Here is a 72,089-nt window from a genome sequence, read left to right on the forward strand (position 1 = left end):
GGTTAGTACAAGCCAAAATTGTAAAACTAAATTGCCTAAGTCCTAGGTGCTCCTGCACCATTCTCCCAAACAAAAGAAGATTATGTCACCTCTTAGGGAATCAGATTATAATCAATTCCAAGCTTCTGAAACACTGTCTCCATCACCCATGTAGCTTCAGCATCATCCATACCTTGTCATTTGATTAGGTGCTCCCAATAGACTTGATGCCTTATCTTCTTGGTGATCCTCGAACTCAACACCTTCTCGGCCTTTGGATTTGGTTTTGCTGGTAACTAAAGGTTGTTTACATCAACTAAAACCTCTGAGTGACTGCAATCTGAACCTTGAACTAGTCCCTTGTATGCAGCTAAGTCTTCTATATTGAAAACCAGTGAGAAGCCTATGTCAGTAGGTAGATCCACCTTGTAGGCATTTTCTCCATACTTGGCTAGAACAGCACATGGACCTATCCTCCTCATTTGTAACTTGTTTGGACATCCTTATTGCAGCCTTGGTTTATTCAAGTGTACCATGACAAGATCTCCTACTTGAAATTGGAGGTTCTTCCTCTTTTCATCAACTTTTTGGTTGAGCTTTCTTGTGTTCTCCATCAATGCTTTTCTAACTGAATCATGGACTTCCTTCATTGATTGAGCAAACTCCTCTGCATATCCACTTCTTTCTATTGCTCTTCCTAAGTCTCTCAACTCCAAAATGCCTCTTGGGTGCACACCATAGACCACTTGAAATGGGCTCTTGTCGGTAGTCCTATTTATGGCGTCATTGTATGCATATTCACCTTGTGAGAGTACTTGATCCCATGTTTGACCATATTCCTTAGTAAGGCACCTTAACAAGTTTCCTAAGCTCCTATTCACCACTTCGGTCTGCCCATCTGTTTGAGGACAGTAGGCTGATCCAAAAGAAAGGTTGGTGCCAATATTTTTCCATAGTGTCTTCCAAAAATGACTCATAAACTTTGAGTCCCTATTTGAAATAATGCTCATGGGTAAACCATGTATTCTCACTACCTCTTTGAAGAACAATTGAGCAATTTGGCAAGCATCATGAGTAGTCTTGCAAGGCACAAAGTGAGCCATGTTGTCATATCCCTGCTTTGTCCTTGGTAAACCTACTATGAAGTCCATGCTAATTCATTCCCAATGTCTATTTGGTATGGGAAGAGGTTGGTGCAATCCGACATTTGTTGAAGTACCCTTGGCTTTTTGGCAAACCATGCAAGTCTCCACATATTTCTTCACATCTTGATTCATCCCTGGCCAATAATAGTATCTTTGAACCAACTCTTGAGTCTTATTGACTCCAAAATGTCCACTAAGGCTGCCATTATGCTTCTCTTGAATAAGGTTTTCTCTCATTGACCCTTTAGGCACACAAAGCTGCCCACCCTTGAACAATAGTTCATTTTGCAAGGTAAAATTAGAATACTCACTCTGGAAGTGATTTGGGTACTCCTTACATAGCTTTTAGGCACTTGAGAAGTCTTCATCCTCTGAGTACAAGTCTCTAAAACTATCCACACCTATGCTTCTCAATTGGATTTCTTGGACTGTCAAAAGTCTTCCACTCAATGCATCAGCTACCCGGTTTAACTACCCTTTCTTGTGCTTAATGGTGAATGTATAGGCGTCCATATACTCCACCCATTTCATGTGTTTATGACTAAGTTTATCTTGTGAGTTTAGGAAACTCAATGCTTGATTGTCTGTATAGACCATAAATTATTTAGGGAGGAGATAGTGTCTCCACTTCCTCAATTCCTGCACTAAAGAATACAACTCAAGATCATATAAAGAGTATTTCTTCTTGGCATCACTTAGCTTCTCACTATGGAAAGCTACTAGTCTTTCTTCTTGGCTTAGGACAGCACCTACTGTAACATTGCTTGCATCATATTCTACAATGAAAAGTTTCTCAAAACTAGGCAACACTAGTACCGGTTGGGTAGCTATCTTCTCCTTCAAGGTTTCAAAACCTTTGTTTGTTGCTTCACCCCACTAAAACTTTGTCTTTACTCCACCTCTAATGATGTCTAACATGGGTGCACATATAGCACTAAACTGCCTAATGAACTTCCTGTAGTACTGAGCTAGTCCATGGAAGCTTCTTACCTCTGTTGTTGTCTTAGGAGTAGACCAATTGACAATAGATTCAACCTTGCTTGGATCCATCTTGAGGTTTCCTTGAGACAACACAAACCCAAGGTAAACCAACTCCTGCTTGAAAAACTCACACTTATCCAAATTCATGGTTAGCTTTTCATCATACAATCTTTGTAATACATCTTGCAAATGATTAATGTGATCTGCCCTATCTTTACTAAAAAATGAGAATATCATCAAGATATACTACCATAAATTTACCTATGAAGTCCTTCATCACATCATTCATGAGTATCGTGAAGGTGCTTGGAGCATTGGATAAGCCAAATGGCATTACAAGCCACTCATAAAGACCCTCAATAGTCTTGAATGCAGTTTTCCATTCATCACCCTCCTTAATCCTAATTTGATGATAGCCACTCTTAAGGTCAATCTTGGTAAAGTACTTGGCTTCCCCTAAACAATCCATTAGGTCTTCTATTCTAGGAATAGGGAACCTATATCTGATGGTGATCCTATTTATGGCTCTAGAATCAGTACACAATCTCCAAGTACCACCCTTTTTTGGTGCCAACATGGTAGGGACAACACAAGGGCTAATACTCTTCCTAATTAGGCCTTGGTCTAAGAGCTCTTGGATTTGCTTTGCAATTTCAACGTTTTGTTGAGGAGTCATTTTGTAGGATGCCTTATTAGGCAAGGATGCTCCGGGAATGAAGTCTATCTGATGACTTATGGTTCTTTTAGGAGGTAAGGTGTCTGGCTGTCCTTCACTTACTATGCCTTTGAATTTCTTCAACAAATCTTGCACCTCTAATGGAAAATCTTGTTTCTCTTTCTTGTCTTCTTCTTTGGGCTTCATCACAAGTGCAACCCCTATACCTTCACCTTCCTCAAGTGTCTTTAAGAACTATTTTTCACTCACCAAAAGAACATTAGGACCTGCTGCCTTTTTTCCACCTTCCTCAAGGATAGACTGAATCTTGAATGTGACTCCATGTTTCTTGAATGAGTATGCATTCTTGGTTCCATCATGGATAACTTGTCTATCAAATTTCCAAGGTCTTCCTAATAGAAGATGGCATGCATCCATGGGTAAGACATCACATAACACCTTGTCCTTATACCTTCCAATGGTAAAATCCACCCATGCTTGCTCATTAACATGAATATCTTGACCTTTGTTCAACCAAGTGACTCTATAAGGATTGTTGTGAGGTATCCTTTGCAATTTGAGCTTTCTCACTACCTCTTCTGACACAATGTTGTCTGTAGACCCTGAATCAATGATCACTTTGCACACTTTATCCAAAATCTTGCATTTGATCCTAAATAAGGACCTTCTTTGGCTAGGCTCTTCTTTGACCAGTTCTTTGATCAAAGTTCTCCTTATCATCAAGTTGTCACCTACTTCTAACTCTAAGGAAACCTCTGAAGCCTTGCTTCTTGAAGACTCTTCCTGGAGATAACTCACTCTTCTTTCACCACCATGTGATGATGATCCCTTCTCTGGACATCTATATGTTGGATGACCAAGTTGGTTACAATGGTAACACTTCATTGTTGCAAAATATGAGGAACCTCTACCTTGTCCACTAGATCTTCCTCTAGAGCCACTATTTGATCCCCTTCCTCTATTGAATCCTCCTCTACTGCTGCCACTATCTTGTTTCTCAGTGAGTTTAGACTCTCCTTGTGTTCTTTGTTCAAAACTTCTTCCTCCAAAGCCTCCTCTATGGCCTCTATTGTCTTTTCCTCTACCCCTGCCCCTATTGTTGCTTGAGTCATGTCTTCTTTTCAGTTTTTCCTCCACCTTAAGGGCAAGTTGAAAGGTTTGATGGACTGTTTTTGGGATCATTAGACTTATTTCTTCTTGGATGTTCCACCATAGACCATTTAGGTACCTAGCAACCTTAAGACTCTCTTCTTCCACTGCATGAGATGTAAGGCTAAGTTTGTGAAACTCTTCTGTATAGCTATTGACATCAAGGTATTTTTGACTTAGGTTTTGTCTCTTCCTATGAATTTTCACTTCATAGTCATCGGGGAGATAGACTTCTTTGATTTTGACTAACATCCCTTTCCAAGCAGAGATGGGTGCTTTGCCCATTTTCTTCCTCTCATCTTGTACAAATTGCCACCATGCGAGGGAAGCTCCTCTCATCCTTGACTTGGATACCGTGACTCTTTGGGCTTCATTTATGCCTTCACATTCAAAGTGGTTCTCCATACCTTCTATCAATTCTAGGACCACTTCTGCCTCCATCTTACCAATGAACAATGGCAATCCTTCTAGTGATTTGCCACTCAAGGCCTTCAATGCCTTCAAGAAACATTCTTGCTCTAGGATAGGATCAGGTTTAGGTATCTTGTCTATCTCTAACACTTCTTTACCCTTTCCTTCTACTCCTTCCACCTTTACCAACACTTCATCAGCTTTGGTTTTAATTGCACCAAGCTTACACTTCAATTCAATCAATTTCTCTTTCAGGAGTCTATTCTCCTCCTCCTGATCATCCACTTTCCTGGCCAACTCTATATTGTTCACCATGTTGTTTTCTCCTATATATTCCACTAAGGACATCAACTCTTCTAGCCCAAATCTTATAAGCTCTGATATACCAATCTGATGGGGTTCACCTAGTTTGCTCAACACTTCACCTAGCTGGTGTTGCTCAATTGCACCAACTCACCAGGCCTAGTTGCTCTCTAGACCTTCCAGTACTTCTCAATATCTTCTAGGTCTTTCTTCTTTTTCTTTCTATGGTGTTTTCTCCAAGTGTTTTGGCTAGGAACCCTACCAATTCACAGTACTTCTCAAGTGCTCAATTAAGGTTTCTTGGCTTCAAGTTGTCAAAATGACCTCCTATTATTGTGAGATGTTGTAGAGGTGTGGAGGTGTCTACTAACATGTTTTTTATTCATTTTAGGTCCATTAGTGGCTTGCAATCAATAGGTTTCTTACCGATTTCAAAATCTTGCCTAGAAAAGGGCTATAAGGAACTAGGCCCAATTAGGCCTCCAAATCCAGTTTTCGAGGGCTTGGGTGAAAAAAGTTCAAAGGACCCCCAAATATGTTTGCATTTCCTTCAAAGATTCACCTATCCCTCAAGAATTTTTGTGGTTTTGGCCCCTGGTTTCACCGTACAATGTTTGAACCCCGAAATGAGGGTTTTGAAGGGTTTATAAGGCCTTTAACCGACAGTGAACGAACAAATTGCGGTTTTGGTATTAAATGGATATTTCAAAGCTTCTCCCTTCATGGACAGGTCTACCCCAACTCCATGAATGCTTCCAAGCTCTGAAATGGTGATTTAGCACACACCCCTGCACTTAACACTCCATTTTCACCTTATTTTCTCTAACCAGGTTGCTCCTCGACTCGCTTAGAATAAGGTGACCGTCACATCAAAACTCTTCTCCAGAACTTGCACTTGCATATGTACACTATACAAAGGGTTTCCCATCATTTTCTAACAATCCATGATGGCGGCACGTGTGGAACTCATGGGGCAACCATATTTACAAGAAAATTGCTATTTACAAGCCAAAACTGGTTGTTTGCAAACTTGAATAAGAAAACACCAAAGAATAGTATTTACAAGACTCTAAAATGAACCATCAACTCAATAACACGTAGGAGTAACTCAATCCATTTTTGGATCAATGGATTCAATCCATATTCAATTGCCAAATGAGCAAAATCAAACCAAAATGCTACCAACAAGACTGGAAATGAGTAATTTAAGTTGTTGAACTTACATTACACACTTCTCTAACCTTGTTAAAAATGAAAGAGAGGGTATATATAGGTTTCCCACGTGTGGAGTCCTCCTAGGGCATTAAAAATCCCTAACTCCAATGTTAACCAATTCAAGACAAAAGTTGTCATGACAACTTTTTGCAACTTTGCAACTTTTGCACTTTTGGTCTCTCCAACTTATAAGACCTATTCCAAATCATCATAAATGACTTTTAAAAAATGTCTCAGACCTATTTAACTGTCCCTTATTCTCATGCCAAGTTTTGACATTTTTGACCATCAAAAAGGTCAATTGGCTACTCAAACTCACTATTTACACAAAAATACAAACCTAAGTAGAATGAACACAACCTAGCTCTACATTGACAAAAAATACTAACTCTTAAACCCTCTTGGAGTCCTTATTCATCACTGACTTGGCTAGGGTTAGTACAAGCCAAAATTGTAAAACTAAATTGCCTAATTCCTAGGTGCTCCTACACCAGCATCTATCATTGAATTTGTAAATAGTAGATTGCCTTACCAGTTTCCTCTGATCAAATGAGTTCTACATACCAGTTGTCTAATCTTCATTTGTATTACCGGAGCTTTCACCTTGTACAAATCCAAGTCCTCTATAATCTTCAGTCTACCTTTGTCTTTTCAATAAATCAACCAACTGTGCGACACTAATCCTGAATCTTTCTTTATACTCACTTGCAGTAGTTAGATCATCTCTCAGAAGCATTATTTGTCTGTCTAGCTCTTGGTCATTATTCTAGGATTGTACCAAATCAGTTCCCAATAGATTATTCTCATGAGTCAATCTACCACATTCTTCAAATTTATTCTTCATAGATATGGAAAGATTTTCTTCCTTCTTGTTTATGTCCTAAATATATTTTGATAACCTCATAGTCAGGTCTTGCATTTCATTCTTCATGAGCATGTTAGCTTGACTCAATTTCTGATATTGTTCCTTAAGTGCATTTTTCTCTTCATCATCCTGGTTTTGCAAAATTTCCTTTCTCTTAGCTTGAGCAGATGATAACCTTTCTTGCAAAACAAGAATGAATTCAGTAGCAGAATTCAATTCATCTTGCAATTTTAAGTTCTTCATCCTTTCAACATCATAATCCTCAAGTGCCATCTCAAGTTGCTTCTCCATAGCCATATTCAATGATTCCAGTTTCAGGATATTCCTCAAGCTATTAAACTTCCTCCGAGGTACCAAGCTCTAATACCAATTGTTGGAATACAATGAATCCAAGAACATTGAGGGGGGGAGGGGGGGTGGAGAGGGGGGTGAATCAATGTTCTATCAGTAACACAAGATTTTAACATTTTATAACATACACATATAAACCGGTAAATGAAGAAACATATGACATGAAGTAAATAAACTAGCCACATGAATGAACACCATAACACACAAAATTTATTGGTGGAAAACCTCAAAGAGGAAAAACCACGGTGGGATTTCTGACCCACAATATCAATTCACTGGCCATATGAAAGATATTACATAGCATGGGGGCCTTCACAGGCAGGAAGGCACACTACCTAGAACATATTGCTTAACACAAAAGAGTCTCACTAACTACAAGCTTTTGCTGAGATAAAACAATACTGGTGAACTTACAAAATGCATCTGCAATGCCAAAAAGAGTTCCGGTTAAAGCTTTTTTCTGTACCGGTTCATAAACCTTGAAACCTTCTATAGGTATCTCCTTTCCTCCAAGAATACTTTTCAAACTATCTACTGATCATAGCATTATATTACATTTGCATACATATCCTTCACATCACCTTGTTCTACTACCTTGTCATATATCAAAATGACCTATCAGACTGACTTATATACCCTTTACAAACATTATGCCTTATGTCCCGGCTTACAATACAAAAGAAATTCAATGTTGGCCCTATACAATAATTACAAATTTTTTTTACAAATAAAACCTTTCGGATCCCAAACTGATGTCGGCTTCACTGAAGTGCTGGATGTCGTTGCCGGTGTCGGTGCCGGTCATGACCCTGAATACTTTAATGCTGGTATCTATCGGTGTATGCCTCCAAATGCCAGTATATGCCTTCAGTAGAATCTTGTTGCTATCAATACCAACATATGAATCCAATGAGTATCAATTGCCAACATTATCCCTAATGGTAATAGATCATTTCCCAATCACATTCATGTATGTATGATTTCCCATCAAAATAGGGGCATGTTAGAAGGCTATAATGAAGAGAACATACACTGCATAGATGTCATATGATGGAAAGCCCCTGAATCTAGAAGTCATCTTCCTGAATCATGAATTGTAGTAGCACAAACATCTTGTCCCTTACCTTTTGAATGTGAGAAAAGGGAAGGAGATGAATCCTTCTTCTTATAAGTGGATGGTAAATCAACATTGTTCTTCTTGAGGATGTTGGTCAACTCATCAATTTTCTTAGTGTGGCTATGCTACTCATCATGACCACTTTTCTTGTAATAGGAACAAAACCTTTCCTTATATGATTTTCCCTTAGATGAGGAAGTAAAATCCTTTTTCCGTGGAGAGGAATATTGTGCTTTATCATCTTGTGTCTTAGGCTTAGACTACTTCTACTTCTTATTGGAATTCTTTTCTTGAGTCTCTTGATTCCCTTGATTACCCACCAAAGCCTTAGACTTGGAAGGCTTGAGAATCCTCATGCTCAACAACTTTGATATCTCCAACATCAACATTTATGTGAATGCATCAAATGTAGGCATAGTGAAGGAACTACCCGCTATCAAGCGATGAGTTTGGAAGCTAGAAACAAATGTTGCATATTCTGATGGAAGCTTTCCCAATAGGTTGTAGACCAGCTGCCCATCCTTCTTATCAATGTCATAATCCTTCATCTATGCTCTTAACTCATTTTCCTTGGTAACATAATCTTGGATTGTATCACATTTCTTGGGATCCAACATGGTGAGATCATCATCAAGTTGATAGCCTCTAATCTCATCAATTTGTCCATACAATTTTACCAAGACATCCCATACTTCCTTAACTATTTTACACTTGTCAATGTGAAAGATGAGATCCTTTGATATGTATTTCCTCAATGTTCCAATAGCCATAATATTTTTAGTGACCCATTCCATGTGAGCATTAGGATCACCTTTAGGATCAACTAGTACAATTATAATTCCATCAATATAGTGATTTAATCCCTTTTCATTAGCTTACTCCATACATCAATTTTCCATAAAGCATAGTTATGTGGAGTTAAAAGTGGAAATTTAGGAGAACCTATAGCAAAAAAATGAAAGAAAACTAAGAAAAGAGAGGAACAATCAGACAAGACACCCCTCCAAAATACTCAATCAAGAAACCCCCCAAAAATGATGATTTGACACTTTATACTTAGTGTTTGTATAGAGGGCCACTTGCAAAGAAGGGAAAAGTAGACTTCTAATTTCAACTTTATAATTGTCTTAAATAGGTTATAAGAGACTCGAACAAATACTGCAAGTGATTTGAATTGAGATCTAAGCAAAATACAAGTACCAAATAGGCCAAAAATGACCAAATACTGAAAGTACAATTTCTACTTTAAATCACTACAAACTGATGGTAGGTTATGAAAGTAGACGAAAAATTATGCACTTTGAAAAAAATGACACCTTAAAAGGAGGTCTTATGACCTCGAACGAAGCCCCTGAAGTTACAAAATTGAGGATTGGATAGGTGGAGTCATGAAAAACTGAGAATTGTGAAAAATCTATCCTTCAAAATTAAAAAATACAACCACCACTACGAAGAGAACAAAAGATTAGCCCAAATAAAAAAAATTGCACTAAAAAAGGCCTCAAAATAAGCAATATATGGGCCTTCAAAGTTGAGCCAAAAATCAAAACTGCTCAATGGAGAGGAATATGATTTTTTTCAAAAATAGAGGAAGCCAGCAAACCACTGCATTAAATTTGACCACTTTTAGGTCGTCACCAAAAACTTCACCCCCTACATGTGTGGCATCCATATGATATGGACCTGCTAACATGTCACTTCTTGATTGGGTCCATATAGTACAAAATTATTGATGGGTGCTGACTGGGTTGTATGGTCACTAATGTGGCATGTTGACTAGGTTGTTGACTGTACATTAAGTATAATACAGAATGATGATGTGGCGCATTGATGCGGATGCTAACTAGATGCTAACGTGTCAGCTAACTTGGCAAGTGATGTGGCAGGCTATTGCGGTGATGTGGTGTGCCACGTGGAAGTGCTAACTGTATTTCCTACGTGGCAGTACAATGGCTTATGACTATGCTTTCTATACTGATGGCATTGACTAATTCGTGGATGTCATGTGTCAATGTGCTGGCAAAATTCATACACAGAGGTGGCGCACGGGTTGAAATCCAAGAGCGTCATGTGGTGAGGACGTGGCAATCAGGAGTGCCTCATGGGAATATCCAAAATCTCTATTTGGTGGGAGCAGGTTGGTCGGCCAAAGAGCTGAGAAGAGTCGAGACAGTGCAAGGACGATGTTGATGGGGAGAAGAGCTGAGGGAGCCGATGTAGAGAAAGCAATGGTCGGGAAAGTAGATGGTCGTCGGAAGGAGGCTCATGGATTATGGTGGTCAGTGATAGTATGTGGTACGACATACAGTGCGACAAGCCCTTCAATAAATGGGCAGTACAAAGGCATATGGGGGGGTGTAAATCCCCCAAAAAAATTATATATATATTTTTAAAAACTTTTACAATGAATTTTTAAAAATTGTGAAATTTAAAATAAAGAAATTAATTACAATTTTCGCAAGAAAAAAAATTGTTTGTGCTTTTAAAAAAAATCTGTACCGCTTAGCCAAATTGGCTAAGACTTTCCTCCAAAGCCCAAATGCAATTTTCACCAAATATAGGTGAAATAACGCTCAAAATTTATGAAAAGAGCCTCCTGGACGCAACGGTGAGGTCAAAATCATCGTAAGATGCCCCCAATTTTCATAGCTCCCCAGATTTGAAAATATAATGCTCCAAAATATCTCTAAAATGACTAATCAATGAAGCCCCAATGACTCTAATACCATGTAATAATTTGTTGAAAATAGCCAAGATCAAGAGCACATTGAATAGCACAAAAGAGAAACTAAATATTTGATAAGAATAAATTGTATTCTAATCAAAAGAAAAATGTGATCAAGTGGATCAGTAAAAATTGCATACAATGTATGATGAGCTTTCTTATAAAGGAAAGGCTAAGAGACATGAGAGCACACAATGATGACATGTGACTCAATGATATGCAAGGGTAGGTAGGGGTAGGTAGGGGAAATGGTAAAATATTCGACATAAGGTGGATCACCCACCGAAGGTGGAACTGTCATCCCACAATAAGTGAATATGATAAAGTAACAATAATATCACACCATAAAAGGCATAATTTCTCCTACATACACACTCCCAATGTATGAACATCTCCCTAATGGTGTCATATGAAAACTACAATGTTATGCATGTACCTATGTAAACATGAGTAAAGTGTAATTATATCCAAGATGAATAAATAATTACACCAGCAATAATTTTGTACTATTATATGTATGCATATTGAATTTTATTAAACTATTTTTTTACCTCAACATAGTTTTATCACATTTTCATAATTTTTATATGATGATAATGATGATGTATTTGAAAATATGTATGATGCTCAAAATAAAATTTACAAATCAACTCATTTTAGATCATTTCCTACAATAAAATAGTTTTGATGTTTTCTATTGGAATAATTTTTGTAGAATAATCTCAATACCTTACCTCTTTCAAAATAGTAGATAAATATAAGCTTTCTATACACAATGCTAAGTAGTTTTCCCTCATCATCATAAACATCAACATTTTGTAGGTATATGCATGACATTCAAATGAAAATTGTGAGATCTTGTTGAATAAAGGGGAGATAATAGCATTAATCATTAAAATGACCCCACAAACCCCACACTTGATGAAGTTAATTATATAGATGGAAATAATACACATTCGAAGATTACTCCTTTAACTAGTGCAAGATCATTAAGAGTATAGTTTTTTGAATATTACATTAGATAGTTTTATGACAATAGATCAAATACATAATGTTCTGAGTAGGAGATTAGAAAGGTTTTGATGGGGCCCCAAAACCCTATAAAAAAGACAACTACAAGTCCAAGCTAACAAGTTTTCCTAGAACCGAAAATCCACTTACAAAACATTGCTTAAAGATAGAACAAAAACAATCAACACCCCAAAAACAATAGATCAAAAGAAACTAAAACTTAAAAACACTACTATTATATCACAAGGGCCATAGACACAATACAAACTAACTCAAAGAAACAATAGTCTTGAGCTCTAAAAACAACAAGAATAGTGTTTAGTAGAATAAGCCTTTTAACAATCACTTTCCTTTGATGCAGGTACAAAAAACCATCACAATCCTCAATCACCACCTCAATAGGAGTTGTAGGAACAAATCTAAGAACTACCGTGAATCTCCACCTCAATAGGATAAAAGTAGTGTAGTTTGTAAACAACCCCCTAACAATTTCTCCCATCTTCTCTTGCAAAAAAGAGTCTCCACCTCAATAGGATTTATAAAAGAAGATTAGAAAGGAATATGTTGTAACTCATTTAATCCTACCAATTTGGACTATCCACCTTAATAGGAGAAACAGGGGTAGGATCAAAGCTAATGACGGTATAAACCCCCTTGCAACATCTCCATGTCCTTGGATTAAGAGATCTTGGGATAGTCTCCGACCTTAAAAAATGGGACCGAAAAGATGTTTTAGTCAAATAAATCTCCACCTCAATAGGTGATGCAAGAGTAAAAACAATAGTAAGCACATGTTCATCCTTAAAGAGAAAGAGTGGAGGAAAATCCTAGAAGTAGGTAGTAAAAACCCCAAAGAAAAAATATTCTTCAAAAATTATCCCAAAATACTTTGATTTTACACTCTGATATAGAGAGAGATCCACAAAAACCACCACCAAAACATACCAATGATTTCTAGCATATCCATGGGGCCAACATCTCCTAGTTGACACCCGCAAAAGAAATAGTAGGAAATGGGTGTAGCATGAAATAGGAAAAATAAAATCATATCCATTATTGCAAGAAACCTAAGTAGGGAAGATCTACCCAAATCCAACAAAGGAATTCCAAAAAAAGAACTAGCAATAGAATCTCCTAAACTAGAACAAACTAATGTATAAGTAGTCTCCTCAAGGCCATCAACCAAAAGATTTATTCCTAGACCAAAACAAGGGAACTCAAGAGCATAGGAACCAAGAAAAACTAGCTAGAAGATATAGACCATATTCAGTTAGATTATAGGCACTAGTCACCCCAATGAACAAATCCAACGAGACCTTTGTCCAATCATTCACTCCATTCACACTAGTGTCTATGAAAGTGCCTCCATTTAAAACCCTGATAGAGAACTCAAATCTTCAAAACCTGATATTTGACCACCCCAACCCACACAATGCACCCTTGGCTAAGTTGAAAAAATAAAATGGAAAGAGACATACTCTACATCTTAAAAATTCTAATTTTTTCAAGTACTCATCAAATACATGGCCATACTATTAATGAATGTCAAGCTTTGCAAATTAAAATAGAATAATTATTTATTTAGATATCATAAAATTAATAGGAAACAATGAATAGCATATTTCTAATTATCATTTCAAATAGTATTCAAGTTCGTATTATGTTGCTCCTCACTATGTGACATTGTTAGCTTACATATTGGGGGCTCATTTTTCATTCATGGTGGTACAATTTCAAGTGCAATCATACTTAGTAAGACAAAAATTAGTCTATTTATTCTTCTCTCTATGCTTGGGTGGCATGAGTAATTTTTTATCTCTTTCCTCTTTCTAAGTATTCACTTTTTCCAGTATGATTTGAATTTTTCATATCATGATGTCCTTTCTTACATAGAATTATCCTTCATGCGAGTACATGTGTGTTACTTGGTTAGTCCTTATTCATTTCTTTAAATGGTACATATTTTATGCATACTCTCTCTTTGGAGGTTGTGTAATGTCCCTATTCTTGGGGCGTGGATTTTTCCTATCCTTTCTAAGGATCTACTTTTCCTTGGTTGAGTGATGTTTGCTTGTGACATGATGTTATTCCTTTTGTGAACTTATTTGTTCAAGGATTCTCTCTTATGAAAGAAGTGTGTATCCTTGTGTACAACTTTTTTTCACTTGGAAATTCACATCTATTGTAAACAAACCCTTTACTTTAGGTCAAAAGTGTGTTATTCTTCACCAAAAATCCCTTTACCTAGCAATAGGAGGAAGGTATGAATTCATTTTCTCCTTTATTTCTTTTTATAGATGATGTTATTTTTGTTCAAAATATCCTCTTGGAAGTAGATGTCTAGGAGAAAAGATCTCTTCTTCTCTAAAGGGGATTCCTTTTACACTTGTTACAAGATATCTCTTTACAACTATCTTTTCCTTGCTTATAAGAGTTATACCTCTCTGTCTTGGAATTATGTACATTGTTGCTAGAAGGATATCTCTTTGGTGTTTGTTGGGATGCTTCTTTGAAAGTTTTTTTCTACCATGGGTATAAGGTTTTATTTCTACTACAATGTTTTTGGTCTAAAGGCCATAAACCTTAAACCCTGATCTTTGTTACCAGTCCTTTTTACTAAGATAGAATATCATCTTTCGTCTCGAAGTCCCTTTTCATTTTGGGTCGCATTTCATATGCTTTAGTTCTAAAAATTCTCGATCGACTGATCAACCTTATTTTAGGCGTCAAGTCTCACTTTTGTCTAAAGGGGCCCTACCCTTGCTTTATCATCTTATCACCACCCAATGAAAGTGTAACTCATTAGTTCTCATTTTCATCAAGATTTGTTCCACCTAATCTCTGATCCTTGATAGTGTTGTGTCAATAGGCCCTTCACAAGTCTCATATCGATTGATTGCACTTTTAGGATCTTTTTGCACACACGTTCTATTGTTCCATGGTTCTTAAAGAAGTCGATAGCCCGAGTCTCTAATGGAAGCTTCTCCATCATCCACAACTTGTGTAGTGATGTCAGGAAAGTACCAATTTGTAATGTGCATTACATTTACAGATGCTGGCCAAAAGGTTACCAAGTGGAAGATCAGAGTTGGAGATATAGTTAAACCTACAAGAGAGGAGTTATCACCAATTCTCTTGAACTTTAGAGCATATAGAAAAATTTTAACCCACAGGTGGCATGTAGAGCCCATAAGGGATGGCGATAGACACTTGCATCAATAAGAGAATGAACAAATGGATGGTTGAGCCACATAATAAGGGTGTGAGTCCTATGTTCCCATCTTCTAATTCAGGTAGAAGGAGACAGTTTTGAAGGGGCAATAGAGGATTATAAATAAATAAAGTTTCTACGTGACAAGTTTTCTTTTTGCACCGACTGACCGAGATTTTGTTGTAGGGGCCCCAACATTCAAATATGAAATTTAATGGCTATCTCCCACCATCACACCAACCTACATGCCTGAAGTAAATGAATTTAATTGCATGATGATCCATGTTTATTCATCTATATCGGCACTCTCTTTGCTCAATTTCACATTTATAGTTCTTTGGATATGCTTTGAATATCTTTATAATTCTTCACTAGATCACAATTAGGGTTTATGCGATAAGGGTTGTCGCAGTGTTCTTACTACATTCGTTAATCCTCGAATTTGGGAAAGAGGAATTTTTCATAGTAGATAATTGTACAATCTCAAATGTAAGAGATAGTATATAGTGAATTTCTTGGTTAAATCGACAATCTTTACTTCTGTCTAAAGATCCTGATCTTTATCCTACTTATTAATTGCATATATCTGAGAAGAATTTGTAAGTTGCTCTCTATCACTTAAATAGGTCTACAAGTTTGTCGCTCTTTTCAACTTGATAAGGGATCTTGAGAAAGGAAAAGGAGGATTCCAGATCACCTCCAACACCTACCATTTGTAAAGGAAAGGAAAAGAATGTTTGTCAATGTCAAAAAATCTAAAAGGTTGTTTGTCTATTTCCTATCAGGCAGTTACCTAAATTTTGATATTGTAAAAGGATCAAAGCTTATTGCATCCTCATTTTTTCTTTCTATAAGAGGATAATCAAGGCTTTTATTTTTAGGGCTTCTTCCATAAGACAAAAAATAAACAATCTACTTAGTTTAGAGAATCTTGCGTACTAGTTTATTCACCAAGGGTGAATGGTAAACAATAGTGTTCATAAATTTTGCAGTGCAATATTGTGACTTAGTCTCATGTCCTACTTGTAGTAAAATTTTGCAAAGGATATGTGCATATGTTTCTCTTTATATATATATAAACATCTTGAAATCAAATTCAATGATTTTTAAGTTGCTTCTTTTATGCTTGTTATCTAGAATCTTATATGAATCAATGAAATCAAGGGTTTTTGGTTCATATCTCTTCACTGTGTTGATGATTGTGAAAGAATTTCAGCTTCTTCTAAAGTAGATGATTAAATTTACTATCTTTATTCAAAGGTATTATATGTAGAGACCAAGTTATGAGATACAGTTGTAAAAATTATTTCATGATGTGACTGATATGAAGAAAAACTTGCATATTATATTGTAATATCTATCCCAATGGACAAGGCATTGATCATAGTGAGTTACTATGGTATCGATTATGACAAAGAGAATTTTTTATCAAACAATATAGAAACACTTTTATTTTATTATTTTTTATTCTCAAGTATATAGGATAGTTAGTTCTCATTGTGATTAGAATTGTGTAGGGATGAAGGCCACATCCTATAAGGTTTAAAGTTTATTGACACACATAATAGTCTGATAACATATCTATAGTAGCATCACATAAGCCTGTAAATATTCAAAGATGTTGAACTATAAGAGATATCCACCTTAGTTTAACAGAGCCTAAAGTACAAAGAGTATGATTAGTTTCGTATCCCTAGATATTACTTTGTTAGTTGGTCCACTAATCCAAGGCCTTGAAGATTGAGATTGGCCTCTCATAGAGGTATTTTGGAGTAATCAGTTGGAAACACCAACAATGTTGAAGTTGTGTATCATTCTTTTTAGCTTCCTTAAGACATCAACATGTTGTTTTATTGACATATTAAGAGGGGAATACATATAACCCTCTTTGTACTATATTAATGATGTCTTATACAAGATTCTTCATTCCCAAAACCAAATGCAACCTTTTTATATGCGTTATATGAGAGTATACATTATTGAAACTAGACCAACAAGTCTTATGCGAGATGTTCTTGAAACTAGACGTATTTGTTTTTAATTTTAAGTCTCATACAAGTTGTTGTATTCTCAAAACTAGACCAACAATTTTATTTGAGATTCTTAACTCTTGAAACTAGATAGTAGCATATGCAACAGGTTGAGTGCAACTAGCATAACACAACTTACTAGACTATTACGACTCTCCTCCTCAGCATGCATCACTTAGAATAACACAATTTGCTAGACTATGGAATCCATATTCTTTGCTTTCTCTTCCCCATGATCTCATAGATTTTCTATTTGTAGATCACGGTTCACCATTTCATTGCATGCTCTTGCACTTTTTATGTGATCTATTATGTTTTTTTGTGATAGCACTCCAAGAATGATATTAGTGGCTGAGATATTTTAATTGTCGAGGTCTCATCAACTATTTTGACTTGGAGCATTCTGTTTTTAGTACTAACCCCTTGTGTTGTGTGTCTTTTGTCTTTGTTTGGATTTTTGTGTTTACCTTGTTTTGTGTGTCCTTGCATGTGATTGTGTGAGTTAAGATCCTAATATTGTGGGCTTCGTTCCTTAAAATTAGCAATGTCTTATCTCCCTGTGATCTCAATCCTAATGTCTCCTTTCTCTCATAATTCTACTTTATTATGAGTATTTGCATAGGCTCATACTCTTGTTAAAGTGGGGGCTAAATGTCAAATTACAAATTGTAACCAGTATAGTTTACACCTCATGTTTAGGCTCCTACTTTAGCATTTCATATCCTCGTCCCTTCACTAGGTTCGTTTTGGTCCCCTTCTCCAAGTCTTATGTCATGAACATCACTGAGTGGGCCCCATCTTAGAGGTCCCTTCCTAATTTGTAGATTGTTAGGTCCTATTTTTTGGAAGACCAAGGAATAGAGTGTCTTGGTCTTTTACCAAGGCACTCAAATGCCTCGGTCCCCCTTAAAGTGGCCCCAATTTGACATAAGACAGGCAATTTCCTTCCCCGATGGATTTTGGTCCTTGTGGCTATACTTGACCATTGGAGATTAGCTTAATTAGTAATTTACATAGGGAAGACTATATAAAGACATCTTATAAATTTATTTTGCCATAATTTATCATACCCCATTATTTTTGCATCTATGAAGCATTCATCATTAATCATTTTTAGAGATTCAAGGCTAAATTTTATCCTTCAACCATTGTGGAGAAACATTACATCAATATTCCTGAAAGAATGTGTGTGTGAGATGAAGGTTTCCATGTTCATATTTTTGTCATGCCATTACATTCAACATTTATGATTACATTGAAAGGGTATTGCATCAGCAATCCTTTCATTCACAAATCTGAGGTATATCTCCTTACCATTTACTTCAGTATTTATATTATTTCATTTAAGGTTAATACCTAAACTCGGGTTTGAATTAAGGAAAACCCCTATGAACGACATTATTCTTCACTTTCAATGTGCAAGGAATAGGCTCAGGAGCTGTACTCAGGAATTTTGACAGTGTTGGCAATGAGGAATAGGTTCATCTTTTGATGGAAAAAAAATCAGAGGACTAGGGAAAATCTATATTACCTGGTCTCAAAAAATTAGGCCAAACTTCTCGGAATAGGTTTTAAAGATCTTATTATGCCTAGATCTAAGTTGGTGTCTCCATGGAATATGTATAGCAATCTATTTTCATCAGTTAGCTTCAATTATCCATTGTTTTGTCTTAAATTCACAATTGCCAATCCATTTCAACTTAGAAAGAGGGAGACACCCAAGCTAGTGAATCCAATAGGAATTTCAACCCTTTCTTCATTTGGATTGTGGCAATATCTATTGGATTCGCCCCTCTTTTAATGTATGGTTTATTTGGTTAGTTAGTAGTTTTATTATCTTAGTTGGTGGAACTCTAGTTCTAAATTATACCATTAGAAGTGGAAGGTGTGCCAACATGGTGTGAATCTTCACACTTGTTTTGGGTTTCATGCTACATTTGTATAGGCCACCCTAATAGAGGATATTGAAGATTTGGTTGATATATAAAAAACAAATTAACTGAGTAATAATGTGTGTGACTGATATAGATAGGAAAGTATGATTCAAGTTTAAGGTGATATGTAAAATGTGAAGTTGATGCAAATCAATACAGAGGTCCAGATGTGATACAATGCAGTAATGAAGGTTGGATCAGATGAGTATTGAGTTGTAAACTATTATCTTCATATTGGTAGATGTCATTCCCTTGCAATTCAATCTCATATCTTTATTGTATATGAACAAATATTGTGTATCTTTCTCTAAAGAAGTGATCTTTAGTTGTGCAAGTCCTTTTGTATCTTTCCCTAAGGTTATTTGGCTTAGCTTGCAAGTACAGATCAATGAGGTCCTTGGCCTATGGAATAAATCTTTGTAAACAAATTTCTTACATATATTGTTAGTGTCATTCTCACTATGGTTTTTTCCAATTTGGGTTTTGCAAGTAAAAGTATTTGTGTTCTTGTTTGGATTTACTTCTTGTTGCAATTATTCCCTTTCATGCATGTGTGATGAATGATGTTCTTAAAAACTTAATGGAATGAATGATTTAATTTGATCAATTTTTTGTATGTTTATTCATCCCCCACTCTCAGCATGCAGTAGTGTTCAACATATGTCTATGAAAAATAAATATTCCCAACATAAGAGAAAATTAGAACACACACTAACATTTCCCATTATTTTATATTAGATCCATCTTCTAGACTTTTGTTGATTAGAGTTTTGACCAACTTGGGCCAACCTAGTCTTTCCCAAGTGGTTTCTAGAATACTATTAAGATCCACACCTAAATCTAGCTTAAAATGTTTTAATTTAAGATTATTAAGATGTGATGTAATCAAGAAAAAATCCATTCTTCTAGCTTTAATCCTCTATTATTCTATGGATATTTTTTTTCTTTATTGAACAATACTCTCCTATTTTTTTCAACTTGACTAGTAAATCTTTTTGTTTGGCCAAACAAGCTAATATTTTAAGCATCATCACTTTTGCTTCTAAAAATAGGTTGCATCATTATTCTGCTATTGTAGGAGATGTTAGTTTGCATCTCTATAATCCTATCATATTGTTTCTTTTTGGACTATAATTAGTCATATTATTCCTCTTCTGGTTTGATCTCTTCATTGACTTCTTCAATGATTGTTTTCTTATTTCTTCTAGTATTAGTTTCTCTGCACATTAAGACTATAGATTTGTTCTTCTTATAACTAGACTTCTTCTTCTTTGACATCAACATGTACTATTCTTCTATAGAATAATCCCCATTTGAGGTGTCAGATTATTAGTTATCTATGCATTGATATCTTCTCACATGCTGCAATGGAATTTTTCTTAAATTACTATTGCTCCTCTATTTCTCCAAAATTCATCGCTCTTTGAATTCAATAGAAAATTCTTAAAATATTAATGTGCTCTTTCACATTTGAATAGGTCACGTGTATCATACCCAAAAAAAGAATATATTTCTTCTTCTCCAACTAATATTTAGTCGCAAAATGACCTAATTTTATAAAATAGTAATAGGTTGCATCACTTCTCCAATGGTTTCTTCTTTCACATGCTCTTCTACCTACACAGTTAGTCTATTTATTTCTTCTATATAGTTATGTGAAGGATTATATTTCAATGCATATGTATTTCTATTATTTCTCAATTATGTTCATCTATATCTTGCATCATTGACATATAAGGATTTATCTACAAAACCTTTAACATAAGCCATATTCCTTTCTATTTCCTCATTAGAGTCATGTTGTAATGGACATTTGGAGTTTGGATGGTCAGATTTTTGGATGCATAACTCATTGGCAAGTCAATTCTCTATGAGTTGATTGTCCCAATCACCACAAGTTCCCTAATATAATGAGTTTGACTGGATCAAAAATATTTTAAATTCAACTTGTGAAGCAACTACTATTCATTATCCTTAATATTTGTGACATTCAAACAAAGCATGTCCTCTTGAACAGTTTGAACATTGTATTTTTTAGATTTATTTACTTATTTTATAGTCATTATACCATTTTGTAGTGTTAACTATTTCATTGCCAATTGTAATTCCTCAAGGGCCTCTTTCTACCAATCCTTACCTACTTTACCTCATGACTGTGCCTCAATGTGGTAGGTCATAATTATAACATCCATATAAGTGTCAAAATTTATTCCATCTAATGATGCTTTTATATCTTTTTATAATCTAATGAACCATTCAATGTTTTGGCATTTAGTAAAATGTTATTCCACTTTCCTTAAATCATTTGTCATATGTGTTAATTAACTCATCTTCCTTGAAAATAGGTCTCTCATTTTTCTTATACTTTCTATAAGGATACTCAAAGTATCAAGTTTTTCTTGGAAATACTTCTTAACTTCTTCCCGAATTTCTCCTCTTTGGGGTATGTGTTTCTATGTAGGTCTAGTGTGTCCTTCTGCAAGGAAGCCAAAAATTATAATAACTTAACCTTTGTTAGAAAAATGGTGTCCTAACCTTGCATATACATTAGATTAATATTTTAAGTAAGTATTCATTTGAGCATAGATTTATCTGAAATTCTCTTCAAACCTTAAGATTATCTATATAAGAATTATCATAAGTTTTCATTGCAACATCATGATTGGTTTAAAGATATTAAAGTATCCATTTTTTAAAATGTTGAATGAGATCTTCAAAGTTGATTTTGGAGGTCTTAGAGGCTTTGGATGGGCCCAAAAGTGGTCATTAGAAATGTTTAACATTATTTTTTGATAAACTATTTCACAAGCTTTTCAAGGCTTCAAACGGTTCGTCAATTGGACACCTAGTTCAAAAGTTATGGCCTCTAAAAGTTGGGTCTACTAAAATAGGAAATATAAAAATGTGTTGGACACATAAATGAGGTATAAAAGGGAGTTGCACATGTTCATATGCGTATTGAAATATCATTGGTCATCTTATATTGGAGATAAGATTGGTGCCATTGTTGGGTGGTTTTAGCACATGGTTTTATAATATCGTTTGACGGTTTCATGTATTGTATCTCCTATATTTTAAGTGTTTGAGATGGAGGTTGTGTGTAAGAGTCTTATATCTATTTAGTCACCTCCAAATGTCTATTTAATGATGCTCCTTTTAGAAGCTTGTTCTACATGTATATTGTATTATGTTGTTGATTTCTAAATATTGTATTGGATGGCTTTTGTAGTGTGGGTTTTTTCTCTGGAAAGGTTTGTTCCCACCTAAATCATTATATTGATGTATGCATGTTATTCATGTTTATTTATGTTAATTTTCTCTAACCTTCATAAAGATATGTAAACTTTTACATCACCCTCCTCTCATGAGGCATACACTAAGGAAATAGTGTCGCATATTATTAAAATCAAATTTATCCTTCTTTCTCCTTCTATATTCGATTTAAAATTTTAAAAATTTGAGTATATACTTGCTACCCTTTATAAAATCTAACCAAGGTTCCAACAATATAAAAAATGCTAGCTAGAAAAATGGAGATCACATGACAAAATTCTTAACCTGAAATACTTTCTATATGTTATATTTATATCCTGGACATAGTTATACAAAGGGAGTAAGGAGTTCACTTAGACAATGCACTAATTAGTTAATAGATTCTGAAGCATGAGATATTTAATACACATAGCATAAAATATATCTTTAATTGTACTATATTGGTATTATCAAGATCAATCATGTACTTTCATCTCATCTTTATATCTCCTTTTATACACACATATCCTATATTATACCTTCTATCTTCTATACATACATTTTTTCTTATTCCTTCATTTCTATACTTTGTCACATATATCTTTTGTTATACAAATATCTAGCAAATGGGATGTGACCCATCTATTCTATCCTTATTCTAGACGATGTCTTTCTAGTCTCAACTCCACAAAATCTTTGCAATGCAGCGTGGTAGATTTTGTGTTGACTTTTTCTGCAATTTATCCTTTCCTTCTAATAGTTAGCTTAGCATGTCTAGCTTCGACAAAATAAAAAAGGAAATAACCCTAGTTAGGTTTTGAATTGTGACAAGGAAAATCCTATGTTAGGTACAAGATTTGCCAACCTATTGCTATAGCATGCTTTCAATGGGGATCCTACCAAAGATTCTAACGAAAAACAAACATTATTAAAAGATGGAACAAATAGCCTAACATTATGCAATGCAATAGAAAACATGACCCATGAAATTCCTTAAGAACAAACTTTAACTAATGCTTTGATGCTGGTCCCATTCTTTATCAGTATCAAACATTCAACTCCAACAATAGAAATTGCAAACGGAAGAAAGATTCAGACTATTTAGAAAGAGCAAAAAATGCCACATTATAATAAATGAAAAAAATATATATCTCCTATTTTTTTTTAAAAGAAGAACCTATACATCAAAGAATAATGATTAAAGCTATTCTAAAACCACAAAGGTGGAGTTAAGGTATTACTAAATTCTATTTAACGTAAATTAAATGTTAATATTATTTTTGACGAGATGTATTTTGAGTAATAAATATAGCAATTTGAATGTCCCTCAAAATTTAGCCGTGCTACTCATGGTTTCTTGTTTAACACACTATTCGATTGAATAGGCGACTGCTCCCTCTTCAACTTCTTAGATGTTACATTTTCTTGTTAGATGTTACTGCTCCCTCTACAACACATCGCAAGTCTAAAGCGTTGTTTTCAGTGCATTGAATATCTTTTGCCATGTGCCAATGCATGAATTATTCAGAAATCGATGACTTACTCACGTTGAAATTAAAAAAACAAGAAAAAGATTTAGTTGTAGATTATTAGATATCAAATGAAAAGCTTCTGTTTAAAGTCAATCAACGTGTATCTAGAAGAGATCAGTCTGGTTTCAAATAAGTCCTTAACAGTGGAGTATGAAAGCGTCATGGACACCGACAGATAGTTGGAAAGGCCCTTTGATGTTTATTTCCCACCATCAATCGCTAGCTCTTACGTCTGGGTATTGACCTTTTTTTTTTGTCAATCCCCAATTCACTGAATTTCCGTCACTGATATTCACTCGTTTGGATTCACAAAATTATTTTTAGTTGCTTTCTGATTTATGCATCTTTTACATGTCTGTCATTCTTTATAGGAAAGGAAAGGAAAGGATCTTTTGTCGTCCACAATGTCAACAATCTGTATATGGATCTATAGATGGCTTACAACAATATGGGACTACCCCAAACTAAACCTCATGGTTATTGGGAGATTGAGTCTCCATCTTAAGCTTTGTGTTTAAACATAGCATCTTCACCTGAATCAAAGGTGATTGATAAAGACTATTGAAAATAAATAATTCATTGCTTCGAATAACAATTATTCCTTCAAAATGAATGAAATAGATTTAATTTGTAATTGATTTCTTAAGAATCTCTTTAGGTGTTGAAGTTAGTTGTTGATTTGTAACTTCAACAATTTAGATGTTGAAGTTAGTTGTTGCAGTTTGTTGACAGTGAGGTTGTCTGTTAGGACCGGTCTGGAGAATTCTTTGCATTAATCCACTAAGTTGATTTTAAGTGTTGCATCTTGGAGGACATGTTCATATTGTTATGCAATATTCCACTTCACAATTCCAATTTTGGATTGCTCCACAAGTGAAGTTATGTTGTTTAGTTGTTTGGTGTTATCAATTGTGTTCATCTCTATCCAACTCAGTTAGTTCATCTTATTTGGATTGTACTCTTTTGGTCCAGATATGCGATGGAGATTGAGTTAAGGTGCTTTTATGGTTCATGTTGTGGTGTATGAAGATCCAAATTAATTAATTTTTATTGGATAATTTTTTTGAGTCGAGTGGTTAACATGCTTTACTATTTATCTATATGTTTCTTTTGATGCTAACTTCAGAGGATGTATTCTTGTGTGTGGTTCATTGGAATTGACTTAGGATATTAAGTATTGTGATGTATTTGAGCCCTCTTTATCTCCTAGAGTGAACCGCATGTAATGGAATTGCTCATGGTAGTTGAATTTGTGTAAATTATATTTATTCTATTTTTGGCTGACCTAGTTCAGAGTTTTTGGTGAATAAGGTGATATAAATAGATGTGAGGATGTGTGAATTGGTGTGTGGATTGATTCAAAGTATTGTGGAAGTATATGTAGGAAGAAAAAGTGCAAATATCAGTTTGTGATGAGCTTTGATGATTATATATTTTAGTATGATAGTGTTTTGAGGCAAAATGTTTGAGTTATGTTTGGCATTATATTGGTCGCATGAACTAGAAGTTTAAGGACAATTTCATGATCAAGAGATCTTATTCATTTCAATTCATCATTCCTCCATATCTTTTAGAAGATAGTAAGTCCTTTTCGCAGCTTGTGCAAATCTATATCTTGCCTTAGATTCATGAGTCTCCACTTGCAATTTTATTGTATCTTGCACTAAAGTTGTGCACCTTAGCCTGCAATTCCAAATTAGGAGTAATGATCTTCCCTGGCATTGTTCCTAAAATATTGTATTCAATTATTTATATAGTGAGTTCAATTCTCACCATGATTTTTTCCATTTGGGGTTTTCCATGCAAAAAATTGGTGTTCATGTGTTTGGTATTTTTTGTTTCATCTTTCATTGATTCTTAGTTGATTAAAGATAATTGATATGTGTTTTCAATTGAAGAAAGTTTAAAGGTTTTCTCAAGATTGTTCACCACCCTCTGATTCTTGTGGTGTGTTCAACAATTGGTATCAAATCCAGGTTCCTCTAGGAAAATCTTAATCACTTGAGAAAGGTCAAAGATGGTGCAAGATAGTGGTAAAAAAGTACCAAAGTTTGATGGTTCAAATTACTCTTTTTGGAAGGAGAAAATGGAATCTTATTTGGATCCCATGTCATTTGGAATATGGGAAGGTATTAAGGATCTTTATACTCCTCTAATTGATGCTCCTTCTACTCCACATGAGATCAGGTTGTATGAAAATAATGGCAAAGCAAGAAATGTGCTTATCAGTGTTTTCAGTGATTGAATGGTATTGATTGTTCCTCAAATGTTGTAGGAAGAGAGAAGATGATTGAACTAAGAGAGATGAAAAATGAATAGTGATAAATTTAAGAAACCCCCTCTCAAATGATTGTATAAAATATTGGCAAATATTTATTTTAAAAAATAATAATAATTTTTATTAGCAAATCTTTGCTTTTTTAAAGAAAAATAGTAATTTTATTGTCGAATTTTTTGATATCAATTTTTTTGGTAGAAAATATTGGTAAATCTAAAAAAATAATATGAGTATGTATTAATTACTATTGCAAATCCTTTCATTTAAAAAAACTAGTTTTTTAAAGAAAAGTAAAGGCCCGAAAGTGCAAATCACTAATGAGTTTAAGGGGGACTCTACTTTATTTAGTTTCTACCATTAACTTAAAATAATCTAATAGTCCTCTTTGTATTTTGTGAGATAAAACGTATCAACAATTTGTAATTCTCATTGGGTCAAAAATTGCTTTTAGGCCATTGATTTTCATTGAGGTCAACAATTCAAAAGCAATTTCAAACCCCATGAACATTACAACTTGCAGGTTTAATTTACCTCATGGAATACAATGAAGGTCATTAGATTATATTTTAAATCAATGGTGGCAACTAAAATTGTTGATATAACCCTAAAGTAACTAATAACTATGATGCATTATTGACAAATAAATTTAGATTTTTACAATAAATTATAAAATGTTAGTGAAACTGATCCAATCATGTATCAAATATTGTTGCGAATCTTTGAGTTAAAAAAGTTAATAAAATAAATTCTCTAGTGATTTAAATAACACTAAAATAAAAATTTGTAAAAATGAGGCGATTTCGGTCACCTTAAAAGCAGAGATTATTAACCAAATTTTGATTCCCAAATTTTAAAAAATAGCCAACTCACGAATATTAGCCACTAAAAATTCCACTGAAAATGAATGCAACTAAATAAGAACACAAACAACAAATTCTGTAAAATATGTATTTAGAGTACTCAAGAGAAGAAAATAAATAAGACCATTTTACTAAAATTTGAATTTGAATTTTAGAATACAAAAGTTCAAATTTACAATTACCTTCTCAACATTAAAATGACCTTTGGTAGTCAAGCAAACACATCTAAGTAAACAAGTACTATATGGAGGTAATATATAGACAAGTTTAATAAATATTAGAATCAGATTAATGTATTGTACCATGTGCATATAAAAATAATACCAGAGCTAAGTATTTGAGAATATCAATGTATGGCGATAAAATGAAACCAACCTCATACAAAATTGATGTTCTTATCAATATTCATATGTGTTTATATATTTCTGAAAATAAACAAACAATTTTACCATCACAAACACATACAAAAGATATTAAAGAAAGTTGAATGTATTTTGACATTTAATAAAACAAATTATCTATTTAGTTAATAAATTAAATATAGGTTAAAATCGGCCAGCCTTAAACCCCACACACTAAGCAACATATTAGGTCTAGAGAATGTTAGTCAATTCTAAGTATTTTAACACTTTTAAGCTTAGAAATGTATTCTTAATATGACCACGCACATTATGCAACATATTAAGCCTAGAAAATATCTGTCAACTCTGAATGTTTAACATTTTTATGCCTACAAATATAAACTTAATGTGTGAGATTTAAACCATTGGTAAAATTGATGATAATTATACTGTACAATGAATAGAAGAAGTTGAGACTTCCTCGGAGTATTTAGCCGTGCTAGTCAAGTTATCTCTTTGAGACTCCGTCTGATGCCAAGATTCTTGCTTCTGAACAACACTTGGGCATTCTCACACGTTGTTTTCAGTACGTTTACTATCGTTTGCCATGTTCCACTAAATGAGTTATTCTGAGTGTAGACGTATAAAAATGACCATATTCCTAAATGAATATTTTATGTTCATTTCTCTATTTAATTAAATCCAATTTAATTAAATTATCCACATTCCTCTATTTAATTAAATAAGTTACTCAATTTATTTAAATTAAATTCACTATACCCATTTAATGAATAAATCATTTTATTCAATTAAATCCCCCTAGCCACTTTTAATTAAATTCAAATTTAATTAAATAGTTATCCTAAATTGAATAAATCAAATTTATTTAATTACAACCAAATTGAATGAAAATCAAATAATTCAATTAAATCCTATTATCCTCCATCCACTTGCAAAATCCCAAACCCCTTCCTAATCCCTTCTAGAATCTTCTAATCGATTCTAATTAACATAACCCTCCTCTAAATTTTGTCACATCCCTAAGCAAAGGGAGGTCACTTCTCAAATGGCCCAAAGTCTTGGATAACCATTGAAGGTTTTCAACCTTCAACCACCAAAACCCCCAAAGTCTTTGAAAACCATTGAAGGCTTCCAACCTTCAACCACTTAATCCCCAAAGTCTCCAATAACCATTAATGGTTATTTCAAACCCTCCCACATGGTTAAAACATTTGTTTTGACTCAACCTCTATCCAACCCAAGGGTCTCATCAGGTCATTAATGCTTTGACCATGATTATCTCTTAATCATTTGCACAAAGGTTTATCTTTGGATTAGATCCTAATTCATTGGGTAAACCTAACTTAGACTTGACCCTTAGCCTTTAGATAACTATGAGGTCTTCTCAGGCCTTTAATGCCTCCAACCTCTTCTTTCAACCCAATCCTGTGTGGACATTTGTCACCCTATCATTGGTGCAAATTGTGCACATGGATCCCCAACTTTCAAACCTGGCCCTTGATTAAACCTTTCAATCCTGACCATCCATTGCCTTGTTTGTGCTATAAATAGAGCCCTCATTCCTCCATTCTTAACAATCATCTTTCAAATTTGAAGCATCACACTTATGCTCAAATTGTTTCAAGCTTTCATATCATTTTATGCTCATCATTTAGCCTCTCTTTAGATCATAAATTAGACTAATATGCATGCTTAGATTACTTTCTTTATCATTTTAGTTCAATTATAGACTAAATATAGTATGCTAGGATAGTATCCATACTAACCTTGTCATCTTATAGTTAGTTTATTGCATTTCTAGCATCATACCTAGCTTATAACACATCTCATACTAAAATCAGTTAAAAATCTCTCTCGTTCTCATATTTGCCATCCCTAAATCATTTTGCTCAGTAATCTGAGAGCAAAACATTGGTTTGAGGGACATTGTGAGATAGAGAACCATGGGACCCTCCTTGGGAAGCTGAGTAACACTACGTTACTCCATAGCTTGCATCAAGAAGTCCCGTGTGTGTGTGTGGACTGGTATTTCTTGTAATTTTCACGTTTTAAGTTTTATTTGCCCACTTTTCCCGCATACACTGAGATCTATTAATTGTTCACGTTATAAGAAACTAATCAGAAGATGATAAAGTTGTAGATTTTATTAAATCTTTCTACGTATGAGATACGAAAATTATCAGTAGGTGTTTTGATATAAGTCCTTAACAAAGGACAAAGGAATTAGCATAGACACCGAACGATGATAGACACCTTTTAATGTTCATTCCCACCAACCATCAGTAGTTCTTACGTGTGGGTATCTATCAATTCCCATAAACAGGTTTTGCTTATCATTTCATATCATAACGTGTGGGTATTACCTTATCTGTCAATTCCCGGTCTTTGTGATCAAAAGAAGATTTGCAATGTATTTTCATTCAACTTCTATAGGTCACCTTCTTGAGTACAGTAGTAGAGAGACAACGATCAGTGTTTAAATTTACATTCATATAAATTCGTATAATAGGATACAGTTTGTAGGGCGGCTTCCCGAATTGAATAAATTGTTTCAAAACGATTTGTAAGGAAAAGGAGAAAGAAATTATAGGATATCTCATGAAGATCTAGCTTCTAAAATTTTGAAGGCTATCTTTCAAAATAATGTCCTTCATTTTCAAACTGGTCATATGTGATGAAGATTTAGACAAAAGTATAATTTGAACATTGATAATTTTGACATGCCTAATAGGATTTGAAGAATTATTAAAGCTTGGTATTTATTTCATTATATGAATAAGAGGCCTACAACTAGATCACATATAGCTTCCAACATTTGGATCTAAGTTCACCCTTTGGCTATTACTCATAGAATGAAAATTGTTCAACCAACTCCACCACTGCCCACTCTAATGGTGGCCTAACAAGTCCCTAGAACCTCTGTAAATTGGAATAGTGACAATCCATTGATCTTTATAGTTCCTCTAGCTACATGGGACCCTATTCTTACAAACTCTCTTAGACATGAGGACTTAGAAACACCAACCAAGCATCTATAAGAATGTAGTGGAAATATGCATTATACATTTTATCATAGAACAAAATATAGCTTTGACGTTACTTATGTTGAACATACCACATAACTAAGAGGGAGGGAGCAAAGGGAAGGGGGCTAAATCAGTATAGATCAATTCTTTTTCAGATCTATATAGCTAACAATCTTCTTTTGTAATTACAAAGCATGAAAGCACAAAGCACATTCAACACATGAACACCAAATTTATGTGGAAAACCCTATAAGGGAAAAATAAAAATGAGGATCATACTCATAATATAATAAAATTGATTACAAGGTTTTAAACTAACTAGCAACAAACAATATGCATGTGATGGGCTTGCAATGCTAAGGCACACAACCAAGTAGGGCAAGATACAAAGAAACTTGCAAAAATGAGACATGGTATCTCAAGGCAAGATACAAAAGTCTAACAAAAAACTCACTTTCCACTGACAAACAAGAGAAATAGTTGAAATTGAAATGAGTAGGATCTCCTAATCACATCTAAACACAAATACTGTATCTAATCACTATTGCTCAGAAGATATAGCTATCAAGACACTTCTCAATTGACTTTCGGACATCTCCAACACAAAATTTGCTTGAGTGTTATTCTCATCAGCTTCACATGATTCATACTCATTCCACACATTAATACATACAACCATACATTATTATATACAAAGTTCACCATTAAAACCCTCAATAAGAACAACCAAAATAGAATAAGCAATATTACATAAATTATGCCATCTGGACCTAAAACAATCACTCTGATCCTCTCCAGGAGATAAAGAGGGACCCAAACACATCATATTACATTAATTAAAATAGATTCCATTGAACCACACACACTAACACACTCTCCAAGATCGACACCAAATAAAACATGTAGAAAGATAATGATACACATCGATCAGTCAGCCCAAAAGCATCTTCCAATGCAAATTAATAAGTGTGGATCACCATGGTCACCACATGCCATGGTGAGATCCATATCAACAATCTAACTCCCAAAAGAGCATAATATGAACAAGATAGATCAACTGGAACAATTGAGACTCAACATCAATAGATATTAAAGAATAATCAATAGTACAAGTTCAAACTATTGGGAGAGTTTGGCACAATGATTGGTTATTCTTCTTTTTTAGTTTGATATGATTGGATTAGATGAAATGAGAAAATGCAAGAATTTTGTATAAAGATGCAAATTCGATAATAATCAACATTTATAGTAAACATGGTTGTCGACAATTTTCTTCTGATGATGAAGTTGAGCCACAATAATTTTCAAACTTGAAGGGAAATGGTTGGCAAAAAGTGCTTTCATAGCATAAAAGAGATCTAAGGTGGTATCCTCATGAGACAGCTTACAAAAAATAGCAAGTTGGTTGCCACAAATGTGAAGAAATCCTAATGTGTGCTAGATGGCATGGTTACAATATGAAATCCACCCTGATTGCTATGTATGATGACACTAAAGGTTCTAAACCTTTTGTATGTGGGCCAACATGGGTTTATGACTCAACAAAGAAGTGTTTAAAGAAAGAACTAACTTTTTGGAAGCCATTGCTGGCCCACTTGCCAATTAATGGGAAAGTGTTCTGACAAGATAATTGTGGGGAGAGGCATGATCAAAAGACTTTAATATGACGTAAAAGAGAAAAAGTATAGTGTTGTGATAATGGTATGATCAATCCATTTAAGGATTGTCATTTCTCACCTAGAAATTGCTTTGCATATTCCAAACAACCTAAGGGTGGTAGTATGAATTAGGATCATAAAGACCCAATTTATTATATATATTAAACTAAGTTTCTCATTCACTAGCTATGCAAAAAAAGGAAAGGACTCTTCTTTGTCAAATGCCACCTTAACCATTTTAAAATCAATGCACAAAATCCAAGTAGCAGGAGACAATGAATCTCCTATCTATCACTAGAGGGTAGATCTTTTAGTAGCGTAATTGGGAGCATAAAGTTTAATAATCCCAAAAGAATTATTTTCAATTGAAATGACGATCCAAACAAGCCACTAAGTAGGGTTTAGCCCATAATTAATCACACAAGAATGTCACTATGGTACAAGAAGGGTAACAACTTGTCAATCACCAACCTCTTGATTGGAGGTGAAAATCAAGCTAGCTGGCCAAATAACCCAACATGTTGTATAAAGCATGAAAGTAGAAATCTTAATTTCCTTAAGACATAACACATCAATACCATGATAATTATATCAAGTATCCCACAAGAAATACTTCTTGGTGAGGTTACTAAGACCCATAGGGGCTTCATTGGTTGGGAAATATTATATCATGTGCATTTATATTGGGAGGTTTAATATCTCAAAAATGAGGGTACATATATTGCCTATCGATGAAAATAGTGGGGTTTTTTAATTCAGACTATGAAAAAAACAATATTTGGTGAAAATAGGAGGACTTTTAATTCAACTTGTGTATTGGGAAGGGGTGACAAAAAAGGAGTTTAGGTAATTCTTTTTGATAAGGGGGTTCTTTAGTATGCCATGAATGCATGTGCTATAGCCCAAGTTCACTAAGTGAAGCCCCCGTGGTGAGACCACAAACATTTCATGAGAGAAAATTCATGTCTGAAAGTCTTGTATACCATCTTTGTCCTCAAGAGAGGAGAACCAATTCAAGAAGAATTTTTACCCCTCTTGAAAGGTAGGAAACCCATTCCTTCACTTTTATATAACAATCCCATCTTCCTCCATGCACATGGAAGGGCTATGAGAGCAGCACATACTATATAGTTGAGTGGTAAGCACCAAAGTTAGCTAAGGATTTTGCACAATAGAGGGACAAATAAAAAATTTAGGGGCGAGAAAATTAACAATATATTTCCCTTCTCAGAAGAACCTATGAAACATGTGGTGACAATAATGAAGGAACAAGCTCTTTAGGTTCATTTGCCACACTGCTAGACGAGATATAGTTCTCCTTGTGATTTACCGTCATCGATTTTTCTTCTAATTTAGAATCTTAGGAGCACACAAAGGGTCATAAATTTCTAGATGGGTTTTGGCCCTTGGAATAACCAATAGATAATCCTTAATTTCGTGCTTAGAAGATTTTCAATGGAAGCAATTATTTGGCAAATTCAAATAGAGCACACTTTGGGTGTGACAAAGACCTCCTATTTGAATGTCAATCGTGTCTTTGAGGTTAGAAGACAAATCCATTTTGACATATATTTGTTTCTAGGGTTGGACATGATAAAATTAGTCTGGTTTGATACAAATGAATTTCCCAAGGGAAGAAGTAATAGGAAAAGGAAAATACAAACATGGCAATGGAATAACCATAAAATATATCCAAAAGGTAACATGGGGTTTCATGTTCTTATAAATAAAAATATCTTGAGACCAAGGGTGAAACACAAGCAAAGACATCTTGGCATACCATGGGCCATTCTAGAAAATGGCCCAAACATGGTTAACCTCAAAAAAAATAAAAAATTCCTTTGGTAAAGTTTTGGACACTATCAAGATGAACCCCAAGAGGGCCCCATGCATTGTTAACCCAATCCCTAAGCATGCTTTCTGTGGGTAACCCTCCCAACAAAATAACCTATAAGTGTATGCTTCATTAAACATTGACATGCAAAATAAATTTCTAGAATGGATAAAACCACATCTGTAGGGTTATCATAAGACATTTGTAGGGTTATCATAAGCCATACCTCATGGAAAAGAAATTACACAAATTTGTAGAGTTGCTTCTTCATTGGAGCCATCAATACCAGATGCTGAAATATCAATACCAGCATCAACTAATGGTATAAAGTTGGTTGAGGCAATTATAAAACTAAAGGTCTCATAACAAATGTGGAGTGATGCAACAATAACAATGACAAACAATAGTATGCAGAAAAAAAATCCAAAAAACCTTAGTAGAGCCAAAAACATCAATCTCCAAAAGGGTTCTTCTATAAAAATAAAAAAATAAAGTTGTAAGAAGTAGACTTTGGGTAATATTGGGGTAATAAGGGATTTAGTGAAAAATTGGGCTGTTTTATAGATATGTTTACGGTTTGAAACTTGTAAATTTTATTTTCACATGGTCTCTCATATGTCAAGTACATTGCTATTTATGTGACATCAAAATTATAAATTGTAAATAGATCAACTTAAAGGTTGGAGCACTAGAGGATGGAGGAATTTTCATCATCTCGAGCTAGACTCTCACTTTGAGATTGTGTTTTCCATGAGAATCACTTTTGGCTTTATTTTATTCCTTTCCTTTTAGCTTTCATTTTTGGAGCTGATAGATTTGAAGAATGCATATATTATGATTTTTGATCTTTGAAGGTAGGTAAGGGTTTTGTGTTGAACTAAATATAGATTGTTTCCAAAAGAGTTCATAAAGTTTTGACTGAAGAATACACACTTATGAGGGTCAAGAGACAATTTGATTGATCCCTTTTATGTAGAGCTCAATACGGATTATCATCCAATAATTTGGTGGTTATGTTTGGTTGTTCGAGGAGAAAAGAACTTGAGAATTTATGTCAAAGCTACACCTTTATGAGGTTCATGAGGCAACTTGATGGAGGTCCACCTAATTTAGGACTTGTTTCTTAAAAGAAATATATTCTCAAAAATGTGTATTTATTTAAAGTAACTAACAAGTTTTTGATGAAAGCCTTCACGGGGTCCCTTGGCTAGGTGAAATATGAGATTTCAGAGGTTCATTTATAAGAAAAATGTAATAAGGGGGGAATATTTGTAAATGGTAGATAGTTAATATTTAAATCATTAAATTGTTTTGGTTATTTGTCTTATATGAATATAGTCATCGAGTAGATGGTTATATAGTTAGCAAGTATATTTCACCTATATATCTATTTGTCATTCATCAATCCATAATGAAAACATTTTTACCCTCATTTTCTCTCACAACAAAGTAGCTAGATGAGTAAGATTGGTGGATGCTTCAAACAATCTTTTTTTTCTCCTTTAAATCAAGGGGGTTCATTGGGTATATCATCGAAGGTGTTAATTTATACTAGCATAACAATAGTAGATTAATTTGTGCTATGTGTTTGATACTTAATTGTTGAGTCCTATTAAAATAGTGGTTATTAATATTAAAATAATAAAGACCTCCATTAAAATCATTGAATAACATAATCTATATAAAATACCTAAACAAAAGATAATTTAATTATCCCTTTAATTCAAAAATAAAATTCTTAATTGAATTTATTCACTTCATCCCCAAACCCACATATTACATAATCAACAAACTTAGATTATCAGCATCAATCATCCAACACTTCTCTTCTACAGCTCTATATCATGGAATAAATTGCCACTACATTTTTATCCTTTAGAATTTATATATCATATAATAAAATTTATTTTATAAACAAACAAAAGTAACACATAATGCCTTTCTGCTGCCAATTTGTAGATGACTTTTAATAAACCATTATTTTAATGAAAAACAACCCATAAAAATATATTTGTATAGCAATGAAATGGTAAAAATACATTTGACGAACTAATAAAAGACATCTCAGCGAAACCTTGAAAAGTCCCCCGAGGCAAACATTGATGATAGACTCTTATAAAAAAGACAATAGTAATATTAAATTAATTGAATTGTTTAGAGGCTGATATCTTCTTTCGAGATGTTCTTCTTCTGTGATAGCAGAGATCTACAATGCTCTAATTTATTGGGAAGCCTCTATCTTCTTCTATACTGAAGTATTTAACTGCTTATCTAGCACCTTGGAGGTCTGGAGGAGGAGGCTTTAATGTCGCCTTTCATCTAAACCATCCTCCACAATAAACACCATACTCAAACCCCATGGCAAGTGATCATCATAGTAGCAGTACAAATACCACGCCCCTAGACCAAAAACAAATTCCATTACTTTCTTTAGTTATGTCTATCTACACAAAACCAGTTGAATTAGTAATAAAATATTTCAATATCACCTGGATTGTCAGCTTTGAATCTTAGTGCAACCCATCCTTTGATGGGAACTCCCACAGTATTGTGAAATGGAGGATCGATGAGATTGAAGTTAAGTGGGTCGACTTGGGCATCGTAGTTTCCAACAATGTGCATTGGGTGGTTCTCTGCAAGCAAAATGCTTGTTCCCTGTAAAACCAATTGCACTGTAGAATTGAATTTAAGAACCTTCGCTTTAGTTGCACGGACTGGAACCCAAAGGCTGGAAGATATGTTTTGTCCAGTATAATTGAAATCAAAGGACGTGGTCTTGAAGGAAAGTCTGTTTTGAAGACCCCTTTTATGTCAAAGTAAAAAGCTTGGAGAATGCCAATGCTGGGCTTCACAAACGATATGTTGTTCATGCTTGCAGCGAGTCTGAATCCGTTTGGGCCTGCACAAGTCTGATTGAGGGGACAAGCAAGCAACCCAACTGTTGCACTTCTGATAATATATGGATGATAGATTCTTTTGGAGGCTAGTTTTTTTTTCCATGAATATATTTTGCAGTATCTTTGATGGGTATGTTGTCTATTCTTTCCATATGAACTCTAAATGTTTATTTGCTTGAATTTTCAATTGAGTTATATCAAAATTATCATTATATTAGGCTACAAGTTTTCTTTGATAATTGTTACATTTTTTTGGTTTGTGCACCAAAAGATTTCAATTTAATTAATTAAGAATTTTTATATATAAATATCCAAAATCTCATTATTAGAAGAAAGTATCAAAAGTCATTAGAATTATGAAATGTATTGACAAAAATTAATCAATAACTGAATTTCATTAGAAAGGCTCTAAAGAAATCTAGATTACTGCATCCTCATGGCATGCATGCTATGTCTGTGAACTTGCACCACTTCATAGGCACTAGAGTTGCTACTCAAACAAGACAAGCTCATCTCCTATTACCTTAAAGAAAGATCAATTATGTTTATTAGCACAACAAAATAATTATGAATTAGGTGTAAGAGGAAAGGAGAATATATTTAGTGTGACAAAGAAGAAGGCCACACAATGGAGACAAGATCAGATGACATGGTTGCATCCAAGGTACAACTGTATCGTGTAATACAGTCTTTTCGAATAAATTATTATATGCGAATACTCCTACAATGTAATTATTCTTTTGCTAAACATATTTGTAAATCAACCTCTAAAATCAAACATGACATTCCACCAAAACTGATAAGCACCTCTTTTCATTCTTATTTTTTCTTAGCAGCTTATCCCTCACACTGAATGGTGATCTCCACCAATTAAACCATTGTAACGTCGGCATCCAAAAGTCCGTAGCTAATATTTCATTCTCCTTGTAGAGGAGCATTGAAAAACTGATAGATAATGAAATTATTATATTTTCATGGAATTGAATAACAAGGGCGAAACCCAAATATGGATTACATGGTATATCGAAAATAAAAATTAAGGAATGGACATTACCCTGATTTATTAATTTGACATGATCAATTCAAGTCGTGTTGAGCAATTATTATTTGTTAATATATTAACTAATAGAACCCATAAAATATATGGTGTTGGTGGGGAATACATTCTATGGACAAGCATCCTAGCATCTGGGAAGATCAGGAGGAGGAGGCTCCAAACTTGACGAGTAACTTGGACCGTTCTTCACCACAAACACCGTATTCAAACCCCACGTCAAATGATCATCAAAATGACAATGCAAAAACCAAGCACCTGCATAAACCATAATGATTCACTCTATTACATATATTCTCCTAAATTCAAGTTCAAGGAACCGCGTGCGTTAATTCTAAAAGGATTAAAGTTGAATAGTAATTACCTGGGTTGTCAGCTTTAAATCTAATTGCAGCCCAGCCACTCAAAGGCACCCCAACAGTATTCCTTAGTGGTGGATCCACCAAATTGAAATTGAGTGGGTCTGTCTGATCATTATAGTTTCCAAAACCCTGTCCCACCACAAAAAAATCATAACCATGAAGATGCATTGGATGGTCATCTGCCTGGAAGATATTCGTTCCCTGGTACACAACCTGAACTGTATCATTATAATTGAACACTTTCACTTTTGTCCCAAAAGTTGGTGCCCAAATAGTTTTAGGGATATTATCCCCAGTATAGTTGAACACAAGTGGGGGATTTGAAGGGAAATCTGTAGTAAAGACGCCTTTGATGCCAAAATAATAAGCTTGCAAGATGGCAATATTTGGTTGAACAAAAGAGTTATTGTTCATGCTGGCAGCTATTCTAGTGTTATTAGGCCCGCTACAATTCATACCAGGTGGGAGTGGGCATGGAAGCAAATTCAGCCCTACGGTTGTGACAATGCTCTTGTCTATAGTCTGTGGAACATCTATCGCGTGCTCTGGTGAAGCTAGGCTTCGTAATGCTCGGCTAAATACAGTCACAGTGGCCGTATCGTTGTATACTGGCAGCTGTGGGAGGATTGGGGTGGCAGATGACTTAGAGCCCTCATAGTTTATAATGGCAGTTGTGGTGGTATTATCAAAGTAGCCTACTGGTTGTGTGGTGTATACACTGGCAGCTATGTAGTATCTACCTACTGGTTGATTCGCTGTGAGGAGAACATCTGTACTCTGGCCTGGTGTTATAAACATAACATCTGTTGTGTATGGCTTTGTGTAGGAAGCGTCTGCACCGACGACTGTGAGATTGTGTGATGCTATCTTGAAAAATAGGTGGCTATTGAGTGCAGCATTCACAATCCGTAGAAGGTAAGTTTTTCCCTGTTTTACAAACATGTTGAATGTTCCTGCATGAAAAAATGGTGTCACTGTCGATTCCTTTCATGATAAATTGCGAGTATTAGGTTAGCTATTTTTGGGAGTACCTGATGTTGAGCAAGGATAGAGGTCTCCTGGCTGGCCATTGATGGTAAAAGCATCGGATATATTGGGTGCACCACCTGATATAGTTGCTTGCCTTACAACCACTTCAGGATCGCTATTCCACCAATCTCCTATTTAATATATGCAGATTAAGTCAAATTTTAGGAGGGCAAAATGTGAAGGAATGATAAAACATTGAATGCAAAGTCTTTTTTCTACTGTACAAATTGAGGACGACGAAATGCATAAGGAATGATAAAGCATTGAATGCCAATTCCTTTTTCTACTTTACAAATTTGGGTACTTTCAGAATAAATACCTAACTCCTTTTTCTACTTTACAAATTTGGGTACTTTCAGATTAAATACCTAACTATCGAGGAAAGTGATAACAATTTTAGATAAAGAAAGTATAAATCTAAATGTGTAACTATTGTATCAAACTAGATACAACAATTTGAAAACCAAGGGTCACAACTTAGAAATCCACTTTAAACAATGAGACAAATATAACCGAACTTGGGTCTCCACATTAAGAACTCAATGCTTTAACCAACTAAGCTCAACCCCTTGGGACTATTTTAAATTTTTTTATAATATATATAATGTTATATATAATATTTTCATGATATTATTAATAAATATTTTTTTATTCATTAAAGATTTGTTAAATTATAATTATTTATTTATATTGTATTAATTGATTTTTGTCTAATAAAATTAATTTAATCATTCGTCACAATTTATTATTTTTATTTAATAAATACAATACAAAGGTATCAAACAACAATGACTTTTTAACTAATATGAGAAAAAATAAAGATTGTTAAAACAATTAAATACAATATGAGATAAATAGTGACATCGACCTTCTCCTCACCCTTTCCTAGTATTTTTACCATCTAACAACTTATTTTTATTTTTATTTTTATCATCTAACAATGGTTTTCTTTTTTCTATTTATCCATTTACACTCATTTTAGTAAAACGTAATAAATGTTTAGAAATAATTATAAACAACGCATATTACATTTTTTGTTAACTAGTTACTATATATCCTCCATGCCTTATATAAGTCCTTTATTAGTCATACTTGAGAGTTTTCATACTAACCAATAATTGTCCTATAAGATTAAAAAAAAGATAAAAATAAATAAAAATAATTAATATGATTGAATAATATTGTAAAATCTAACCAATAAATTTTAACATAAGACCATGTTACAAGATTCTAGAATCAATTATTTACAATGAAAAAAAACTTTATTAAAAGAATCATACAAATTATTATTAGTCTCTCATACTTTATGAGAAAGTATTGCCTACAACAATTATGAAACTCCTCAATAGAACTTAAAACTACCCTACATATTTTTGTTGTATTCATTAAATGGAAGTCTAAACTTTTTTATAAAGAAATTTCCAAACTCAATTGAACTAGAAAAAGATTAAAATTTGAAATTATTGAATCTATATTAACATACTATAAATCTATATTAATGCCAATTTAGTTTGGCTGGAGGGAGACTCTAACAACATTATCCAATGTCTAATGGGAAATCAAAAACCTTCTTGGAATATTAAAACATGGATCGATAAATCTATGAATGTTATAAACTCATTCCAAAAAATTAAAATTTCTCATGCCTATCGTGACGCTAATGAGCTGGCTAACCACTTTGCCAACGTGGGCGTTAGGAGTAATGATGAAAAAGTATGGAGGCTTGGTGATTGTTTCTCAGTTGAAGTTAAGACCTTGTTGCCATATGATTTAGCCCAGGTGAGACAAGCCAACCTTTTTCAATAAATGTCTATGTCACCTCTTGAAATGATGGCTTAGATTTTTATTTTTAAGAGTGTCATTCTATTGTTATCCCTATTTGTCTTGCACACTTTCTGGGTATTTTGTGACCTCTTCTGGATTTTTCTTGCTCTATGCTCTTCTGCCATTGTTGATGCCATGGGAAGCGAAAGCAAAAGGGTTGAACCCTTGAATTGCGATGATTTCAGGAATAATAAATTCATATGGTGCATATTGCAACGTGACAGGCTTACCCCCTTCATAGAAAGATTGCATGGTGTCGATGCCAATGTCACAAAGAAATTTTCCAAGGGCTTGAAGGATGGCAAAATCCAAATTGGTGGTAGGAAAACTCAAATTGATGAGAAGTTAATCATTGAGGTCACTAGTCTTTCCATGGACAATGCAAGATTCTACAGAGATAGGAAAATATCAAATGCAGCTATGAAAAGTTTTCCTAGGAATGAGAAGGAAAGGGAAAAGTTGGTTAAAGTAGATAAGAGTAGCTACGACACAAGTAAAATCAAAATCATCTAGTGCTCTATTCTTGTTGCTTTAATGAAGTATGTTGCCCTATATGGTAGATATACTAGGGCCTTCGGGCATCATTTCATTCTGCTAAACCACTTTAGGCATAAAGTGCATATATCTTTTCCCTTCTTCCTACTTGCTTCTATTAATGCCAACATTAAAGAGCATAGGAAAAACAAAAATTATTATTTCCTTCATGGGGATTTGTTATTATTGATCCATGAACACATTAAAACCCTTCCCTCTCCCTTGTCTAGGGTTCCTTAAAGTTGTTGTGATTCTGAGGATGATGATGTTAGCCTTTCCTCTAATGAGTAAGAATGGAATACTAAGATGGAAGAGTCTGATTCTGGGATGGGCTCTTCCTTGAAGATTGGTCATAAAGTAAAGAGAGGCATGCATCCCCTGTGTCTACCTCTAATTTTGAATTTCTGCCCTACCACAATTCTATCCCAAATAAGTTTGTTCCTACCCCCATCAAGAGTGATAGACCCCCCTTCCCGAATGATCTCAATGCAAATTTGTCTTTTCTCAACTTGGATAGAGAGAACCCAAACAATGTCATGGCCATTGCCCGTGATTCAGTTGTGGATAATTTTAGGATGTTTAAATGGGTCTTCAATGAGATCAAGGACATCAATATCAAACTTTGAGAAATCAATAGAAAACAAGAAAATCAAAGCGGAACAGTGGATGGTGGACCATAGAAAATCAATTGTGGACTCCATGTAGAAAATGGTGAGCACTGTAAGTGATATGAAGAAAGATTATGATAGCAGAATCTCTTTTCTAGAAGATAAACTCAAAAAAGACTATAAAGGCACACTAAGTCAGTTTGAGAATAAATTGCAAAAAGTTAATGAGAACCTATTCTCTCTGGTTACATATAGTCACAAGATGGTGAAGAGTTCTGCTGAAATCATAAATATTATGGTGGGAAAAATGGAAACTCTCCATCAGGAAGGGGCTACCTTAGATGTGGATTCCATAGATAAAAAATAGGAGGAAATGATTGGGCCATCCAAAAGAACCAAAGCCAACTTGAAGAAGAAATCTGCAAACCAAGAAATCCAAGTACTCAAGAAAATTGCTCTAAACATGACTCGGCTGGAAACTAAGGCCGCGGAGGCCCTAAAACATTTGTACTAGTTTCTTTCTCTTCCTTGTCTTTTTGCTAGGTTTTGGTTTTTTTTTTGTCTTTTGCTGAATCTTGGTTGCTATTTTCAAATGGGTATATCTTTATGCAGCTATTTGTGGTAGATCTTTGTTAAAAGGTTTCGGGTCCCTTCAAAACCTATTTGTTCTGTAATAAAAAACATACTATAAATCTCCATATTAATAATTCTATATTAATATAGAATAAAACTTCAAATCATTGGCCCTATATTAATATACTGTAAAGCTCCAAATTATTCGCACTATTTTAATATACTATAAAGATCCAAATTATTGGCACTATATTCAATATATTATGAAACGAAATTGATCAGAGGAAGTGTTTTCTTCCTGTATTTTATCTCCAAAATATTGAATCAAACCCAATTGAGTCTAAACTTCTATCAATTAGTTCAATCATTTACTTTAATAATTCTATATTGATATAGAATAAAACTCCAAATTATTGGCACTATATTAATATGCTATAAAGATCCAAATTATTGACACTATATTCAATATATTATGAAACAAAACTGATCACAGGAAACACTTCCTGTATTCTATCTCCAAAATATTGAATCAAACCCAATTGAATCTAAACTTATATCGATTCCTTCACTCATTTTCTAAGTCCACAAATATTACTCTTTATTGAACCCAATTTCTAATCTAGCATCTCCTTCAAAAGACAGTCGTACAGATTAACCAAGGAAATCCATAAAAAAATGTACCTAGCACAAGAGGAATCTCGGCATAGGGTTGTGGAAAGGGATAAGGGCTTCCCCTTTTGGGATATATGACTAGCGCTCCATGAACTGTTGCACGGAGCCATGACACATGGGCATGCCACCACAAGGTTCCTTCCTGTGCAACAATGGTGAACCTGTATGTAAAACTCCCATCTGGCTGAATGGGACACTGAGTAATATACCCAGTTCCATCAGCCCATCCTGTGCCGAGCTGTCTCACTCCATGCCTAAAACAATTTGATCATCAGTTCTGTATCAAAAAAGTAATTCACAGCATACAACAGCTTTGAGATGCAGAGTTTACCAGTGAATGGTGGCATTATACTGGGCTCTATTATAAGTTTTAACGATCAGGGTGTCGCCATTGCATACATGCAGAGTAGGACCAGGAAACTGTCCATTCACTGTGATTTTGTTATGTGTCTGACATAACCTAGTAATAGGCGTCCGTTCAATCTGCACATATATAAAAAAAAAAAAAAGATTTTGAGTCAAATCCCTTTTTATTAAATGGAACTGCGATCTGATCTGATCTGATCTGTACCCTCTACAAATTTCTGCTTCATATTCTATATATGATCGAGCACTAGAAACGATTAAAGCCTTACATGCTAGATCTTAAACAGTTTAGATTTGGCATGTCTGTTAAGTCAAATACACCTTCAAACAGTTAGTTACATTCTAGATCTGAACAATTTGGATTTCGCATGTTTCTTAAGTCAAATACACCTTCAAAATGAGATCATATACATCAATTAAAATCTCAATAAGAACGATTTTTCAAAAGAAACTAGTAAAATTACAACGAATGTATAGTGATGAACTTTTGCCCTCGCCAGATTGTGGAAAAGGCCACTGAATATAGCGAGCAACAGTAGAAACCTTGACGAATCCCACTTCGACATTATGAACATATTCACCGAACAAAATCTCCTTTCGTTGAGACTGAATCTCAAGTATAGAAAAGAAGCGCTCTTTGCATATTCAGCCCTTGAGCACTCTATATAAACTAATTTGATGGAAGTGTGTAAAGGAATACCGTAACTGGTTGCTTGTGCGACTTACCATTGTGATATAGGTAAAATGAAGACTAAATTTTGTATTATTGTACTGTTGTTATTGAATTGCAGTACGCTGAGGATTGTTGGTATGCGAATTATTTAAAGGAATTCTTCTTGCTAGTGGTTAGAAGATCACACCGTCTGAAATTCGAATAATTAATTATTTTACAAGTGGGCCCAATTTTTTTATTATTCACTCTTTTCGTGAATCAAATCTCAAAATATGATGTCACGTTGTTGAATATATAGCAGCGGTTTAGCTAGTAATTAGACTAGGTGTTAGACTATGCTCTTTTGAAAAACTAGCTCCGAAAAGACCTGTACGTTTGTCAGAAAATCGACTAACATGAATGTTAGTTGTATGTTATGCACCGTTGATTGTTTTTTAAACGGTTGTAATTTTTTGAGTGATTACTAACATGATGTACGTTTACACTGTTTTGGAACCAAAATAGACGCGTCCTTTTTAAATGATTCCTTATTCTTTAGGATTTTCTATATTAGTTTTACAAAATATTATTATTATGATCTTTTGAATGATTCCCAATTGTTTTCCATATAATTTTTATAAAATATTATTTTTGTCTGATTTTTTTTAATGTGACGAGTAATTGTTTAATATATTATTTTTATAAATCATTATTTATTATATCATGTGTTTTTTAAAAGGGTGGAGTAAATTCTTTTGAATGATTGATAAGATATTTTTCAATTTGAGAGGCTAGTCTTTTATATTTTATTCTTATTAAATATTTATTAGATTATATTTTTTTTAAATTTATGGAATAATATCTATCGAATGATTTGAACGATATATATAATAATTTAAAAGTGTATAAACTATGGTGTGACTTGCTGTTGAACTAAATTTCAAATGACAAAAAGTAGTTGGATGCATGTGCTTGTATAGTTGCTTCTATAGCTAGATATCATATTGTGATCTTTTGATTCATCGCCAAGATTTTTTCAATGAATAAGTATTTTATACATTATTTGAATAAATTATTTTTCATTGTATTTAAAAAAATAAGTGAAATGATTTTTAAATTAAGTTAAGAAAATATCATAAATAAAAGTGTTAATTAGTATAGATAGGTAGTTAAAGTGCTAAAAAGGACTTACAAATAAAATAAGTGATAAAGGAAGATTACAATCATCACACTTCCCTTATCTATCAAGAATGCCCTTACAATCGACAATCGCCTGCCAACTCATGAGAACTCCTTCACCATTATCTTGCTCTCTAGCTAGTTGCATTTTTTGTTTTTAGCATGATAAATAACCACTACTAAGAAAGGAACTTTGCCATTACCCAACCAACTAAGAGTACCCATATCATAGGGTTGTAATGAAATGAAAAATAGATGAGCTTGGTGAAACCAACCATGATGATTTTTCTCTTTAGGTATATAGTAGGTAGAGAATCATGTCCACAACCATTATGATTGTGTTCATATTGGCACCCTTGAGAAGATAACTAACATGGGTATGAGAGGGAGAGGCTTGTAATTCCATACAAGGTTATATGCTTGAGTGGCTTAGAAGCTCCTACAAGGGAACAACTTCAAGAAAGAACTTATTAGCTTGCACCTATATTTGTATGAGACCATTAGGAAATTCTTGTAGATTTAGTATACATAAAGAAATCAATATAAAAAAGATCTTGCGAAAAATTGAGTTTATTTTCTCTCTTTCTTAATATTGATTAAGTTTTCTACTCTAAAATAATTTCATACTCATTACAATATAGCAATGTTTTTTAGACCAATCCACTAAAGGAATCACATGTCAAGGTGAAGGCTTTATATTGAAAGCCTTAAATAAGCAATAGTGGAGGGAACACACATTCGTGAAATGAATAGTTTCTTGCATGGAATTTGTATAGGATTAGATCAATTGAATCACTAAGAAGGCGCGGTAATGGGAAGAGAGAGACTGCAAGATGTGGTAGAGTAGTATGAAGACGAATATTGTGAGGAGAAAATGTTGTAGGAGCTTAGAGAGGAGTAGAGGAAAAGGAGGTATATAATTATGTGTAGAAGATAGAGTTAAAGGTTGAGGGGAGAGAGGAGGGTGAAGATGAGGAGTTCGGTGAAGAGGAGAGAGGATAAGAGGAAAGTATAAACTTAGTTGTGATAATAACTTGAGTTCATGAAATTTAAATTTAAAGTATATAGATGTGGGTGGGCAAGGTGATGAGTACGGATAGAGATGGATATAGGTACAAGGATAGGAAAATCGGTCATGGTAAAGGGAGGGTGACGGGGATTAGGTGGCATTAGAAGATATACCATCAACAAATCTTAGTGAGATAGATGTTATGAGTAGGGAGTGGAAAAAGTAGTAGAATAAAAGAGATTATGTCCATGATAAGAGAAATATCATGGTGGTGGATCAGAATGTCATCATGAGAGCACAAGATGCAATATATTTTTTCTAGATTCTAGAGAAAATGGGGAGGCACAATTCGTGAGGCATGAGGTGATTCAATGAGATGATTACTAGGGGCATAGGGGATGAGTTAACCATTTATAGAGATAGGAAGAGAATAGAAGGAGACAATATGATATTTGTGAGAGGTGGCCTATTAGATGTCATTTTATGAGTAGGTAGTGCCAATAGGACGAATTTCATATAGTTTTATAGAGTATTTAGGGTTATTCGAGTTAGTAGTGTTAGTGGATATGGGACCACCTAGGGGGCCACCTTAACTACTAGCATGTTCAATAGTGGATAGTGCTAGCTATTGTTAACATGCGTCCCCTTAGTTTTGATATATTTTGATGTTCCCTACAACATTGATGTATATAAATCTCTTACACTCTATGTAGTTACAATATAAATTATTCCTTTTTGATGATATATAAAGAGATAGTTTCACCATGCTATGCATATAATCTGATGTAATGCATGATTGTGATCATTTATGAAATATAACAAGTTTATAATTTAGATACTTAGATTAAGAAATATAATCACTCAGTTTGAGTATGGATTTAATAGAGAGGACCTTCCAAGGGAATGGAGGGATGTGACAAGGGTTCTGATGAAAGATGTCATGCTAGATGGCCAATTCAAAAAAAATACACTCATAAATTTTTCCTATATTAAATCACTTTAGACAGGGCACTAGGATGAATTTCCCATTTTGGATTTATTCCTCCTTGTGTCAATTGATTATGGTGGCCCCATATAAGCCAAATTCTTTACCTCTTCATCAATGTCTCATTTTTAGACTTTACAATCACAGTTTGGGCCTCTCTCCAACTACCAATTCTATGCCCTTATTTACTAACCCTTCTTTGGTTGTGGATTTCAATCAATATTTGGCACCCAATATACTAGGAGACTCTTCCTTGACTTTGGTTAACGCCCCCCCCCCCCCCCTCGAAACATGTCAACCCTTAGCTTTCTACTAAAAAAAAAGATATCGATGCTTGTCCGTGTCCTAGAAAGGGAAATATGTTGCTTTCATTTAACCCTCATAAGATATTGATGATGATTCCTTATTTTTGTGGTCCACCTCTTCTGAATGGTCTCTTGATGAGTCCCAACCTCAAATTTTTAGGTCTAAACATAAGAATCTAGGTGCTTCTACTCATTCCTCTATTCCCACTCCTAAGTGTAATAATTCTGCAAAGATTTGTGCCAAGATTAATGAGTTTATAAAGACCTACAATTTCCATAATGATATTATTAAATGGTTGCTACTTAAATTAAATACTACAAAGGATAAGATCAATAGGTTAGAGGGTCTATCTATAGCTGAGGTGAAGGCTAGGGATTGGTCCTTTAAGGCTAAATATGAGGTAGTGTGCCAAGGTTTTGTTCAAGGTTTGGCTGAGAGATTGGATAAGTGGGACACCATAGAAGAAGAAGATCAACAAGATTGTGATCTCTTTGCAGGTTTTTCAAAACAATCTAGAAAGGAAACACACCAAATATAATAGCTCTAGGTTTGATGAGGCTTTTGTTGGTTCTCAAGTGCATTTTGCTAAGAACGGTCATATGCCATTTTCTCTGTGGATTATATCACCTCAAAGGAAATTTCTTCTTTTAGGGGTTTTTCTTTTCTTGAGCATTTGAACTTTCTTAATCAAAGAGTGGTAGGTTGTGAAGGGCCCTAGTCCTTGGGAAATCCATGTTCTGATTATGTGGTCATTTTTTGTCATTTCTTTGTCTATCTTTGTCTCTTTTTTTTTTTTGTTCTAATTGCTAGTTTTTGGGCTACATCATGTTTGGTCATCTCACTGCTCATGAGACCCCTCTTCTCCAACTGATGGCTAGTATGTTGTATGATTCACCTAGTTGACCTTTGTTTGCATGAATTTATTTTCATATTTGAGGGTTGGGTAGTATTTATAGTTACCTAGAAGGTTTCCTATCATGCTACTGAATTCTTTTTCACATGAATTGCAGGTTGAAATCTTTTGTGAAGAGAAGTTTTTAATTTAATAGATATATCAAATGGAGATTCCCCCGGAATATTTAGCCGTTCTAGTCATGGTGTTTGGTATAAGTTGCATGCTTGAAATAGCAGCTCCTCCTCTTCAACGTTTTGGATGTTACTATCCTTTGCCGTGTCCCACCAAGTGAATTATTCACGTTAAAAGAAAATCACAAGAAGAAAGTACATATTATTATCTACCCATAGTACATATTAATGAGCTATCTATTTTTTAGATCAACAAAGTTTTACTCCTTTTGCGTGTTTGGAAAATGAGGATAATGATATTTACTCAAAATTTATTTATGATGATCATAAATCAATCAATGTATGTAAGATAATTTATCATTTTAAAAGGAGTTTTGATACATGGTATTGGAATTTTTATAGATTAATCTTAGCACTTTATCTTTTTTAGATTAGTAATAAATTGAAGTTTAGATTACGTAATGGAAAGTAGTTTTGTTCTTGTTATCATATGTACATCAACATTTTATAAATAGATGCATTGTATTCAAATGTAAATTCCAAGATCTTGATAATAAAAGAGAAGATAGTTATTAAGCATATAAAACCCACATTTGATGAAGTCAATCATATAAATAGAAAGAATGTACATCAAAAGATTAGTCCTTTAACTAACACACGAGCATATAGAGTGTAAGGCAGATCTTGTATCAATGACAAATATTTTATTTAATATTTGTTTGATCTTCATGTATTTTGCTAGTTTTTAAATATGTTGTCATAATATGAAACATTTTTCATTGAAACAAATTTTATCACACTTATTTTCAATCATAATTCCAAGTTTCATATATGTAATCAAGGCCACCATTTGGTTGTTGTATGCAATCAAGATCTAAAAACATGAAATAAAAAATAAAAGACAAACTTAAAATCTTATTTGAAAATTTAATTTAAAAATTTAGATTGAGTGTATTTAAGTGATTTGATCTAAAACAATATGGATACTCAGTTTGAAAGCATAAAATCAATGTTTTTTAAATAATGAAGATGGATATGATAATTTAATTAAAAAAAATCGTGATTATAAAAACGATGAGTGAAAAGATGAATTTGCAAACTTTTTGAAGATTAGATGAAAGGTGAAGATTTGATCAAGGATCAAGAGATAACCCATCTAGTTATGGAAACAATTTAGTGAGATAGATTAGTGTTAACTAGAATTAGTGGGGAAGATTCTATTTTGAACTTCAAAGAAGATAAAATGAATTATTTAATTAATTATGTGGATATTTTAAATGAGCAAGTTGGCAACTTGAAAAATGAGTTAACTAATGTATAAGTTATGAGAAATAATTATAATTTTTATTTTCCATTAGATAATTAGCTCATATTAATTAAATAATTAATAAATATAGATAATTAGTGGTGGATGATATTCAGTAATAAATGATTAATGATCAATGATATTGATGTTGGTGTGAATGCATTGTTATGCCTAAATAGTTCATCACTTAGGTCCTATTAATAATTTTGTACTATTTTATGTATTCATAGTAAATTTTATTGAACCATTTTTTTAACTCAACATAGTTTTAGCACATTTTCATAATTGGGATGTGATGATAATGAGGATGTACTAAATAATAATATTTACGATGTTCAAAAATAAATCTAGAAATCATATGCATTTTAGATCATTTTATACAATAAAAGGGTTTTAATTTTTGGTATTGGATTTTTTTTGTAGAATAATCTCAATACCTTACCTCTTTCCAAACTAGTAGCTAAATATAAGATTTCACAACACAATTATATTTTGTAGGTAGGTGCATGAAATTAAAATGAAAATTGTGAGATCTTATTGATAAAAGGGGATATAATCTCATTAGGCATAAAAATGTCCCCACAAACCCCACACTTGATGAAGTTGGTTATATAGATGGAAATAATACACACTACAATATTAGTCCTTTAACTAATGTGAGAACATGTAGAGTGTAATATTAGAATATTCCAATAGATAGTTTTATTATATTATATTTAATACATAATGTAATTTATTAGGAGATAAAATAGGTTTTGAAGGAGCCTCAAAACCCTATAAAAAGATAACTATAGTGTTTAATTTTTCAACACAAAAGATTGCAGGAAAAGCTTGCAAGATTAAATGGCAAACAGAAATGCCTTCCACAAATGAGAGTTGCACAAAAGAATGCTATATTACTCAAACTAAAAGAATATAGAATGAATTACAATTATATAATGAGGTGCTTATAGAGAAAGTATAGACCTAAATTTAGGAGAACTAAAGTGCAAGCATGAGCAACTAAATAAAGTTCAATTCTAAATAAAGATCAACTAGATGCAGCAAAGCTAAATTAGTTGCACAACTAAAATAATCACTCCTAAGTGAACTAAAGAAAAAATCATAACTAGTTGTAAAAAAGTAATTAATAGATAAATATGCTCTAGCACCCCACCTTAGTGAAACTTAGGGTGGGTAGAAAAACTCTAAATGCATGAATGCAAAAATGGGTCTTGGCAACAAAAGTTTTGATCAGGTACCCATGTAAATACCAATAAAGTATCTCTAAGTATCTCCAACTCCCAAGAGAAACCAAGAAAGAATTAGCACCAACAGTAGAAACCCCCCATAATGCTGACAAGGGAGGGGAATGATAGGTTCACTGAAACTGTGTGTCACCATGAAGTGCATGAAGGAGAATCTAAATGTGCTAAAGAAATTACCTACAACTAAAAAAGGGCATGCAACTAATGCACACATGCATGGGACAAAAATCTCTAGGATCCAATGTTGTCATGGAGGAACCATCACCAGACAAAGGTATGATGGAAAAATGAAATACACTACAAAACCTCCTCTGGAACTTTATAATATAGTGCATGTAGAAAATAAGGCACAATATAATATGCAAAATCTTCAAAAACCATACGTAAGAGTGGCACTTTTATCTTAGTGTGTCTAAAAGAAAAGAAGTGCTTAAAAAGAATGTTCAAAATGCACAAATAGGGAAAATTTCTACAAATACATTTAGGAGAGCTAAAGAGAAGCCATCCACTACAAACTGAAAATTCCCAAAAGCCTAAAAGACCGAGTAATCAACCTTGAATTGAAATCACAAAATTATAAATAAAATTTACTCGAGGCATAATATAGAAAAATTAACAACATATGTAAATAGAGGACTCTTAGAGCTTTCCGATGATATGCAAAAGTTGAAAAAAAAAAGTCTGTTTGCCCAAGTTATGGCCCCGAAAGTGCAAAAAAAGAAGGTTGACTTCAATGGCCTATAGCAGACATATGAAGCAAAATTTGACAAAACCATCTACACAATCAAATCGATGCCATAATCAAATTTCCAACGATATCTCATTTGCCCTATTTTGACTTCATATGGCAAAGTAATGGGCAGAAAACCAAATGCTTCTTTTTATGGTTTGGAAGGCTTGAAGGGTTCCCAAAAATGGAAAATTTCTAAAAATACTAGCTTTCCAAACATAGAGAGTTTCTAAAAATAGTAAGCTTCTGAAAAATAGAGACTTTCCAAAAATAGGAAGTTTCAAAAATAACAAGTTTCTAAAAATAGTAAGCTTCTGAAAAATAGAGACTTTCCAAAAATAGGAAGTTTCAAAAATAAAAAGTTTCTAAAAATAGAAAATTTCCAAAAATAGAAACTTATTGACAATAGAAACTTGCCAAGAAAGGAAACTTTTCGAAAATGGAATCTTTGTGAATTTTTTTACAAAGAATTCCCCGATCTCTGATTTTGACAATTTGGCAAGCAATTTTAAGGTTCTGAGGCCTCCTAAGTGAGATGGTGACCTGTATTTTGGGTCAAATCACCCAAATGTTTTAGTGACACTTTTCTCGAATATTGTGCCCTCAACAAATTTGACCCCATATTTCAATTGCTTGGATTTTGATGAAACAACAATTGATCTTATAGTTTTTTGATGCTACAAATGTGATGGTGATTCTCATTTTGCTCTAAAGATAAAAAAAATTCACCCACCACCAAATCCACAAAAAGTGAACCTAGGACCCTACAACACTTCTGACTAAGGAAACCCTCAAAACTTGAGGAGGGGCTTGTTGAACCCACACTCTGATACCATGTTGAATTTTGCAACACGAAAGATTACAACACAATCTTGCAAGATCAAATGGCAAATAAAAGCACCTTCCACAAATGAGAGCTACACAAAAGAATGCTCTATTAGTCAAAAGTAAACAATACAAAATGAATTACAATTGTACAATGAGGTGCTTATAAAGAAAGCACAGAGCTAAATTTAGGAGTACTAAAGTTGAAACATGAGGAGCTAAATAAAGCTCAACTAGATGCACAAAAGTTAAACTAGGTGCAGAACTAAAATAAGCACTCCTAAGTGAACTTAAGACAAAAAGAATAACTAATTGTAAAAAAGAAACTAATGGCCAAATATTCTCTAGAATATAGGTGCAAATGAATAGGTTTTCGTCAGGACCAAAAACCCACTTACAAAACATTGCTTAAAGATAGAACACATATGGCTGGTCAACAACCCATTAACAACAAATATAAAGAAAATAAAATTGAATAAATCTATTGTTACATCATAAAAGGCCATAGCTATAATACAAACTAGCTCAAAGAAACAATAGTCTTGAGCTCCAATAAAAAAATATCATTTATTAGAATGTCTTTTAACAATCACTTTTCTTTGATGTAGACTTACAAGAACCCTTCACTATCCTCAAGCTCCATCTCAATAGGAGTTGTAGGAAAAAATATGATAACCACCTTTAATATCAACCTCAATAGGATAAAAGTAGTGTAGTCTTTAAACAATCCTCTTACAACACATCACATCATCTCCCACAAAATGAGTCTCCCCCTCAATATGAAATAGCTCCACCTTAACAGGATATACAAAAGAAGAATAGAAAAGTAGATGTTGGAACTCATCATAGCCCACAAAGACACTCTCCACCTCAATAGGAGAAATAAGGATAGGATCAAAGGTAAGGGAAGTATAAACCCCCTTGTAGCATCTCTATATCCTTGGAGCAAGAGAATATAGGATATTCTCTAGCCCTAAAACATGGGACCCAAAAGATGTTTTACTTAGAAAAATCTCCACCTCAATAGGTGATGCAAGAGTAAACACCATAGTAAGCACATCTTCATCCTGAAAGAGAAAGGGAGGAGGAAAATTAGAGAAGTGGGTAGTAGAAATAATTATAAACATTGAGAAATAAAATGATTGAATAGTAATAATAATGGTTTTCTTTTTTCTATTTATCCATTTATACTCATTTTATTAAAACACAATAAACATTTAGAAATAATTATAAACTTAACCCATATTACAATTTTTGGTTAACTAGTTACTATATATCCTCCACACCTTCTATAAATCTTTTATTAGTTGTTGGTTAACATATTTGTCTTTCCTTTAATATTTATATATTTCTTTGAAAATGATGACTCGTGCATACCCTTCATGAAAAAACAAATGAACAAACAGTTGGGTGAACCAAGTTTCGGTTTACCCTCTGCATAAGAGTGCAGCTCCCCGTAAGATTTTCAATGAATTTTTATGCAAATAACTCAAAAAGAAACACATTTTTCACCAGAAAGTGAGAAAGGCATTCATATTCAATTAACAACACAATAAGAATGCTACAAGATAATTATGAATAAATGTAAAGCCCATGGACTTAAACTTTGAACATTTCAATTCAATGTAAAACTTATTTTACCAAGCATACTCAAAGTAGCATAAATGTTGATCGATACTTGCTCATGCCTCACAGGACAAGGGGAATTAGAATCATTTAAACAACAATGTACCACTAATTTTCTTAGATAATAAATTCATAGACTTATGAAGAACTGATAATGAAGTAAAATATTTTGTATACAAGCATACATCTCAACAGAGATTTCTCTATCATTCAAACGCACAGATTTGAAGACCATTAATTCTGCAATGCCAAGAAAATTAATTCTGCTAATTCAAATAAAAAAAATTTGGACCATAAACAAAGCTTGTTGAATTACATTTATAGCCTCCAGGCCCATAGTTCTTTGAAAATAACCCTAAACTTTTAAAATCTACCCTAGAGTTAAAAGAAACTGTTTTCTTTGAACTGGAAAAAACTTAAGCGAACAACGGCCACAGACAGGATGATAGCTCATCTGTAAACTAATCAAGACTCCATTGTGGTAGAAGAAGCAGGGTATGTGCAAGATCATGGGGGGCCCAAAAGTGGCAATGGAAAAAAAAATGTGTTTTCAACCTTCCCAAACATGCCAAAATCAACTTTGACTTTTTGTTTAGGTCGGGCGAAATTTGAATTTAGTTTGGTAATACCAAACCAAATCGGATATCCAATATTATCGGATATCTGATTTGTGATGTCACTATTGTGATATCATACTTTTCAAATCGAATATCCGATTTTCTCAACATAAAAAATATAATTTAGTAAAATGGGCATAACTTTTGCGTTTCTTTTCGAAATTTTGATTTTTTACAGGTGTTGGAAAGGTAATTCATAGACCTATCAAATGGATGAGGTATTTTAATGATATTATAAACAAAAATTAATTATAATTATTTGAAGTTATTCCTTCAATTTTAGAACTTTAAATACTAACAAATTTTGCATACAAAGTCTCATTTTTTTCCTATCACCTCCATTATCTATCACTTGTCTATCTATACCTATATAATATATTCTATATATCTCTTTCTTCTCTACTTATGTCACTTATTTTCTCATTCCATGTAGATAAATAAATTCCCAAGTTACATGCATCTCTGCCTATATCTCCATCTTTCTATTCATATCTCTCCCTCTCCCACTCCATCATTGTCACTCCTTATTTCTACATTTCTCTCTAAAAATCTCTCTTCTCTCTATTTATCTCCCTCCTTTACCTTATCTTACCTACACTTATATATTACTTGTCTCTATCACCTCCTTTCTCTCCCTATCTTGTCCCCTCTCTCTCTCTATCCCTATAGATATATCTTCATGTATATTTATATCTCATTATTTCTAAATCTCACTTATTCACTCCATCTCTCCCTCCATTTGTCTTACTCTCTCTATCACGTTCTATCCATATCTATCTCTATCTCTATCTTCATCTTCACATCTCCATCTCTTTCCCTATCAATCTCTCTTTTTATATGTTCCTCTATCTTTATATATATTCCTCTATACATGATTAATCTACTTCTCTGTCTCTTCCTCTATTGCCCTCTTGAAGTATCTTTCCCTTTCTCTACTTTTATCTCTTTATTTACTCCATCTTTATATATCTTTTTCTCTCTCCCCACATCCTTCTCTATAGTGCCTTTATATATCTCTATATCTTCCTCTTTTCCTCTCTCCCTCTCTATCTATCCCTATCTATAATCTCTATCTCTCTTTCTCACTCTCTTTCACTATCTATATATCTCTATCTATCAATATTTCTCTTCCTTTATATCTCTCTTTCTCTTCCTTTTTTTATCTCTCTCTTTACCCCTCTCTATCCATTTTTCTCCATCTCTTCATATATTTATCTTTTTCTTTACCTCTCTCTTTCTCTATATCTATTCACCTCCCTCTCCCTTTATCTTCATTTTTTATCTCTATCTTCCTCTCTCCTTTTCAATATCTAGATGTGTCTACCTCTTTCTATCCATCCTTGTCCTTTAGTTTTTCTCCCTCTCACTTCATACTCCTTAATATCTATATCTCTATTTATGTCCTTGTCCTTTAGTTCTTTTCCCTCTCTTTAGTTCTTCATCTCTCTTCACCCTTATAACTCTCCTTATTTGAAAATTAGTATATACGGTCTCCTAAGAGGTTATATTGTGTCCTAAGGGGTCATAAAACATCATATGACCCCTTAGGACACAATATGACCCCTAACGACACCATATGGTCTCCTAAGGGGTCATATGGTGTCATAAGGGGTCATAAAACACCATATGACCCATTAAGATACAATAAGACCCCTAATGACACCATATGGTGTCTTAAGGGGTCATAAGACACCAAATGACCCCTTAAGACACCATACAACCCCTAATGACACAATGTGGCATCCTAAAGGGTCATATGGTGTCCTAAGGGGTCATAGGACACCATATGACCCCTTAGGACACCATACGACCCATAGCACCATATAGTATCCCAAGGGGTCATATGGTGTCTTAAGGGGTCAAAGAAAGTCATATGACCAATTAGGAAACCATATGACCCCTTATAACATAATACAATCCCTTACGGCACCATATAGTGTCCTAAGGGGTCATATAACACCATATGACCCCTTATAACACAAGAAGACCCATAACGATGTGATATGGTGTCCTTAGGGGTCATATGGTGTCAGGAGACACCATATGACCTCTCACAACATAATATGACCCCTAACGATACCTAAGGGGTCATATGGTGTCCTAAGGGATTATATGATGTCCTAGGAACCTTTAGGACATAATATGACCCTTTAGCACACCATACAACCCATAATGACACCATATGGTGTCCTAAGGGGTCGTAGGACACTATATGATCCATTAGGACACAATATGACCCCTAACAACACCTAAGGGGTCATAGTGTGTCCTAAGGGATCATAAGACACCATATGACCCCTAACGACACTATATGGTGTCTTAAGGGGTCATGTTGTGTCCTAAGCGTTCATAGGAGACCATATGACCTGTAACGACACAAAATGACACCTAACGATACCTAAGGGGTCATATGGTGTTCTAAGGGCTCATAGGACACCATATGACCCCTTAACACACCATACGACCCCTAATGACACCATATGGTATCCTAAGGGGTTATAGAACACCATATGACCCCTTAGGACACCATATGATGCATACTGATACTATATTGTGTCCTAAGGGGTCATAGGACACCATATGACCCATAACAACATAATATGGTGTCTTAGAGGGTCATAGAACACCATATGACCCCTTAGAATACCATACGACCCATAACGACACCATCTAGTGTCTTAAGGGGTCATAAGACACAATATTACCCCTTAGGACATAATATGACCCCTAACAATGTCATATAGTATCCCAATGGGTCATAGGACACCATATGACCCCTTAAGACACCATACGACATCATACCACCCTTTATGACACCATATGGTGTCCTAAGGGGTCATATGGTATCCTAAGGGATCATATGGTCTCCTAAGGGGTCATATAACACCATATGACCCCTTGAACACAAGAAGACCCATAACGACATGATATGGTGTCCTATCGAGTCATATGGTGTCATGAGACACCATATGATCCCTTAGGAAACAATATGACCCCTAACAATACCTAAGGGGTCATATGGTGTCCTAAGGGGTTATATGATGTTCTAGGAACCTTTAGGACACAATATGACCCCTTAGCACACCATACAACCCCTAACGACACCATATGGTGTCCTAAGGGGTCGTACGACACCATATGACCCATTACGACACAATATGACCCCTAACAACACCTAAGGGGTCATATTGTGTTGTAAGGGGTCATAGGACATCATATGACCCCTAATGACACTATATGGTGTCTTAAGGGGTCATATTGTATCCTACGGGGTCATAGGGAACCATATAGTGTCCCAAGGGGTCATATGGTGTCTTAAGGGGTCAAAGAACATCATATGACCAATTAAGACACAATACGACCCATGACGACACCTAAGGGGTCATATAGTGTCATAAGGGGTCATAGGACACCATATGACCCCTTATAACACCATACAATCCCTTACGACGCCATATAGTGTCCTAAGGGGTCATATAACACCATATGACCCCTTATAACACAAGAAGACCCATAACAACACGATATGGTGTCCTTAGGGGTCATATGGTGTCAGGAGACACCATATGATCGCTTAGGACACAATATGACCCCTAACGATACCTAAGGGGTCATATGGTGTCCTAAAGGGTTATATGATGTCATAGGAACCTTTAGGACACAATATGACCCCTTAAAACACCATATAACCCCTCAAGACACCATATTATGTCCTAAGGGGTTGTAGGACACCATATGACCTGTTAGGACATAATATGACCCCTAACAACACCTAAGGGGTCATATTGTATCGTAAGGGGTCATAGGACACCATATGACCCCTAACCACACTATATGGTGTCTTAAGGGATCATATTGTGTCCTAAGGGGTCATACGAAACCATATGACCCCTAACGACACAAAATGACACCTAATGATACCTAAGGGGTCATATGGTGTTCTAAGGGGTCATAGGACACCATTTGAACCCTTAGCACACCATATGACCCCTAATGACACCATATGATGTCCTAAGGAGTCATATGGTGTCCTAAGGGGTCATAGAACACCATATGACCCCTTAGGACACCATACGATGCATAATGACACTATATGGTGTCCTAAGGGGCCATAGGACACCATATGACCCCTTAGAGGACCATACAACCCATAACAACATAATATGGTGTCTTAGAGGGTCATAGAACACCATATGACCCCTTAGAACACCATACAACCCATAACAATACCATGTGGTGTCTTAATGGGTCATAGGACACCATTTGACCCCTTAGCACACCATATGACCCCTAATGACACTGTATGGTGTCCTAAGGGGTCATAGAACACCATATGACTCCGTAGGACACCATACGATGCATAATGACACTATATAGTGTCCTAAGGGGTCATAGGACACCATATGGGCCCTTAGAGGACTATACAACCCATAACAACATAATAGGGTGTCTTAGAGGGTAATAGAACACCATATGACCCCTTAGAACACCATACAACCCATAATGACACCATGTGGTGTCTTAAGGGGTCATAAGACACAATATTACCCCTTAGGGCATAATATGACCCCTAACAATGTCATATAGTGTCCTAAGGGGTCATAGGACACCATATGACTACTTAGGACACCATACAACCCCTTGCAACACCATACCACCCTTTACAACACAATATGGTTTCCTAAGGGGTCATATGATATCCTAATGGGTCATATAACACCATATGACCCCTTAGAACACAAGAAGACCCATAGCCACACGATATGGTGTCCTAAGGGGTCATATGGTGTCATGAGACACCATATGACTCCTTAGGACACAATATGACCCCTAAAGATACTTAAGGGGTCATATGGTGTCCTAAGGGGTTATATGATGTCTTAGAAACCTTTAGAACACAATATGACCCCTTAGCACACCATACAACCCCTAACGACGCCATATGGTGTCCTAAGGGGTTGTAGGACACCATATAACCCATTAGGACATAATATGACCCCTAACAACACCTAAGGGGTCATATTATGTCCTAAGGGGTCATAGGACACCATATGACGCCTAAGGACATTGTATGGTGTACTAAGGGGTCATAAGACACCATATGACCCCTTAGCACTCCATACGACCCCTAACGACACCATATGGTGTTCTAAGGGATCATATGGTGTCTTAAGGGGTCATATAACACCATATGATCCCTTAGGATACCATACGACATATAACAACACCATATGGTGTCCTAAGGGGTCATAGGACACTATATGACCCCTTAGAAGACCATACAACCCATAACAACATAATATCATGTCCTAGAGGGTCATAGAACACCATATGACCCCTTAGAACACCATACGATCCATAACGACACCATGTGGTGTCCTAAGGGTTCATAAGACACAATATGACCCCTTAGGACATAATATGACCCCTAACAACGTTATATAGTGTCCTAAGGGGTCATACAAAACCATATGACCCCATAGAACACCATATGACCCCTTAGAACACCATATGGCCCTTTACGACACCATATCATGTCCTAAGGCATTATATGGTATCCTAAGGGGTCATATAAAACCACGTGACCCTTTAGAACACCATATGATCCCTTAGAACACAAGAAGACCCATAACGACACGATATGGTGTCCTAAGGGATCATATGGTGTCATGAGACACCATATGACCCCTTAGGACACAATATGACCCCTAACAATATCTAAGGGGTCATATGGTGTCCTGAGAGGTTATATGATATTCTAGGAATCTTTAGGCCACAATATGACCCCTTAGCACACCATACAATCCCAAATGACACCATATGATGTCCTAAGGGGTCGTAGGACACTATATGACCCGTTAGAACACAATATGACCCCTAACAACACCTAAGGGGTCATATTGTGTCCTAAGGGGTCATAGGACATCATATGACCCCTAACGATACAAAATGATGCCTAATGATACCTAAGGGGTCATATGGTGTTATAAAGGGTGATAGGACACCATATGACCCCTTAGCACACCATATGACCCTTAATGACACCATATGGTGTCCTAAGGGGTCATAGAACACCATATGGTGTTCGACCCCTTAGGAAACCATATGATGCATAATGAACAAAGCTTTAACCGGAACTCAAATCTTCAAAACCTGATATTTGACCACCCCAACCCACACAATGCACCCTTGGCTAAGTTGAAAAAATAAAATGGAAAGAGACATACTCTACATCTTAAAAATTCTAATTTTTTCAAGTACTCATCAAATACATGGCCATACTATTAATGAATGTCAAGCTTTGCAAATTAAAATAGAATAATTATTGATTTAGATATCATAAAATTAATAGGAAACAATGAATAGCATATTTCTAATTATCATTTCAAATAGTATTCAAGTTCATATTATGTTGCTCCTCACTATGTGACATTGTTAACTTACATATTGGGGGCTCATTTTTCATTCATGGTGGTACAATTTCAAGTGCAATCATACTTAGTAAGACAAAAATTAGTCTATTTATTCTTCTCTCTATGCTTGGGTGGCATGAGTAATTTTTTATCTCTTTCCTCTTTCTAAGTATTCACTTTTTCCAGTATGATTTGAATTTTTCATATCATGATGTCCTTTCTTACATAGAATTATCCTTCATGCGAGTACATGTGTGTTACTTGGCTAGTCCTTATTCATTTCTTTAAATGGTACATATTTTATGCATACTCTCTCTTTGGAGGTTGTGTAATGTCCCTATTCTTGGGGCGTGGATTTCTCCTATCCTTTCTAAGGATCTACTTTTCCTTGGTTGAGCGATGTTTGCTTGTGACATGATGTTATTCCTTTTGTGAACTTATTTGTTCAAGGATTCTCTCTTATGAAAGAAGTGTGTATCCTTGTGTACAACTTTTTTTCACTTGGAAATTCACATCTATTGTAAACAAACCCTTTACTTTAGGTCAAAAGTGTGTTATTCTTCACCAAAAATCCCTTTACCTAGCAATAGGAGGAAGGTATGAATTCATTTTCTCCTTTATTTCTTTTTATAGATGATGTTATTTTTGTTCAAAATATCCTCTTGGAAGTAGATGTCTAGGAGAAAAGATCTCTTCTTCTCTAAAGGGGATTCCTTTTACACTTGTTACAAGATATCTCTTTACAACTATCTTTTCCTTGCTTATAAGAGTTATACCTCTCTGTCTTGGAATTATGTACATTGTTACTAGAAGGATATCTCTTTGGTGTTTGTTGGGATGCTTCTTTGAAAGTTTTTTTCTACCATGGGTATAAGGTTTTATTTCTACTACAATGTTTTTGGTCTAAAGGCCATAAACCTTAAACCCTGATCTTTGTTACCAGTCCTTTTTACTAAGATAGAATATCATCTTTCGTCTCGAAGTCCCTTTTCATTTTGGGTCGCATTTCATATGCTTTAGTTCTAAAAATTCTCGATCGACTGATCAACCTTATTTTAGGCGTCAAGTCTCACTTTTGTCTAAAGGGGCCCTACCCTTGCTTTATCATCTTATCACCACCCAATGAAAGTGTAACTCATTAGTTCTCATTTTCATCAAGATTTGTTCCACCTAATCTCTGATCCTTGATAGTGTTGTGTCAATAGGCCCTTCACAAGTCTCATATCGATTGATTGCACTTTTAGGATCTTTTTGCACACACGTTTTATTGTTCCATGGTTCTTAAAGAAGTCGATAGCCCGAGTCTCTAATGGAAGCTTCTCCATCATCCACAACTTGTGTAGTGATGTCAGGAAAGTACCAATTTGTAATGTGCATTACATTTACAGATGCTGGCCAAAAGATTACCAAGTGGAAGATCAGAGTTGGAGATATAGTTAAACCTACAAGAGAGGAGTTATCACCAATTCTCTTGAACTTTAGAGCATATAGAAAAATTTTAACCCACAGGTGGCATGTAGAGCCCATAAGGGATGGCGATAGACACTTGCATCAATAAGAGAATGAACAAATGGATGGTTGAGCCACATAATAAGGGTATGAGTCCTATGTTCCCATCTTCTAATTCAGGTAGAAGGAGACACTTTTGAAGGGGCAATAGAGGATTATAAATAAATAAAGTTTCTACGTGACAAGTTTTATTTTTGCACCGACTGACCGAGATTTTGTTGTAGGGGCCCCAACATTCAAATATGAAATTTAATGGCTATCTCCCACCATCACACCAACCTACATGCCTGAAGTAAATGAATTTAATTGCATGATGATCCATGTTTATTCATCTATATTGGCACTCTCTTTGCTCAATTTCACATTTATAGTTCTTTGGATATGCTTTGAATATCTTTATAATTCTTCGCTAGATCACAATTAGGGTTTATGTGATAAGGGTTGTCGCAGTGTTCTTACTACATTCGTTAATCCTCGAATTTGGGAAAGAGGAATTTTTCATAGTAGATAATTGTACAATCTCAAATGTAAGAGATAGTATATAGTGAATTTCTTGGTTAAATCGACAAACTTTACTTCTGTCTAAAGATCCTGATCTTTATCCTACTTATTAATTGCATATATCTGAGAAGAATTTGTAAGTTGCTCTCTATCACTTAAATAGGTCTACAAGTTTGTCACTCTTTTCAACTTGATAAGGGATCTCGAGAAAGGAAAAGGAGGATTCCAGATCACCTCCAACACCTACCATTTGTAAAGGAAAGGAAAAGAATGTTTGTCAATGTCAAAAAATCTAAAAGGTTGTTTGTCTATTTCCTATCAGGCAGTTACCTAAATTTTGATATTGTAAAAGGATCAAAGCTTATTGCATCCTCATTTTTTCTTTCTATAAGAGGATAATCAAGGCTTTTATTTTTAGGGCTTCTTCCATAAGACAAAAAATAAACAATCTACTTAGTTTAGAGAATCTTGCGTACTGGTTTATTCACCAAGGGTGAATGGTAAACAATAGTGTTCATAAATTTTGCAGTGCAATATTGTGACTTAGTCTCATGTCCTACTTGTAGTAAAATTTTGCAAAGGATATGTGCATATGTTTCTCTTTATATATATATAAACATCTTGAAATCAAATTCAATGATTTTTAAGTTGCTTCTTTTATGCTTGTTATCTAGAATCTTATATGAATCAATGAAATCAAGGGTTTTTGGTTCATATCTCTTCACTGTGTTGATGATTGTGAAAGAATTTCAGCTTCTTCTAAAGTAGATGATTAAATTTACTATCTTTATTCAAAGGGATTATATGTAGAGACCAAGTTATGAGATACAGTTGTAAAAATTATTTCATGATGTGACTGATATGAAGAAAAACTTGCATATTATATTGTAATATCTATCCCAATGGACAAGGCATTGATCATAGTGAGTTACTATGGTATCGATTATGACAAAGAGAATTTTTTATCAAACAATATAGAAACACTTTTATTTTATTATTTTTTATTCTCAAGTATATAGGATAGTTAGTTCTCATTGTGATTAGAATTGTGTAGGGATGAAGGCCACATCCTATAAGGTTTAAAGTTTATTGACACACATAATAGTCTGATAACATATCTATAGTAGCATCACATAAGCCTGTAAATATTCAAAGATGTTGAACTATAAGGGATATCCACCTTAGTTTAACAGAGCCTAAAGTACAAAGAGTATGATTAGTTTCGTATCCCTAGATATTACTTTGTTAGTTGGTCCACTAATCCAAGGCCTTGAAGATTGAGATTGGCCTCTCATAGAGGTATTTTGGAGTAATCAGTTGGAAACACCAACAATGTTGAAGTTGTGTATCATTCTTTTTAGCTTCCTTAAGACATCAACATGTTGTTTTATTGACATATTAAGAGGGGAATACATATAACCCTCTTTGTACTATATTAATGATGTCTTATACAAGATTCTTCATTCCCAAAACCAAATGCAACCTTTTTATATGTGCTATATGAGAGTATACATTCTTGAAACTAGACCAACAAGTCTTATGCGAGATGTTCTTGAAACTAGACGTATTTGTTTTTAATTTTAAGTCTCATACAAGTTGTTGTATTCTCAAAACTAGACCAACAATTTTATTTGAGATTCTTAACTCTTGAAACTAGATAGTAGCATATGCAACAGGTTGAGTGCAACTAGCATAACACAACTTACTAGACTATTACGACTCTCCTCCTCAGCATGCATCACTTAGAATAACACAATTTGCTAGACTATGGAATCCATATTCTTTGCTTTCTCTTCCCCATGATCTCATAGATTTTCTATTTGTAGATCACGGTTCACCATTTCATTGCATGCTCTTGCACTTTTTATGTGATCTATTATGTTTTTTTGTGATAGCACTCCAAGAATGATATTAGTGGCTGAGATATTTTAATTGTCGAGGTCTCATCAACTATTTTGACTTGGAGCATTCTGTTTTTAGTACTAACCCCTTGTGTTGTGTGTCTTTTGTCTTTGTTTGGATTTTTGTGTTTACCTTGTTTTGTGTGTCCTTGCATGTGATTGTGTGAGTTAAGATCCTAATATTGTGGGCTTCGTTCCTTAAAATTAGCAATGTCTTATCTCCCTGTGATCTCAATCCTAATGTCTCCTTTCTCTCATAATTCTACTTTATTATGAGTATTTGCATAGGCTCATACTCTTGTTAAAGTGGGGGCTAAATGTCAAATTACAAATTGTAACCAGTATAGTTTACACCTCATGTTTAGGCTCCTACTTTAGCATTTCATATCCTCGTCCCTTCACTAGGTTCGTTTTGGTCCCCTTCTCCAAGTCTTATGTCATGAACATCACTGAGTGGGCCCCATCTTAGAGGTCCCTTCCTAATTTGTAGATTGTTAGGTCCTATTTTTTGGAAGACCAAGGAATAGAGTGTCTTGGTCTTTTACCAAGGCACTCAAATGCCTCGGTCCCCCTTAAAGTGGCCCCAATTTGACATAAGACAGGCAATTTCCTTCCCCGATGGATTTTGGTCCTTGTGGCTATACTTGACCATTGGAGATTAGCTTAATTAGTAATTTACATAGGGAAGACTATATAAAGACATCTTATAAATTTATTTTGCCATAATTTATCATACCCCATTATTTTTGCATCTATGAAGCATTCATCATTAATCATTTTTAGAGATTCAAGGCTAAATTTTATCCTTCAACCATTGTGGAGAAACATTACATCAATATTCCTGAAAGAATGTGTGTGTGAGATGAAGGTTTCCATGTTCATATTTTTGTCATGCCATTACATTCAACATTTATGATTACATTGAAAGGGTATTGCATCAGCAATCCTTTCATTCACAAATCTGAGGTATATCTCCTTACCATTTACTTCAGTATTTATATTATTTCATTTAAGGTTAATACCTAAACTCGGGTTTGAATTAAGGAAAACCCCTATGAACGACATTATTCTTCACTTTCAATGTGCAAGGAATAGGCTCAGGAGCTGTACTCAGGAATTTTGACAGTGTTGGCAATGAGGAATAGGTTCATCTTTTGATGGAAAAAAAATCAGAGGACTAGGGAAAATCTATATTACCTGGTCTCAAAAAATTAGGCCAAACTTCTAGGAATAGGTTTTAAAGATCTTATTATGCCTAGATCTAAGTTGGTGTCTCCATGGAATATGTATAGCAATCTATTTTCATCAGTTAGCTTCAATTATCCATTGTTTTGTCTTAAATTCACAATTGCCAATCCATTTCAACTTAGAAAGAGGGAGACACCCAAGCTAGTGAATCCAATAGGAATTTCAACCCTTTCTTCATTTGGATTGTGGCAATATCTATTGGATTCGCCCCTCTTTTAATGTATGGTTTATTTGGTTAGTTAGTAGTTTTATTATCTTAGTTGGTGGAACTCTAGTTCTAAATTATACCATTAGAAGTGGAAGGTGTGCCGACATGGTGTGAATCTTCACACTTGTTTTGGGTTTCATGCTACATTTGTATAGGCCACCCTAATAGAGGATATTGAAGATTTGGTTGATATATAAAAAACAAATTAACTGAGTAATAATGTGTGTGACTGATATAGATAGGAAAGTATGATTCAAGTTTAAGGTGATATGTAAAATGTGAAGTTGATGCAAATCAATACAGAGGTCCAGATGTGATACAATGCAGTAATGAAGGTTGGATCAGATGAGTATTGAGTTGTAAACTATTATCTTCATATTGGTAGATGTCATTCCCTTGCAATTCAATCTCATATCTTTATTGTATATGAACAAATATTGTGTATCTTTCTCTAAAGAAGTGATCTTTAGTTGTGCAAGTCCTTTTGTATCTTTCCCTAAGGTTATTTGGCTTAGCTTGCAAGTACAGATCAATGAGGTCCTTGGCCTATGGAATAAATCTTTGTAAACAAATTTCTTACATATATTGTTAGTGTCATTCTCACTATGGTTTTTTCCAATTTGGGTTTTGCAAGTAAAAGTATTTGTGTTCTTGTTTGGATTTACTTCTTGTTGCAATTATTCCCTTTCATGCATGTGTGATGAATGATGTTCTTAAAAACTTAATGGAATGAATGATTTAATTTGATCAATTTTTTGTATGTTTATTCATCCCCCACTCTCAGCATGCAGTAGTGTTCAACATATGTCTATGAAAAATAAATATTCCCAACATAAGAGAAAATTAGAACACACACTAACATTTCCCATTATTTTATATTAGATCCATCTTCTAGACTTTTGTTGATTAGAGTTTTGCCCAACTTGGGCCAACCTAGTCTTTCCCAAGTGGTTTCTAGAATACTATTAAGATCCACACCTAAATCTAGCTTAAAATGTTTTAATTTAAGATTATTAAGATGTGATGTAATCAAGAAAAAATCCATTCTTCTAGCTTTAATCCTCTATTATTCTATGGATATTTTTTTTCTTTATTGAACAATACTCTCCTATTTTTTTCAACTTGACTAGTAAATCTTTTTGTTTGGCCAAACAAGCTAATATTTTAAGCATCATCACTTTTGCTTCTAAAAATAGGTTGCATCATTATTCTTCTATTGTAGGAGATGTTAGTTTGCATCTCTATAATCCTATCATATTGTTTCTTTTTGGACTATAATTAGTCATATTATTCCTCTTCTGGTTTGATCTCTTCATTGACTTCTTCAATGATTGTTTTCTTATTTCTTCTAGTATTAGTTTCTCTGCACATTAAGACTATAGATTTGTTCTTCTTATAACTAGACTTCTTCTTCTTTGACATCAACATGTACTATTCTTCTATAGAATAATCCCCATTTGAGGTGTCAGATTATTAGTTATCTATGCATTGATATCTTCTCACATGCTGCAATGGAATTTTTCTTAAATTACTATTGCTCCTCTATTTCTCCAAAATTCATCGCTCTTTGAATTCAATAGAAAATTCTTAAAATATTAATGTGCTCTTTCACATTTGAATAGGTCACGTGTATCATACCCAAAAAAAGAATATATTTCTTCTTCTCCAACTAATATTTAGTCGCAAAATGACCTAATTTTATAAAATAGTAATAGGTTGCATCACTTCTCCAATGGTTTCTTCTTTCACATGCTCTTCTACCTACACAGTTAGTCTATTTATTTCTTCTATATAGTTATGTGAAGGATTATATTTCAATGCATATGTATTTCTATTATTTCTCAATTATGTTCATCTATATCTTGCATCATTGACATATAAGGATTTATCTACAAAACCTTTAACATAAGCCATATTCCTTTCTATTTCCTCATTAGAGTCATGTTGTAATGGACATTTGGAGTTTGGATGGTCAAATTTTTGGATGCATAACTCATTGGCAAGTCAATTCTCTATGAGTTGATTGTCCCAATCACCACAAGTTCCCTAATATAATGAGTTTGACTGGATCAAAAATATTTTAAATTCAACTTGTGAAGCAACTACTATTCATTATCCTTAATATTTGTGACATTCAAACAAAGCATGTCCTCTTGAACAGTTTGAACATTGTATTTTTTAGATTTATTTACTTATTTTATAGTCATTATACCATTTTGTAGTGTTAACTATTTCATTGCCAATTGTAATTTCTCAAGGGCCTCTTTCTACCAATCCTTACCTACTTTACATCATGACTGTGCCTCAATGTGGTAGGTCATAATTATAACATCCATATAAGTGTCAAAATTTATTCCATCTAATGATGCTTTTATATCTTTTTATAATCTAATGAACCATTCAATGTTTTGGCATTTAGTAAAATGTTATTCCACTTTCCTTAAATCATTTGTCATATGTGTTAATTAACTCATCTTCCTTGAAAAGAGGTCTCTCATTTTTCTTATACTTTCTATAAGGATACTCAAAGTATCAAGTTTTTCTTGGAAATACTTCTTAACTTCTTCCCGAATTTCTCCTCTTTGGGGTATGTGTTTCTATGTAGGTCTAGTGTGTCCTTCTGCAAGGAAGCCAAAAATTATAATAACTTAACCTTTGTTAGAAAAATGGTGTCCTAACCTTGCATATACATTAGATTAATATTTTACGTAAGTATTCATTTGAGCATAGATTTATCTAAAATTCTCTTCAAACCTTAAGATTATCTATATAAGAATTATCATAAGTTTTCATTGCAACATCATGATTGGTTTAAAGATATTAAAGTATCCATTTTTTAAAATGTTGAATGAGATCTTCAAAGTTGATTTTGGAGGTCTTAGAGGCTTTGGATGGGCCCAAAAGTGGTCATTAGAAATGTTTAACATTATTTTTTGATAAACTATTTCACAAGCTTTTCAAGGCTTCAAACGGTTCGTCAATTGGACACCTAGTTCAAAAGTTATGGCCTCTAAAAGTTGGGTCTACTAAAATAGGAAATATAAAAATGTGTTGGACACATAAATGAGGTATAAAAGGGAGTTGCACATGTTCATATGTGTATTGAAATATCATTGGTCATCTTATATTGGAGATAAGATTGGTGCCATTGTTGGGTGGTTTTAGCACATGGTTTTATAATATCGTTTGACGGTTTCATGTATTGTATCTCCTATATTTTAAGTGTTTGAGATGGAGGTTGTGTGTAAGAGTCTTATATCTATTTAGTCACCTCCAAATGTATATTTAATGATGCTCCTTTTAGAAGCTTGTTCTACATGTATATTGTATTATGTTGTTGATTTCTGAATATTGTATTGGATGGCTTTTGTAGTGTGGGTTTTTTCTCTGGAAAGGTTTGTTCCCACCTAAATCATTATATTGATGTATGCATGTTTTTCATGTTTATTTATGTTAATTTTCTCTAACCTTCATAAAGATATGTAAACTTTTACATCACTCTCCTCTCATGAGGCATACACTAAGGAAATAGTGTCGCATATTATTAAAATCAAATTTATCCTTCTTTCTCCTTCTATATTCGATTTAAAATTTTAAAAATTTGAGTATATACTTGCTACCCTTTATAAAATCTAACTAAGGTTCCAACAATATAAAAAATGCTAGCTAGAAAAATGGAGATCACATGACAAAATTCTTAACCCGAAATACTTTCTATATGTTATATTTATATCCTGGACATAGTTATACAAAGGGAGTAAGGAGTTCACTTAGACAATGCACTAATTAGTTAATAGATTCTGAAGGATGAGATATTTAATACACATAGCATAAAATATATCTTTAATTGTACTATATTGGTATTATCAAGATCAATCATGTACTTTCATCTCATCTTTATATCTCCTTTTATACACACATATCCTATATTATACCTTCTATCTTCTATACATACATTTTTTCTTATTCCTTCATTTCTATACTTTGTCACATATATCTTTTGTTATACAAATATCTAGCAAATGGGATGTGACCCATCTATTCTATCCTTATTCTAGACGATGTCTTTCTAGTCTCAACTCCACAAAATCTTTGCAATGCAGCGTGGTAGATTTTGTGTTGACTTTTTCTGCAATTTATCCTTTCCTTCTAATAGTTAGCTTAGCATGTCTAGCTTCGACAAAATAAAAAAGGAAATAACCCTAGTTAGGTTTTGAATTGTGACAAGGAAAATCCTATGTTAGGTACAAGATTTGCCAACCTATTGCTATAGCATGCTTTCAATGGGGATCCTACCAAAGATTCTAACGAAAAACAAACATTATTAAAAGATGGAACAAATAGCCTAACATTATGCAATGCAATAGAAAACATGACCCATGAAATTCCTTAAGAACAAACTTTAACTAATGCTTTGATGGTGGTTCCATTCTTTATCAGTATCAAACATTCAACTCCAACAATAGAAATTGCAAACGGAAGAAAGATTCAGACTATTTAGAAAGAGCAAAAAATGCCACATTATAATAAATGAAAAAAATATATATCTCCTATTTTTTTTGGTAAAAGAAGAACCTATACATCAAAGAAAGAATAATGATTAAAGCTATTCTAAAACCACAAAGGTGGAGTTAAGGTATTACTAAAATTCTATTTAACGTAAATTAAATGTTAATATTATTTTTGACGAGATGTATTTTGAGTAATAAATATAGCAATTTGAATGTCCCTCAAAATTTAGCCGTGCTACTCATGGTTTCTTGTTTAACACACTATTCGATTGAATAGGCGACTGCTCCCTCTTCAACTTCTTAGATGTTACATTTTCTTGTTAGATGTTACTGCTCCCTCTACAACACATCGCAAGTCTAAAGCGTTGTTTTCAGTGCATTGAATATCTTTTGCCATGTGCCAATGAATTATTCAGAAATCGATGACTTACTCACGTTGAAACAAAAAAAACAAGAAAAAGATTTA

The 72,089-nt window shown here is 34.1% G+C and overlaps 1 protein-coding gene across 1 annotated transcript; it reads right to left on the reverse strand.

Annotated features, from left to right (window-relative positions):
• Positions 1-37,832: 37,832 nt before the first annotated feature.
• Positions 37,833-44,520, reverse strand: LOC131061717 (laccase-12). Its single transcript, XM_057995530.2, has 6 exons — positions 44,289-44,520; positions 43,790-43,941; positions 43,468-43,712; positions 39,250-39,378; positions 38,221-39,171; positions 37,833-38,114 (listed from the first exon to the last, which is right to left on the reverse strand). The coding sequence occupies exons 1-6, from the start codon at positions 44,397-44,399 to the stop codon at positions 37,984-37,986; spliced, it is 1,719 nt and encodes a 572-aa protein (XP_057851513.1). The 5' UTR covers positions 44,400-44,520; the 3' UTR covers positions 37,833-37,983.
• Positions 44,521-72,089: the final 27,569 nt, after the last annotated feature.

Source organism: Cryptomeria japonica, chromosome 10 (genome assembly GCF_030272615.1).
Source record: "Cryptomeria japonica chromosome 10, Sugi_1.0, whole genome shotgun sequence".
Classification (NCBI taxonomy): domain Eukaryota; kingdom Viridiplantae; phylum Streptophyta; class Pinopsida; order Cupressales; family Cupressaceae; genus Cryptomeria; species Cryptomeria japonica.

Bases quoted from the DNA above. Each gene is read 5' to 3' on its own strand.
- LOC131061717 (XM_057995530.2), bottom strand. From the start codon at position 44,399: ATGTTCATAATGTCGAAGTGGGATTCGTCAAGGTTTCTACTGTTGCTC. The intron at 43,713-43,789 runs GTAAACTCTGCA...AAATTGTTTTAG, and splicing joins TATAATGCCACCATTCACTG to GCATGGAGTGAGACAGCTCG. The intron at 39,172-39,249 runs GTACTCCCAAAA...TTTTTCATGCAG, and splicing joins CTATCCTTGCTCAACATCAG to GAACATTCAACATGTTTGTA.